The following is a 72,089-nucleotide window of genomic DNA, read 5'->3' as shown; positions in this document are numbered from 1 at the left end:
TTATTCTTTCACATTTTCCCCTATTTTTTAAAAATTTGAGGTCAAACTTCTGTTGACCAAGCACCATATTGTGCTTTATGATTAGCCCACCATCTATACATCTGCCACATCATCGGAGGCCAGGGCCTAGTGGCATGTGGTTGAATCTCACTTTCTCACATTTTTTTATCTAGTGTGCATCTTGTTATTCAGGAAAGCGTCACTCGTCAGATCATGACATGTGTCACAATCTAGTGACTCATACATGAACTTGCTTTGTAATGCCATCTCATCACGCATGCAAGACCCACTACCATGTGGCAGCTTCCCACATTCCCTCTTTATTTATCCTTTGAGCATTTTGTTTTTGTAGGCATGCGAGCGTCGTCGATCTCGCCACATGTCTGGATCTTGTTCAATCTCTATCCTTTGGTGCCACATCAGCTCCTCCACAAGTTTGGTCAAAATTATGCTTGCATTATGCTGAGGTCATTCCAATGAGTGGCCATGGGCCTCCTTTTACAACTCTCATCCTTCAAAAGAAGCATCTTTTGAAGATGTTTATAATGTTTATGTTGGAGTATTTAAAAGTCTTACAAAAACTTTCCCTCGCAAATGTGGGATAATGGGTTATACAACCCTACTCTAGTGGCTTCCAGAATGTGGGCGCTACTTTTTATTACTGTGGTCAGCCTCTTTCGATTCCCAATGGTAGCTTCTTTCTCTGTCACGTCATGGCTTTGACTGCCCCCTGCCCTACTCAAACAAAATTGCTTGGCGCTGACATAGACTTCTTTCATGTGGGACTTGGGCTTTCTCCTCCAGCTTGCACAGGCTCTTTATTCTAAACTTTCTGATGCCTACAACTTAAGAAGCTTGATTTGTCTGCTCTTTCTTAACCATGGATTGCTTAGTTCTTCAAACATGCGTTTTATCCTTTTGATGGGCATTTTTTGTTGACTTTCTTTCCAACACAAAGCTTTTGTTGTGCCCTCTCTATAGAAAATCATTGATCGTGCATTCCTTTGGCTGCCACGAAAAAGCTTTTATGGCCTCTTCTTTCCATTTTGTGGGTTTGTTCTTGCATAGCCGGCTCCTTTTACATGCTGATGTCTTCCTCTATTATTTGCGTAGTCCTCCTTGGTTGCAAATGGACCTCTTATCACTTCTTGGGCGGCCTGCATTGTTGATCTTCATCTATTGGCAGCATATGTCTTCATTCCTATCGTCCCTCGCCTATTATATTTGATGTCCTAGCTCCCCTCATTTCTTGCTGACGCCTTTGAGCCAAAAGTGTGAGCAAGAAACCCTCTACAAACATGGAGTCACCTGCCATTAAAGATAAGGATATATACACATACTCTTCTGGTACCAACCAATGTGGATCCTCTTTTAAAGAGATGCAATCTACCCCCCTTGCACTTATGAAAATCTATAACACTGCAGCAACATCTTTTATACTTCAGGTTGCTCTTCAATCATGTGGACATTAGGGTGAAGTCACACCTTTTCTCCAATTCATATGAAAAACCTTAGACTCATCCATTGTATGGATCTCTTGCCACATAAATTCTTTCCATTCAAACAATGCCCCTCTAATTATAACAAAATGCATCTCCTTAATGCCATAACACTCGGACTAATCTGATGGAATCAGTCAGGCCCCAAAGCGGGTTCGGCTAAAATTTTTTTTGTTTCCGATCAACTGATGTGGCAAACTAATCCACTGAGATCTTCAAACTGAATGAAATCAAATTGATCACTGATTGATCACTGAAAACACATTTTAATCATTTTTGCACCATTGTGAAACCTCTATCAGGAGGCCTGTTCCTTGGATTTAAAAACTGACTAGAACATCTGCCAAAGCACTAAAACTCAGGAGCTTTATTCTCTTTGACATCATCAATAGGCCCATCAGATCTCATCTCATGACGATATTGGAGTCAAAAGATATCAACCTCTAAAGTTGCCTCTTTAAATTTACTTGTAGATGAACACTCCAGAAACCTAAAAATTGTATTTGGAAATGGCCTTTGGAATTGGGCATATGGGCACATGAAGTTCTGAAACTTGGGGCACTGGTAGATTTTCATGAGGAGAGTATGATTATACAATTTAGGCCCATGAAGAATCACAGGAAAAAATTAGCGAGGGTGCAAAGTTGGCTACCTAGATTTGCATGACAGAGGACATTAGTAAAATATCATTTTTTGTGAATGGAATGACCTTGGTAAAGTGTGAAGACTGATTTGTCAAGTTCTAAAAATTGGCACACTTGTAGTATTTTTAGTATAGAACATAGGGAAACAAACCATTCAATCTCACCTATCATGGATCGGGAAATATGATGTCACAAACAGGGGTTCCAATCAATCTACAAATACTAACACTAATAAAACTTTAGAAATTCCATTTGGAATTGTGTTGGAAAACTGATCAAACGAATTCGTCAAGAGCTAAAACTTGAAACATGACAAGTCTCCAACATCTAAAATGCAACACAAAATGAATTTCAACAATTGGGTCAACTGGTCAAAAGTTATAACTCATCAAACAGGGCTTCCCAAAAATGTGTGCAAAGTGCATCAGCATGAAAATAGTAAACTACCAACTTTGAGGGATTCAAAACCTAGTCAAACGAACTCAAAATGACTCAAAATCTGAAATATAGGTTCTTGAGTATGGAAACTAGACACTCCCAAAGTAGTGAATCACAAAAAGTTTCTGGGTGTGAGATATTCAATTGCAAACACAACCTCCTGTCGCTGTTTGACACTTAGGTGAAAAAAGCAAGTTGACAGTTTCTGAAAGCAAGACTTCGCCAAATGACTTAGAATGATGATTTAACTTCATGTAACACTTAGACAGGCTAAATATAGGGTGTTAGAGACATTAAACACCTTTTAGGATTCAAACTGGCAGGCAGGTACATAGGCATAAAAAAGCTTTCATAGGGATTAAATTCTCAACAGTGCTCAAAATCAGGGCTGCAATTTTGAGCGCCAATAGGTTTGGTGTTTTGTAGAGCTTAGGGTTTTCAAGATTCGTCCACAAAAGGAATTTTCTAGACAAACTGATTACCTTAAGAGGGTTGTACATGATGATTTTCTTGAACAATTCCCATTGTCTGTAAATGAAATAACCAACGGGAGAGAGCTTATTCTAAAGAACCCTATGTTAGTTGTAGAAAAGGGTTTTTATGATAGAGATAATTGGGTAAGAGATGCCAAGGTTTCTATGGGGGTTTGGAATTGTTTAAAAAATGGTTTGCTGAGAGAAACCTTGACACCCGTTTCAGCAATGTTTGGGAATTTGACATTGGCAAACTAGTAGTATCTAAGGTTTTCTTTGACAGTAATATACTTGATGATTTGGCTAAGAAGTATGATCATATTACTGGATTTGTGAAGAATTATGCTGGAGACAATCTTTTTAAGTTTTCTTTTGAACTAATTAAGGAAGTTTATAATCTCAACACTAACCATGTTATACATGAGACCATTAACATGGATGACCTTCAAGCAAGGTATGATGCACACAAAATATACCTAAGAATAGTGCCTTTAAAACAACATTTTTCTAGGATTGGTGCATTACCCTTGGTTACAGCTCTTACACTAGAGCCATTAATGAGGAAACATTTCAATCCTAGGGCTCAGTCATTATACTTCAAACTATACAATATTTTTTGGATGGACAAAGAGGAACATATTAAAGGCTCTATTGTTCTTATCATGGCTCAAACATTACAATTTGGAATGAGTAGTATTCTTGATTTTGCCATTTTTTTTGCTCACGAAATTCATAATGGTTTGGTGGGGATAACACTAGGAAAGGTATGTTGGTCTTAGAATAGTTTTGACATTTGAATGTCAACACACTTAACCACTTTTTATATTGAAGCTAAGTACACTATGAATGCTAAGTCACAGTTGGTGCCAAGTCAAATTTCCAATAGGTGCTAAGTGACTTTAGCTATTGAGTGATATATAGGTGCCAAGCCACAGTTGATACCAAGCAAGCTAGAATGCTTTATATGCTAACTAAGCCAAACTCATACATGTGATGAGCAAGATAGGATGTAATAGGTGCCAAGAAATCCAGGATCAAACATGTGTCGAGCACTAGTAGTCAAGTATGTGTCAAGTAACATAGAATCAACATATGAGTTTGTGCCCTCATAAACTCAGATGTAAACCATTTTTGGAGTCAACATAGAAGGATTTTAAAGTTGAACAAGGATAAGATCGAATCTTTTGCATTTCCTATGCGATCAGCATGCAACCAACCAAAAAAATGCAAGACACATGCAACTAATGAGAAAAATGCAAGGAATGAGTAGGTACTTAAGATTCATTATGGATTTTAGATCCATACCTAACCCTAAGTCTTCACGATCTTTAAAAGGAGGCAAAAAAACCCATTGTATGAGAGTAGAAGGAATAGTGTATGGGAAAACTATAGTGAAATTCAAAGTAAAGTGAGAAAGACTTAGAGAAATAGAGCAGCAATTACATATCTAGTTGATTAAAATAGTACAAGGGACACATGACACAATAACATATCATATCTTAAAGGATCAAGATCAGAAGAAGTAGATCAAGTGCCTGAAATCAGCAATTGAAGATTTTAAGCAATCGGGTCAAAGGTTTCTAATACTTTCTAGCCATTGTATTGGATAAGTGAAAATCATATGTCGATAGGTTAGCTTAACAGCTACTTTGTAGATCCTTAGAAGAGGTGATTAAATCTTTTAATAGGGTAACACTTCATGTAAAGTGTTTGTAAATCCTCTAACCAAGTCACTATTGACACAGTGTAAACCCTTTAATAAGGCAAGCCGTTCACAAGGTAGACCACTAAAAGTGGTCAAATAATTATTGCTCTAGTAATTTTTGTGGGTATCATCCCCACCCTAGTTTTACCTTCTTATTCCTGGAAGGTTTATAGGTTACCAAATATGGTGTCATGTGTTTACTTTATGTTCATTTAATATGTTTACATGAATACAATTTATTTTCAGTTAATTGTTTAAAGAAATTTTTAAAAATGTTAATGTGTGATACTTCTGATTCAGCCCCCCTCTCAAAAGTATTCTTCCCATTTTGAACATGTCAACAATTGGTATCAGAGCTCTAGTTCTCACAAGGAGAAGCATAACAACTTAGAGAAAAAGTCTGAAGATGGAAGTATTTAAACTTGGGAAGGTCATAGACAATCAGGTGATTGATGTGCACCTTGCTCTACACAAAGTGGAAGAAGCTAGAGAACAATTGAGAAAGTACTTAGAAAGAAGGAAGGAGATAGCCATAGCCAAAAATGACATACACTACAAGGAGATTGATACCACACAAGTATTTTTAAATGGAGATTCCAAGGAATTTGATGCAGCAATTGTAGAATTGATGGAATAAAATAGAGCATAAGCTAAAGGAATTAGATTACTCAAGCTTGAACAAGAGTCACAAGCCATAATGCTTCATGAAGTGACTGAACAAAAGAAGAAAACCATTGAAGACAAGATCATGATAGAAGATGACAAGAGAAATCTTACCAATAGACTAGAGGAGAAGAAAATTCAATTTGAAAGAATCTCAAACATGGACCTGGACAACTTAAGCCAGATGATGAATGCTCATCATGAGATAAGTATGAAAGACATTGATAATAGTACATTGAAGATACAAAATGATCAACTGAAAAATGAATTGAAAAGAGAGAAGGAGATAGCAAAAATCTTCAACAAACCCAATGAGGCTATCAAGTACTTCGAGCAACTACTGAAATCATCAAGGGCTAGTAATGACACTTCAGGACTTGGTTACACTAGCACTGAGCAAGGAGAATCATCCAAAATTGTCAAAGAAAGGAGCAACAAAGGTAAGAATACTAAACCTAATTTTTATTTCTATGGTACAAAGGGGCATACCTTTAATGTGTGCAAGAGCAAGAATAGTCATTAGCATGATAAGCCTAAAAATGCAAGCTTTTTCCACAATTGCAAAAAGCAAGGACATCAAGCACATGAATGGAGAATCAAGACCATGAGGACACCAAAATTTGAAGGACACTCCAACAGCTACAAAAAATATGGACATAGAGCTTTTGAATGTAGATCAAAGCCTATGTGGACACCTAATTAGCCTGCAAGTGAAAACAACCATGGTCATCACTACAATTAGGATTATAACACTAGGTATAGTTGTCACTATTGTCAAGAGTATGGACACATTCCTAAAAATTGCATGAGGACACATTTTAGAGGGAATTACAATAGATGGTTCAGCCAAATCACATGTTTTAGTTGCTTGAAGATTGGTCATATTAGCAGAAATTGCCCAACAAAGTCAAAAGCAACCAAGCGAGAAGTCAATAAAGGAAAAGAGAAGGTTGATGTTGAACAAATAAGAGGGCAAATGAACAAGACCTATGTTGGGACTAAAAATTTCATGGTCAAATTTTAGTCACATTTTGAGTACTATTGAAGAAATGGAGCCACAACTTTCTAAAAGGCTTCCACTCATAGTAGATAAAGGAAACAATAGTCTTGTGGAAAGGCAACTCACATAAAGAGAGATTTCCCAAGTAGTAGGAGATCCATGCAAGCAAGGTCAAAGCCACAAGTTTTAAAGAACAAAAACATTCAGAGTCGACATGTTTAAAGGAAAAGGTGGCATTTTAAATGGGGACTATCTAGAGTCATCCACACCTTGTTAAGAAGAGCCCCGCATCGAAGCCTAAGCAGAGAACCTAGGAAGGAGGAATAAAAAAGGAAGCTAACAGCAGCACATTTGAAATGTTTAATCCCACATTCATAGGATAAGTGTCCATTTTGTCTTTTAAATACAACAACACACAAACAATGACATGTCTTAAAAGATACGACCTTTTGAAAGGCATGAGGGATGTGGTGGATCCTAGTCATTGGTTGGCCAGCTGGTGACAGGCAATAAATTTTAATGTGGAACACAAAATGATGTCAACAAATTGATGTTGCCTGAAAAAAAAATCTAGTAAGTCGCTACCTCGCTAGGCAAAAAATCCAAGGATTTCCAACTAACGATATAGCGAGTCACCAGAAAAACTTCAAAATCTGGCCAGGTTAGATAACAACGTGGGTCCCACTTCCAATGCAGACAGTGAATTGGGTAGTGCCAAGTGGTAGCTAGAAGGGTGAGTTAGTGATGATGCAAAGTTTTAGACCAATTGCAAGGTGCCACATGGCACAAATTCCAAGAAAGGTAGTGACATGGAAGGTAAATCTTAGGGATGCACCAAATTGTGCCACATGGTAGATCTAACAATTCTCGCAATGTCACTAAGAAAAATTTGCATGCCAGTTAATATAGTGACAGAGTGAGTCACTGGAAAACCTCAAAACCCAGCAAGACAGTGATGGGTCCATGCAGTGATGATATGGTAGCATCAAGGAACTAGTGAATGAGATGTGGCAAAGTAGGTAGTGACATGGCAAGTAGATGTAGTAGATGAACCAGATGGTGACACATTTAAGATCTGACAATCACCACTATCTCGCGATAGGAAGGTGCATGATGGTTAACCATAGTAACCTAGTGAGTGTTGATGTGGTGATGACACGTGGCAGTGAAGGACAGGGTCATTGGCAAATCAAAAAGTGACACATGGTGTTCTTGGATGGTTAGAGCAAATAAAAGATTGACAAGTGGCATTTTTCAATTGGTCAAAGGAGGAAAGTGATTTTTTAAATATAAAAGTTATCCTTGTGCATTCATTAAAAGGAGATTTGAAAATTTTAATTTTAAAAGGTGAATATTCTATAGTCTAAACTATAGAACTTTTTAAATTTTTCAAAATTTTTGGTTTTTAATGCACACCATGGAGTTAGAGGCCTAATCTTTAGAAGGCCATAACTGGAGCAATTTTTAACCAAAATGGGCATTCCAATATACCATCGAAACTAGGAGAATCTGAGTTTTCCATTTTTGAAGTCAATTTATGCATAGGTATTCACTAGTTTGTGCTATAGGTTAGTTTGTGTTTCCCAGGGTATTGGCAACATAATAGGAAAATTTGATCATTGATCATCAGAGTTTGTTAGAGGGCAGATTTGAAGACTTTTTGGAGTTTCAATATGGTAAAAATAAGCTGGAAAAGATTATCTTACATTCTGAAGGCTTGTTAGCTGATTTTTCACTTTTACATTGAGTTCATTTTTACATAAAAATTAGTTACATCCTTTCATCATCAAATTTTTGAGATATTAGAGGCCTTTGAGAGCTAAATGAGGATTTGATTCTGGTAGTTGAGGAGAAAAGGTAGAGAGATTCTTTTAAGCTTCTAAAGGGAGAACCCTGAAGGGACAATTGTCAGTTTCAAATTCAATCTAGGAATTTCCCTCTTCATATATATTCTTTCTTTTTCTCTGAAAAGGTTGTTGGTTGCTTTTCAATTTTCAGTTCTAGGAGCTCTGCTCAGGCTGTGAAAACTACACACCCAACATTTCTCCTGTATTGAACAACAATTTATGTTTTATGCAGATAGTTCTTGTCCGTTAGGTGATTTGTGAGTCCTTTCTGTACATCTTTCATGTATTTGGTTTCAAGGAAAACAAATAAAGAGTAGCAAAGGGATTTAAATTCAGTTTGAATCATGTCTCCTATTTTTGGATCTGTAATCTTTTCTAGTTTGTGATCAAAGAGCATAAATTGGGTTGCATTTCATTTAGAAATGTATGTGATTGAAATATCTTGCTGGTGGAACAAAGAGCCATGTAATTGCTTGATGTTTGTCATAGGGTTTGCAGATTTCATGAAAGGATTATCTGAGTGTGAGATTCATTCTATAGTAGATGTCTATTCACAAGGTGAAATATAGATCAGGGATCTTGATGTAGGAATTATGTCAAAGATTTCCAAAAGGTGTATGGTTGTAATTCATTTAATTGCCCAATAGATAAAGAACTGATCAGAGATAGGATCATTAGGTTTTGTTGCTCATACCTGGGTCTTGCTATTATCAACATATTAAATCAATTTTCCCTTTTATGTTGAAAGCTTTTCAGATTTTAACCCGCACTTAGCTTGCTATTTTCATGAGTTATGTTCTTAGCTATTTCATGCTTGTGATTTCTTGGTTAAGTATTGAAGAATCAAGGGTTTTCATTTGCATTAATAGGTTTAGATTTATGTTTTAAATGCACTGGTACCATTCATCAAAACCTCAAGGTTGACCCACATAGGTCTTGTAGAGCCTAAATTGAAGAAGGAGTTATGCCTTATAGTTGGCCCAAGACTGTAGTCAAGTGTATCTATCATAGGAATTTGCTAGCCTTAGATGCATTGGTCTGGTTTCTTGGTCATTTTCAAAACTATTAAATCAGGAGCCAACAATTTGGAAGAAGAAAGATGAGTGCAACACATCAAATGAAGAGATCACTTCACCCAAGAGGTCAAGTGATCACACTTCATCCAACTAAGTGAAAGAAAGGTGTATGGGACTGATATACAAATCTATATCATACATCAATTCCAAAGAACAAAGAAGTAACACAAACAAGAAATCAGCATGAGAAAAGATGCCAAGTAAAATTTTGAAGAAGCTGCCGAGTTAGCCTTGGATGCCAAGTTTCTAATAGTGACCGATTCGATAGTTTGAGCCAAGTGAAGTGAAAAACTAGTTGAAGCCAAGTAAAAGAAATATAATGGGAGCGAAGTCATGTTGAATCCTTCAAGTGTCGAGTTTACAGTTGTATGCACGAATGATGCAGAGCCCTCTGTATTTCTCTTCAAGGAATCTTAGTTCAACTCAAGGGATTCACAATAGGCTGGTACACCCTCAAGGAACCAAGAACATCTCAAAGATTACAACAAAGAACCCTGACATTATACACCGATAAAGACAACATCTTCACTCACACAATCAGATTGCGATGTCTGATTACATTGTTCATAACTTCAATTCTATATATCTTCTTGAAAAATAATTGGGATTAATTGTTCCAAATTAGTTATTCTAAAACATATCCAAATCTGAGACCAATCCAATGAGCAGATTATGAATTATGTACTCTGAACCAAGACCCATATTTTCTGTCATAAACCAGAGACAAAACTGGTAACCCTGCCTAGCACATCACATAGCATTCATAAAACAAATTAAAATAACCCCAAAACAATTCCAAATCATCCATTTGTGAGTCTAGTTTCCAAATCTATAAGCCATTAATTTTTCCAATACATAAATCAATGTATAAGCACAAATCTTTGCCTGCAACACCATTGAAGGCATTTAAAAACCAGTTTTCACTCAAATCTTCATAACTTTCACAAATCTATATAAAAACAATCCAAACCAAAAGGAAATGAAAGTTAATTCATGTATCCTTCCAATGAATATATTTAGAGGTCTTTATTTTCCAAAATATTCCTGTACCAAACGTTTCAATCTGACTATAGTTGGGCATTCTCAAATCTGCAATTTACAAGCTTTGCCAAAACCTGCATAACTTCTTCATTTCTAAATGAAACAAATCCAAACCAAAGCCAAAATAAATTTTATTCACTTCTCTATCCAAATATACAAAATTTACATGGTTTCCAAGCTTTACATGTCCGTACAAGACCTGGAACCAACACTAAAATAGAAAACCAATCAAAATAACAACTCATAATATTACCAAATTTGCTTCAAAATGTATCTATTCCTTTCATTCATGCTTTGGTTCGACCTTACATCTATTTTTATAGATTTTTTAGTTGGTTATAACTTCCAAACCACCATTTAAACTAACCCTTCACATTCTTTTGACCCTTTTGCATTCTTGACAATGTTATATGCATTTTTTTACATTACAAATTTCATACAAACCCAACCTAGACCAACATTATGACTCAAATGAATTTAGATGGATGTCAATAGATCCATTCACCAATTAAATAAATATTTTTACATTATTTATCATATTAATACCTCTTTTGACAACTTATTAAAAATGGCTTCTCTAGCTTTTATATCTTTGTCTTCTTGAAATTTAGGTGCCTTTGAACCATACTCCCAAACTTGAAAAGTTTCCAAGTCCCTTGGAAACATGGAATAAATAACCTGCAAGAAAAAATATTAGATAAAAATCCTCATCTTTTCCTTTGCCTCTTCATGCCTTTATCACCATCATCTTTTCCCTTAAGGACACGGGATTGTCCTCAAAATCATCTTCTCAAATACTCCTTTTAGTGGAGCATTAATGGCTACAACTTCCACGATGCTTTATCAGTAAGAGATCCATCTTTACCATTGCTGCTTTAAACTCACCACAAAAAACTCTCCCCTATGCCTCACCTAGGAGTCCTCCTCTTTGCCTCTCTCCCTAGTCTCTTGGCAATCAACTAGACCAATCCATGGCCCTTGACCATTCATCTTACCCAACAGTAGATCCTGGAAGATGCCTCACCTTCTTTGTGCCATGCACCTTCTACCTAGCTTTATCTCCATTGGAGAATGGTTATGATAGAACTTCTCTTGTCTACCCATACATCCCAACCTTCATGTGCAGCAAGATGGATAAGCACCTACAACCAAAACTCATCAACAAAACAAATGAAAATTCTTCAAGGTCCTGGTGTGGATTGCCTCCCTCGGCGCTCTACCCACACACTCAAGATCTTCAAGCTCTAATACCAATCTGATGCAAAGCCCTCTGTATTTATCTTCAAGGAATCTTAGTTCAACTCAAGGGATTCACAATAGGCTGGTACACCCTCAAGGAACCAAGAACATCTCAAAGATTACAACAAAGAACCCTGACATTATACACCGATAAAGACAACATCTTCACTCACACAATCAGATTGCGATGTCTGATTACATTGTTCATAACTTCAATTCTATATATCTTCTTGAAAAAATATTTGGATTAATTGTTCCAAATTAGTTATTCTAAAACATATCCAAATTTGAGACCAATCCAATGAGCAGATTATGAATTATGTACTCTGAACCAAGACCCATATTTTCTGTCATAAACCAGAGACAAAACTGGTAACCCTGCCTAGAACATCACATAGCATTCATAAAATAAATTAAAATAACCCCAAAACAATTCCAAATCATCCATTTGTGAGTCTAGTTTCCAAATATGTAAGCCATTAATTTATCCAATACATAAATCAATGTATAAGCACAAATCTTTGCCTGCAACACCATTGAAGGCATTTAAAAACCAGTTTTCACTCAAATCTTCATAACTTTCACAAATCTATATAAAAACAATCCAAACCAAAAGGAAATGAAAGTTAATTCATGTATCATTCCAATTAATATTTTTAGAGGTCTTTATTTTCCAAAATATTCCTGTACCAAACGTTTCAATCTGACTGCAGTTGGGCATTCTCAAATCTGCAATTTACAAGCTTTGCCAAAACCTGCATAACTTCTTCATTTCTAAATGAAACAAATCCAAACCAAAGCCAAAATAAATTTTATTCACTTCTCTATCAAAATATACAAAATTTACATGGTTTCCAAGCTTTACATGTCCGTACAAGACCTGGAACCAACACTAAAATAGAAAACCAATCAAAATAACAACTCAGAATATTACCAAATTTGCTTCAAAATGTATCTATTCCTTTCATTCATGCTTTGGTTCAACCTTACATCTATTTTTATATATTTTTTAGTTGGTTATAACTTCCAAACCACCATTTAAACTAACCCTTCACATTCTTTTGACCCTTTTGCATTCTTGACAATGTTTTATGCATTTTTTTACATTACAAATTTCATACAAACCCAACCTAGACCAACATTATGACTCAAATGAATTTAGATGGATGTCAATAGATCCATTCACCAATTAAATAAATATTTTTACATTATTTATCATATTAAGACCTCCTTTGACAACTTATTACAAATGGCTTCTCCAGCTTTTATATCTTTGTCTTCTTGAAATTTAGGTGCCTTTGCACCAATGAAGCATTTAGTGCTAGGTTTTGACAAGTATAAGGCTGAATTTTGATCATTTTCATATCATTCGTACACAGAGAAAAGATAAGAAGAGCGAAAGTGTGATCAAGAAGAAACCTAAAATCCATTTACATTTATCTCAATAGAAATTCAGTACAAAATTCATCGATTTAAAGGTATTTACCAAGTGTTGAGCTACATAGAGTTAAAGTTTTTAATAAATTTAAACCATAGCTTGGTAAAATGGCCTTTAGTTTAGAAAATCCCAAGGGAAAGGAAGGTTATGAGGTTCATTTAGTTATCAATGAAGTGAAGCACCCTAAGTTTAGGCCAATACCTAAAGTTGCCTACAAAAATGACCCAGCTAGTGCATTTCTTGTCATCCCATCAAAAGTTGTCATGATGCAAGATGTGAGAAAATGTTATAACTACAAGATAAGTGTAGTAGGTGATCTTATAATATTACAAGCTTATGACAAACTATGCAAGAACAAGATTCTAAAGGACAAATTCCAAATTGTTGAGAAGAAGGGTTTGACCAATGCCCTAGTTTACCCTACAGGATTCAAAACAAAATGGATATGGATTGTTTTGAGTAGAATTCACAATGAACGTTTATGGATGGAAATAAGACTAGTAAAGATCACAAAAAGGATAGTGCATAGGGTTACGGGTTTCCCAACCCTAGATCAGCCTAAGACTCTTCGTAGTGATTCCAAAGAGGTCTTTGAAAGGAATACTAGAGCCAAATGGAATAAAAGGAGTATGACTATAGATACTGTCACTAATCCTATTCTAGATTTTGTTGTGAGAATAATATCCCACAAATTATATCAATCTAGCAGATTGAATAGTGTGCCATGCATAGCTATTAATGTAGCCTACAAACTAGTGAAGAAAGATCAAACCTATAATTTGGTGGAACTTATGTTGTAGAAAATTAATGAAAACCTAGGAGCAATAAAGAGATCAAAAGGTGCCCAATGTAATTTTGGTTCAGTTCTTATGTGTATACTCTTTTATGTTATGGAAGAGTTTCCTTCTATAGGAAAGGTTAATTGGAACCTTAATAAAATTGCAATTATGCAAATCAATGAGTTTATTGATCAGATGGTTGAACATTTTGAGGCATAAATGACAAGTTACTTTGAAGATTTTAAAAAGTCCATGAAGCAAAGGGTCAGAATACCAGTTCCCTAGTGGAAAAGCACATAAATGACATATGCTTCTTGGTTGACATTGACAACACCTACATCTAGGAATCCATACCAAGAGTAAGATGGATAAGGCCATTTGGATATGAGCTTGATATAGTTGAAGCCTCAATAGTAGTCACAAAATTGCTTGTAGAAGAGACAGATAAGAAGGCTCCTCACTTTGGAACATATGATGTTTTCAAATCAAAGGTTGAGATAGACTTAAAGACATCTTCTATTATCAAGAAGAAAGATAAAATAGTAAAGAAGATAAAGAAGAAATTTGGAACAAGCATTGAAGGAGAAGAAGGTGGTGAAGAAGAAGAAGAAGAAGTAGAAGGAGAAAGTGAAGAAGAAGAAGAAAAGCAAGCACAAGACCCAATAGAGCTGACCCAAGGTTTAGGAGAAGACAAGGAGGAAGGTGCCAAGGAAGAAGAAGTTGAGGAAGCACCTACAGTTGCTAAGAAAAAGAAGAGAAAGGAAAAAACATGGCCTCTAGCTCAGCCCAGACCCAAGAAGGTCACTAAGCTAGCTCAAGTCAAGCCAGCACCAGCAACAAGGGCTACTACAAGGACCTCTAGACAAAAGGCCAAGGAACAATCAAAAGAGAAGAAGAAGGTCAATGAACAGCCTACTGAAGAGCCAAAGATAAGAAGAAAGTATGTGGCACAACTAGTTATAGATGATGAAGAGAGAATAGAATCTGAGGACCACAGTCAATTTAGAGTGGTAAGTCATCCTCCAAAGTTTGCAATTGATAAACTCTATGAAAAGGTTAAAAATGCAAATTTAAATGATTTAAAGACTCTTGATTTCAATAAGCTTAGTAGGGAAGAGAAAAATAAAGTAGAAGAATCTGCGTATGCCATGATGGTAGAATTCAAAAACACACCTCTAGAATTTTACAATACCATGCCCAAGGAACTATATGAGATAGTTGAGAATAAATGGCATTATTATCTAAAAATGGAATGGGAGATCAGAGAATCTACCTTGGCTCAAGTAAAGCCTAATATGAAAAAAGGTCAAATAAAAAAGGCTAATAAGAAACATGGTGGAAAATTTGCACCTAAGTATAGAGCCTTTAGGATCCTACAAAACAAGATTGAGGATGTAATAAATAAATCCACAAAATTGTGGAAAATAATTTATAAGATAGCTGATGATAAGGTAGAGGAAACAAATAAGGTAGAAACCAGTGCCAAGGAAAAGATAGAGGAGAAGAAAGGAGAGGAAGAGGAGGAAGAGGAGGAGAATGAAGGAACAACAAGAGCTAAAGAAGAAAAGAAGAAAGAAAAGGAAGATAAGAAAGATGAGGAGGGTAAAGAAAAAGGTGAGGAGGAAGAAACAAAAAAAGAAGAAACTATGGCAATAGTTGAACAAAAAGAAGAAGAGGAATAGAGTGTGCAGTACACACAAATGCCACCTCCTAGCCCTCCTCATACAACTATCACACCTTCAAATACAATAATCATTAAGGATGTTCCTGATAAATTCACTCGGAACATTAATCCCCTAACTACAAAGGATCTCACCAAGATCCTTCACCAATCCACTCTATAGGCATAGTTATGCACAAGCCCTGTATTGGTGAGTCTGGATGAACTAAAAAAGGTAGTAGCAACACCACAAAGAGAAAAAGGTGAAACCACAAGAACCACCTTTTACCTATAAAGCTACTAGTAGTAACATTTTGATGCTTCCACCATCTCCAGTAGTAGGAGATACATTGCAGAAGCCAAGTGCACTAGAAGGAAAGTCAGATGAGAAGGAGGATACCTCAAAAGAAAAGGATTAGGCTGTCATTCAAAAATTGGTAGAACTACCAAAAACTGGCACTCCTACAAAGATTGTTGACAAGCTAAGCATTGAAGTCACACCTTTGCAAATCTCAACTCTAGGCTTAAGCTCAACCAAAGTGGCAAGGGTACTTCACTATGGAGACCTTGAATTTGATGAAGATATTATAATACCTTCCTATGACTCCAAGACCATCACAATAGCACAAATCAATGAAAAGCAAAATGCATTAGATAGAGGGATGAGGTAGGAAATACTCAAGAAATATTTCAAACACAGGCAAGCACTACATGAGATTAAGGACATCTTTATGGATGCCTTCAACATGCAGTCACCAGATCAAGCAAAGCAAATAATAGAGCAACTATCATATATAGTTGACTAGGTGACCAATGAAGGCCAGGATTCTAATTCTAAACTCATGGAATGGTTTGAGAGAAAATTTTAGGGGAAAGTAAATGAGAAGACATCAAGTGGTATAGTACGTGAACAAGTTGAATTGGCCTAGGAAGTAGACAAGGTCAAAATTGTACTTGAGAATATTTTCTCATTATAAAGAAGACTATGTGATTTTTCCAAATTCACACATGAAACAAGTCAAAGAATAATGAGCTTAGAAAGAAATTTGAAAATTTGTAGCATGCAATTGCCAAAGGATCTAGCTCAAAGTGAGAAGCATTTTTCACAATCACTTCACACTCAAAGGGAGTTAGTTGTACTCATAGTAGAAGAAGCCAATATAAAGACTAAATTAATGCAGATTCAATCCTCTATCACCCCAAATTTGGAAGTCCTCCACAAGGAGCAAGCATATGAAAAAATGTTTTTAAAGAAAGATCCAAATATTTCTACACTTGATGGATTTGTACACCTTGCTGCAAAGACTAACATCTAGCACAAGTCACTTGACATTACTTTGGATAATTGGGATGTAGCTCTGAAAACAATAATGGAGGTAAATAGTAATTTTTTGGCTAAGTATTGTATTACTCCTTAGAACCCTTTGACATTAATGTCAAAAAGGAGGAGATATATGTTTTAGGGGAAATGTAAGGGAGATATAATATTTTGATGAAGATATAACTAAGGGGGAGAATGCTATAAATTTTTTATAGCAAAAAGGGGAAATACAAAATTTTATTTTGGCAATCATATGAAAGATACATATCACAAGTATAGAATACAAGAATAGGCCAAAAGACAAAGAGTATCAGGCACATAGAATTTTTGCTACAAAGAATGTCAAGGCAAAATACGCTCAAGGGAGTAACAAGGTATTTTGAATAAATTTTGAACAAATTTTGAAATTTTGTGGATAAGGTTCTCATAAGGATAGATAAATAAATGTCTAGTGTTTTTGACACTCGTGTCAAAGGGGGAGATTGTTGGTCTTAGAATAGTGTTGACATTTGAGTGTCAACACACTTAACCACTTTTTATATTGAAGCTAAGTGCACTATGTATGACAAGCCATAGTTGGCACCAAGTCAAATTTCCAACAGGTGCCAAGTGACTTCAAGTGCCGAGCATTATATAAGTGTCAAGTGATATATAGGTGCCAAGCCATAGTTGATACTAAGCAAGTTAGAATTCTTCATATGTCGAGTAAGCCAAAGTCATACATGTTCCAAGCAATCTAGGATCAAACATGTGCTGAGCACTAGTAGTTCAGTATGTGCCGAGCAACACAAAATCAGCATTTGAGTTTGTGCCCTCACAAACTTAGATGTATACCATTTTTGGAGCCGACATAGAAGGATTTTAAAGGTGAACAAAAATAAGATCAAATCTTTTTCATTTCCTATGTGATCAACATGCAACCAATCAAAAAAATGAAAGAGGCATGCAACCAATGAGAAAAATGCAAGTAATGAGTGGGTACTTAAGATTCAATATGGAACATAGATCCATACCTAATCCTAAGTCTTCATAATATTTAAAAGGAGGATGAAAACCCCATTGTGTGAGAGTAGAAGGAACAGTGTATGAGAAAACTATAGTGAAATTCAGAGTGAAGTGAGAAAGACTTAGAGGAATAGAGTAGCAATTACATATCTAGTTGATTAGAATAGTACAAGGGACAAGGGACATGATCAGATATCAGATCTCAAAGGATGAAGATCAGAAGGAGTAGATCAAGTGCCTAAAATCAGAAATTGAAGAATGTAAGCGGTCAGGTCAAAGGTTTCTAATACTTTCTAGCTATTGTATTGGATAAGTGAAAATCCTATGTTGATAGGTTAGCTTAACAACTACTTTGTAGATCCTTTGACGAGGTGATTAAATCCTTTAACAATGTAACACTTCATGTAAAGTGTTTGTAAATTCTCTTACTAGGTCACTATTGACACAGTGTAAAACCTTTAATAGGGTAGGCTTTTCGCAGGGCAGACCATCAGAAGTGGTCAAACAATTATTGCTACAGTAATTTTTGTGGGTATCATCCCAACCCCAGTTTTACCCTCTTATTCCTGGAGGGTTTCTGGGTTACCAAATTTGGTGTCATGTATTTACTTGCATGTGTTTACTTTATGTTCATTCAATATGTTTACATGCATGGAGTTTATTTTCAGTTAATCTTTTTAAAGAAATTTTTAAAATGGTTAAAGTGCGATACTTCTGATTCACCGCCCCAAGAAGTATTCTTCCCATTTTGAACATTTGAACAAGGTAAATAGAACCTTTTGTTGGTACTCATTGCTCATGCACGTATGTCTTTTTAAAGGAGCCAACCTTTTCTCTAAGGGTATGGAGTTGGAATTAACAAGGGATGGAGAAAATAATCCAGTCTAGTTGTGGAGCATTGATATGACTTTAGAGGCCAAAAATGCTAGTTTTGTGAGATTTGACAAGTATTTCATGTCTAAGCTTAGACTACTTTTGAGAGGGGATAGCCCTAGAACTCCACAATCATTATTGGAATTAATTAGACCCAAAGATCATACAAAAGGACTCTTGGTTAGTCATAATTAGGGGGATGTAATCCCATATAATATTTCTACAATGATAAGAGTGTATGGTTTTTTGGGAAGACCTTAGGTATTTCCTTTCCATGTACCCCTAAAGATAGAGATAGCTGAATTATTGTGGCAAATCAAGACCATAGAGGAAAGAGAAATGACTAAAAAAGGTACTTTTTTCCTAGGAGTCACTATGGCCATTGATTTTGTTTTTGTCAAAATGGGATGGAGGCATCTTAGTTTATTTTTGTATAGATACAAAATGACAGATTCCTATGCAAGATATATTGATCCACAGGGATTTTATTATCTTTTGAGAGAAAGAATAAAAGCTGCTCCTATGGTACAACAATTATATTTTCCTAAAGACATTATTAGAGATATTTTCTCTTTACAAGAGTAGGAAATAAGGAAAGAAAAATAGGAAGTATCAAATAAAACTTTGGAATTCATTAATTCTTTTGACTCTAACTATGATCCTCTAAATGATAAACAATATTGTGGAGCCAAAATACATATGTTAATAAATAATTTTGCTACAATAATGCAAGCGATGATTGAGAAGAAGGCTACTTATGTCAAAGCCTATCCAGATAGACCTGCAAAGGTACAAAGAATGATAAATAGCAAAAATATAGCGGATCCTTATCAATATACATTACAAAAGAGGGCAGGATATGTAGTAGTATAGAACATATAATAGGTTCCCCCTCACACAAAACCAAGGCCAGAGAGCCACCCTGCAGCTAGTGCTCCAAAGAGGTAGAAGTTGGAACAAGGATCTTCTTCTGGAGTTGAGGAATACTAACCAAGTCAAATCCTAATAAGAATAGATGATGAAACATCCTTAAGGGAGTAGCAAAGATAGATTGGTGGAGAAGGGAATATAATTGTTACCACTAAAAACATGGAAAGAGGAGTGCCTCAAGAGCCTCTTGTAGCCTCCTTGGACCTTACAATTGCTGATTATAAAGGTAAGGAGATAGATCCAATAATTGCCCAAGTTTTTGAGAAATTTATAAATGATGAAAATTATGTTAAGTCTAGGGCTTTTGCATAGTTGCTAGGGAGAAAGAATGTAGGAAGTTTTGAGAATGTGTACAAAAAACTAAAGGTAGAGTAGCCTAGTAAACTAGACTTTGTCATTCAAGAAGAGGTAAAACCCAAAATTTTGAGTGATTTTTCCTAGTTCACACCTAAGGCTAGGAGGCAATTAGTCAAGTAGTTAGGGGTCCTAATTTTTCCTGAGTGGGACATAGCTAATGCTATGATTTTTTATTCAGTTAGGAAAGAAAATGATGTACAGTATAAAACTAAGGAAGAGATACTTCAGGTGCATAGGGGAGTTAAGTTCAGTGATGATCACTGAGCCCTAGTAATTTGGTCAATTAAGAAGAGAGACAAAACCAGAATGCAAGAAATCTCTAGTGGAGAACATACTAGTACTCTAACAGTTTATAGGGATGGTGAGGTAAGTAGCAAGAATTTTTTTGGAATGGCTTTAGAAATAGTAAAATTTGGGAATGTGGTGTCTAGACAAGAAGAGGATAAGTTCTTGGAACTCAATGCTAAATTTTAAGAGGTCTTGAAGGCCTATGAGGATAGGGGAAAACAAATACAATTACTAGAGGACAAGGTCTCTCAAATGGACAAGCTTCTTGGGAAGAGAAAGGTGGGAGAATCTAGTAGGCCCAGAATTGTATACCCTAGGCCACTAGTTGAGCCATTCAAGTTCACACACATTGTAGAAATCATAGACACCCTAGATGGCTTGAATTCTATACTATAGAGGAGTTTGAAGAAAAAATAAATAAATTGTATGCACTGCATGAAGAATTGAATAATTAGTATGAAGAAAAGCTGAGGTAGACAATTTTGTTCTTAGTAGATATAATTGAATGGCCAAGATTTTTTGATCATTTGGCAAGAGTTATAATTCTTTGGGATCAAATAAAAAGGGGTGAAAATAATTTGAAACCCATTATGAAAAAATGGGGTGAAAGAAATAATGATATCACCACTATGTGCATATCTATCATTCATTCACCCTACCATCAAATAGAAAAGATAATTTATTTATTAAGTAAATTGGAGGATTTTGATAATCAATGGTTCTCCATTCAAAAGAGAATAAGAATTTTCCTCTCTAAATACATAGCTAAGAAGTTTGACCTTTTTCCTAGAGCTCTAAAAAAGATTGATAAAATAAAGGAAAAGTAATAATGGAAAAATGAGTTAGATGTTATATTATGCCGAAGAATGAATAATGTTATAAATGAGAAGGGGCATATATTATCAGTAATAACCAATGAGGAGCTGGTTAAAGTACAATTATTCTATAAAGTCATTAGAAAGGACCTCATTGAGATAGAGGTAGTTGGAAATTCTATTGTAACAATACAAAGGGAGATCCTAAATTTTGATTGGCTTGATGACACTATTTACAATAAGTGGAAGGAATAATTTTTGTCTACAAAATAGATGGCAGAAGATGATGGGGTAGAGGAAGATGTAGAAGTAATGGTTGCTTTAATAGTTCATGATGAGGACACTAAGACCCCCTAAGTTAAAGTGAGCTTGCAGGAAATACAACCAGACACATCACTTTTAAACTTGATAGCCACCTACTCCAAAGAATCAGATTAGTGAGAGGTCAAATCATGAAGTTTGTAGTTTTCCAAAAAAGGATATAACAGAAGAGGGGCCTACGAAAAGAATGTAATAATGTATAAGTCTTTTTGTTACATACAATTTTGTCTTTTTCTAACAACAAAATGTAAAATATCTTTTGTAAAAGGACACCTATTAGTTCTCTATGCATGAAGCTTGTTGCATCTCACATTATATAAGTGAGATTCTAGGGATATAGAAGGGTTTGATTTCTAATATAGTTTGAGTCTATGTTGAGTATAATTCGGTCCAGTTATGGTAGAAAAATTTCATGATGTATCCTTTCTATAAATTTTTTGAGAAATGCATTGGTAGCATATGATCTTTGCGTCTTTTTAGAGTCATTTTGAGTTTTACTACAATTGTAAACAATTTTCAAGGAAAATTAATAAAAAATTGAACTATCCCCATATCTATTCTTGTTGAAATTTGTCTCCTTTGTTACTATCTAGTTATTTTGATATTGTATGAGTAAAGCTTGTCCAATTGATTGCAATTTACTTAGGTTGTATGTGAATTCATTATTGCTATTGATTCAAAGAAATATGTAAAGGCTTTAATGAATTTGATGGGATTTCTATGATTGTAAAAAGGATTTCTATAAGAATGAATTCTAGTAAGAATTATTGATTATATTTGTTATAATGCAACAAATCAGATCCATAGATTGGAATAGACTCTGAATCCCAATGGAGTAGGCACTGATCTAATTAATCTAGTCTGCAGATAGCTATACCATGAATAAGCATAAAGTCTAAAATCAAAATCACCTTTATTTTACTATTCCAAGAGCACCAAAGATGGTCAACACTTTGTTGCATGTAGCACTCTAGCTTTAGTTAGCTTCTATGGTTAGAAATACTTGCAAATCTGAGAAGAATTGTGACCAAACCTACTTATAAGGGATACCTATCATCTGAAAGTAACAAGAAGTGAATAAACTATATATATATGTTATAGGTATGAGATGAGAATCATAATGAAACTAATAGAACTCTGAGGCAACACCATCCATTATAAATTATCCCATAGGTATACCCATCTTGGTCTTGTAGAACCTAAAGAGTAGAAAGCCAATTCAGGGTTTGTTGAAGTTGGTTTCAAATAATATGCATGCATAATTATTAATGGCATGTAGCTAATCCTTAGATGTGTGAGCATTATTATCTTCGTATTGAGCCTTTCTTATTCAATAGCTGAAAAATACCAACAAAATGGCAACTTTGTGGGGGAGTTGTCCAACCAAGTGTAAAAGGTATTGTAGTATCTTTGGTCTTGTTGTGTACATGTCTATCAGATCCTTTGGTATGGCACATGCTCATAGTGGATGTGTTTAGTGAAAAACCTTGAGAATTTTAAATGTAACAAAAAATCAAATCCCACAAAGACATACCAACATATAAAACCCTTCTAAGTGTCTTATCTATTAAGCAAGAGTTGTAGTCTTATGACCTCATCAATTGGTTCATTTGTATCATATATTTTTATTTTGACTTGTGTCTTTTCCTCAAAGTTAGAAGTCCTTTTCACTATTATATTTTCCTTAGAATAGGGTGGTGACTCAATCAAGGTTTTGAAACTAGTGCTTATTTAATAAATAACAAATATGGATGATAGGAGAAATTGCACAAGAGCTTACACAAGAGCCAATCTTGATATACCAATGTATGCTAAATTACCTCAAGGTGGTAGGAAGAACCTAAATAAGAAAAAGGTAGAGCCAAACCCCACCTAGAAACCAAGAGGTAGTGTGTCAATTAATTCTCAATACTAACCAGTGGTAGTATTCTAAATCAGAAACCACAAGGCTTCTAGGAGGACTATTTAGTACCCCATTGCTAGATGAAGGAACATGTCAAGATAAGGATAGTTCACCAATAGGGAATGTATCCCCTAGGCCAGATCTTGTATCTAGGATGAACTGTAGTTTAGGACTCAAAAGTTCATCTAGGGATCCTTTTAATCCCAGAGCTATCCCATACATGGAACCTAATCTTATAGACCTAGATGACCTTGCTAATTTAGAATCCACTTCCATAGATCCTAAAGAAGTACAATCAAAGATATAAGTTTTGAAGAAATAGGTCATTGAGGAAGAAGCCAAACATTCTTGACTAGAAAAGGAAAGGGAGCAAGTCATTCTAAAGGCCCTTGTTGAAAGAGACAATTTTCTTAGAAGAATGGCTAACCTAAAAGAGAAAAATAAGAAGTTAGAAGAAAGGAATTTAGTTCTTCATGCTGATGTTTTTGGAGATATAGATAGCTTGAGAGCTAAATTTCAAGAGTAATTAAAGCTCCTAAGTCAAAAGTAGGAACCTGCTATTTTTGAAGTTAAACCCTACAAGCCTATCCAAAGTAATCGGGTAGAACCCACTGCCAAGCAAATAGATAGAGGAAAAGGAAAGATTGTAGGAATCTAGATAAATGAACCTCAAGCAACAACCAATAATTTTGTAAACCCTTCAATGTCAAAATTAGATTGAGATCTAGAAAAGGCTAGGAAAGAGAACTAAGATATTACAAAATAAATTGAGAGGGTTGAGAATGAAGCTCAAGCTACAAAAACTAGGAGGAAAATCTAGTTTGTTAAGTCTAATTTTGCATTGGCTTCATGGCCAAATTTGTCTACCCTAGCTACAACTTTTGTACCTACTGGTGGTTTAGTAATTCCAACTAAGGGAATATCTCAATCTGCCACTACTTAATCATCCACCAATAGCACTCAAACCCCTTTTGTCCAACCTCAACAATCCCAAAATTATGTTCTTAACCAAGCCAATGTAGGAAGCACTTCAAATGTTGTTGCCTTTTAGAAGAAACCTATATACATGGAAAAATAAAAATAGATATCATTTGTAGACATCCCTAGTGCTCCACATCCCATATATTTTGATTTAAGAGATAAAGTTGTCAAGTTCTCTGGAAGTAATGCTATTAGTAGTGAAGAGTACTTTAAAGAGTCTTCATAGATATGATAAATGATTATGAAGTGAAACATGAGGATATGGTGATGAAGTTATTTGTTCATTCACTAATTGAGGATTCAATGGATTGGTTCTAAAGGTTACTTGATGACAGCATTAGTTCATGGAGTGATTTGGAGAATTTGTTCAAAGAATAGTATGGAGATAATACTAATGTTGGGTTCATGTTGAATGAATTCAATAACATCAAGAAGTATCCTAATGAGTCCACATTTGATTTCAAAGTAAGATTCCAAAAGGGTATGTACAAATTGATCTAGATCATGAGGTTGAATGAAAATGTTTTCCTTACAACTTATTTTAATGCTTTTGATAGCAAGATCTCTTACCAGTTGAGGGATAAAGATCCTAAAACCTTGAGGGATGATTATAAGGTTGTAGTAAATATTGATAATAATAGGAAAACATCTAGCAAGTTTTGTAGGAGAGATGATCCAAAGCTATTCAATACCAAGAATAACAACAAAAGGGAGGTTGATAAAACTCCTACAGGTAAGAAAACTAAAGAAGACACAATAGGTCAGGTATTAGAAATGTTGAAAAAGATGAACCCTACTACTTTCAATACATATAAGCTAGATGTTGGTGAGAAAGGCCGAGTGAACAATAAAAACTTCAATAGACAACCCAAAATGTAGAATTACCCTTATACCACCCAATGGAAGGATGGCAAGCCAATTCCTAACTAGACCCAAAATGTAAAAGACAATGGTACACTAGATCCTTTACAAAAAATCTTTGTTAATATGAATGAAGATGTGCCATGGAATATCATTTCTTAATCACCTCACTCATTGTGCAGTTGCTTAGTCATTTATTTTAGGACAAACTGCAAAAAATGAGGAGGAAGGAGAAGAAAAGAGCCATGATGATGTAAGTTGTACCATGGTTAGGATGTGTACTGATTGTGTGGATTTTGATTTGGAATAGAATTTCCTATTAGCTACACCATGAACAAGTGTTCTCAGATAATGAAGGGTATGATGAAGATTAGGTATGTGCTACATCTTCTAAAGTTGGTCATGTAAATTTAAGATGCCTTCTAAAGAGGAAATTGATAGGATCACTATAGAGATGATTTCCCAAGTATATTGTAATTACAATTTGAGATATTGAACAATTAACAATGAGGTTGGGAAACCTTCTGGTATATTTATAAAAGATGTAACACATAAGATGATAGATGAGAACAAGGAGGCTAATGTGGAGACAGTTAAAGTTAAAGATATCAAAACCAAGAAATGGGAACCCAAGAAGAAAGTTCAGTTCCAAAAAAATGAGGTAGTGCAAAAGTAATTATGTAGGAAAAGGGATTAGGATCTAATACTATCAAGCAAACAATAGTCCCCACTGCTGAGAAGGTTCCTACTCTAGGTATGACTGTAAAACCCACTATATCTGATCTTATTGACATGATAGCCATGTTCTCACAAATTACTACTAAAGTACCTTTATCTAAACTATTTAGAATTGAAGAGCATAAGATCAAAGCCTTGTCATGGTTGGGAGGGATAGGAAGTAGTAGTAGCAATGTAGAACAAAGTGTCATTCATCAAACCCCATTATTAGTGGAAGATACTGGTATTATGTCTCAAATTCCCCAAATGTTCCTAGATGATTCATCAGTAGCATATATAGAAGATATTGACCCATTCTTTCTCAATCTCATTCTAAAGGGAAAAATCCTAAATAATTGCATGGGAGATTCAAAATCTTCTAACACCATCATGCCTTTCAAAGTAATGGATTCCCTAGGGTTGAAAGTAGATACTAAGCAAGGTAGCTATAGAGGTATGGATGCTAGAGAAGTCCCAGTTATAGGTACTATAAATGCTTTACCATTTAGGCTAGCTACATACCCTAAGGTAGAATTAACCATGACATTCCTTGTAGTTGATAGTCCAACTCATTATGGAATGTTGCTCTCTAGGAAGTGGAGTGCTGCTATGGGAGGTAGTTTACAATGTGACTTGACTTATGTAACTTTTCATATAGGAGATAAGGTTGTTAAAGTTAACAGAGAGCCAAGGGTCAGTCATATTTTAGGGAAAGAAGTTGACAAGAATGCTACTTGTTTTCTAGACACTAGTGTGAATACATTTAGAGCCAAGCTAATATCTAAGAAGTTGAGAAGTCTCCTGAGATCAAGCATGAAGTTGAGTGTTGTACTGATTCACCAATATTATGAGCTATGCTCTTTGATGGGGCTACTTCTAAAGAAGGTGTAGGGTTAGGGGCGATTTTTTTTTCTCTTGAAAATAATACTTTTAGATACTCTTTCACCCTAAACTTTTCATGCACCAACAATAAAGCTGAACATGAAGCCCTGTTGTTAGGATTAAAAGTTGTTTATTGCATGTTATTGGTGATTTAAAATTGGTTATTTCATAGATAAAAGGGGCATACACATCTAGAAAACAAAGTTTGAAATAGTATAGAAATGTTGTCTGGGATCAAATAGAATTCTTTGATGCATTTGGTATCTCATAGAGAGATAGAACTCAAAATAAGATGGTTGACATATTAGGAAATGTAGCAATTAAATCACAGGAGATATTATTTGTAGGAGTGTCATAGATTGAGGTCCAAAATAGACCCTTAATACCTGATAATATTGAAGATTGGCAAGTCTTTGAAGATGACAAAGATATTGTTAATTTCTTGTTGAATGAAGATAAATACCATGGTCCAGAATTGGATTGTAGTGATTTAATTGAAACCATAGATGGGAAGGAAATAATCTCTGGTCATGAGCTTATACAACTAAAAACTAATAATGTACCTAAAGGTTTGGTTATTTTGGAAAACATGCTTGATAACCAAGATAGGGTGAAGCCTAGGGCTAAAGATTGTAAACCTCAATAGCTAGAAGAGATAAATTTAGGTACTAATGAGGCTCCTAATAAAGTTAATATTGGTCAGAATCTATTAGCTAAAATTAGAAAGTCTTTAATTGACTCACTAAGGACTTATAGACATGTTTTTACATGGTCATTTGATGACCTAAAAGCCTATAGAAAATATCTTTTCCAATAGGTCATCCCATCGAAGGATAATGTAAAGCTTTTTAGACAAAAATAGAGACCAGTCAATCCCACTCTAGACCCTAAAATGCTAGAGGAATTGATGAAGTTAAGGGATGGAGGGATAATTAAATGTATTAGACATTCCACTTAGGTCTCAAATCTAGTACCTATCAACAAAAAGAATGGAGATATCACATTTTTTGTGGATTTCAAAAATTTGAACATTACTTCTCTAAAAGATAATTATGGGTTACCAAACATGGAAGCAATGTTGTAGCAAGTAACTAGGTCTAAACTTATGTCTATAAAGGATGGGCTCTTAAGGTATAACCAAGTCTTGGAAAAAGAAGAAGAGCAGGTTAAGACAACATTTACAACTCCCTAGGGAAATTATGTATATGTGAGGATGCCATTTGGATTGATTAATGCTAGTGAGACTTTTCAAATGGCTATGGATGTAGCTTTTCATGAGTACAACAATAAGTTTATGGTTGTATACTAATATGACATCATAGCTTATTCCAAAAAGGCTAAAGACCACTATAGGCATCTAGAGAAGATTTTTATCAAAGCCTTGGAATATGGGGTATCATTAAACCCTAATAAGTGTACATTTGGGGTAACTAAAGAAAAATTATTGGGACATATAGTATCAAAGGATGGACTAAAGATAGATCCTGAAAGAGTAACAACCGTTCATAACATCCCTAAGCCAAAGAGTGTGAAAGGAATACAATCTTTCTTTGGGCAAGTTAGTTTTCTAAGGAGAATTGCTATAAACTTTGCTGAGATTAGTAGACCCATTTCTAAAATGCTCAAGAAAGGACCTACTATTAACTGGGATGGTGAGCCTTCAAGGCATTTCAAGATATTAAAACTACCATGAAGAATGATCCAATCCTTAAGACCCTAGATTATACAAAACCAATGCACATATTTTCTTTTCCATCTTTCCATACTGTAGCTACAATTTTGTTGTAGAAGAATGAGGAAGGATATCAAAAACAAATTGCACTCTTTAGTAAATCATTACAACCTGCTGAATTGAAATATGAGATAAATGAGAAACAAGAATATGCTTTAGTGAAGGTTGTTAAGGATTTTAGATTTTATTTGGTAGGTGCCATTGTAGTTGCATTTGTACCAAGTGCTACTATAAAGGACATTTTTTCTCAACAAGAAGTATTAGGTAGAAGATGCAGGTGGATTAATAGGATCCAAGAATTTAACATTGAAATATAGATAACAAAAATAGTAAGAGGTCAAGGGTTAGCTAAGCTTATGGCTCAATCTAACTTGGATGCTAATTAGATAAATATAGTAACAGATGACCTTAGATCTGATTTATGTGACATGGATCACTATGAGTGGTATGCTAATGTCATCCAATCTCTACAACACATGGAAGCTCCTACCCATTTGATTGAAAATGAGTGGAGGAGTACTAAGTTACAAGCCATCAAGTACATAATTGTCAAGGGCAATTTATGATGGAGAAATTTTGAGGGAGTGTTACTAAAGTGTGTTGATCAAGAAAAAGAAAAAGAAATTTTGAATGAAATGCATGTTGGAGTCTATGGAGGACATTATATGGCCAAGACCACTGGACATAAGGCAATGAGAGTTGGATTCTAGTGGCCATCTCTTTTAAGGATGCTCAAATCATGGTTAGGAAATGTGATGCTTGTCAAAGGTTCAATGGAAAATTGAAATTCTTAGGTAATACTCCATTAAAGCTAGTTGAGGTTCAAACACCTTTTCAACAATGGGGTATGGATTTCATAGGTGAGATCTCTCCTAAATCTAGCACTAGCTATTCCTGGATTTTAGCTGCTATTGATTATTTCACAAAGTAAGTAAAAGAAGTCCCTACAAGAAATGCAACTAGTAAAGTTATCAATAATTTTTTCCTAAATAACATTATTTCCAGATTTGGTTGTCCTCAAAAAATTATAACAAATAATGCAATGTATTTTAGGTTTGAGGAATTCATAAAATTTTGTGATAAATATGGAATTAAAAGATCAACATCCTCTCCTTACCATCCACAAGGAAATGGACAAGTTGAATCCACAAATAAAAGTTTGCTAAAAGTCATTAAGAGGACCTTGGATGATAATAAAAAGGCATGCGATTCCAAGTTGTAGTTAGCAATATGGGCTAATAGGGTGACTATGAAGAAAGCCATTGGAGTAGCCCCATTTGATATGGTATATTGAATTTAGGCAAGGATGCCTTAGAATAACCTAATGAGTTTGTATAACTACATTCAAATGTATGATGAGGATATCAATGATGACATGCAAGAAAGGATGGATGAGCTTGTAGGACTAGCAAAAACTAGGAGAGAAGCATCTCTCAGGAACCAAAAGTTGCAATTATAGATTCAGACATTATATGACAGAAGGACACTAAGCAAAAAAGTTGAAGTTGGAGATTTAATCCTCATGTGGAATGCCAAAATTGAGGATAAGGGAAAACACGGTAAATTTGATCCTATCTTGTTAGGTCCCTATTTGATTGAAAATACATGGGGAGAAGAATCTTATATTCTCAAAGATTTATCAAACAACATTATTGAATTGTCAATTCATGGACAATTCCTTAAGAGGTATTTTTCTTGAAAAAGGTACTTGTTTCTTCCATGAATAGTAGTTTAGGATTTTTCTGTACATTTGTAAATCCTTTGGTCTTTGTGTAGTGTCTTGTGCATAGTTTTTCCCCTATGTTTGTTGCTCCATAAAGTTGTATGATTTTAAGAAATCTTTATTCTGCGGTCTGCTTCTCCCAAAAATGTTGAGCCCTCATTTGAATCCAGAGAATTCAATGTCCCTAGATAGAGCCACTATTGGCATGGTTTTTTACCATTCCTATTTTGTGCATTCAACAGTAAACAAACCTGACTATGTGCCTTGAAATTTTGAAATTAGGTGAAGACCTTGGGAAAAATTCATCAAAAAACCCTAGTACCTTATGTTGTTTCAGCCTAACTTTTGAAAATTTTGAAAATACTATTTCAAACTATTTTTAAGTGGGAAATTTTTACCCTAAGGTTTTACATATGGAAGGATGACTTCATTAATTATTATTAAATCTTTTATAACCTTGTTTTTGACCGCAAGTATTTTGAATATTTTATTGAAAAATATTAACTACAACACCTTTTTGATCAACTATTGATCATGGTCAGATTGATGGATGGTGCATCACTACAATATTGAAATGAAAGGTTTTTAACTAAAGTGGGCAAGTGCCTTTGCGCCTTGTAGCCCTTGTTGATGATGGAACTTCAATGTGCTGCAAAGTTTATGGTTTGTCAGAGTTGATCATAACCTTTTTGTAGATTTGTCAATAGCTTTAATGCATCTTATAAAATTCTTGCAATTTCATTGGTTGGTCTTTTAATGAAGGTATTACTTTATGTTCAATTTTGATGCACCATTGATATTGTTAAGGTCAAAGGCCAACGCTTGCCCGCATTAAGAAAATGCATGAGGATTAAAGAAAGTGGGGAAGCACCAGTGCAACATGTGGCACAATGTGACATCATGGGCCCACCTTTTTTAGAAGATAATAATGACATGTCATCTATGGCAATTGTTAGGTGAGTTGGATTAAAAGGGAAGTGTCTCATTGGTTAGTCCAACTAACTCGATGTTATAAGGATGCAAGATTTGGTGATCATTGATTTGCATAAGATCCATGGTTAGTGCTTACCCACTTTATGAAGTTTTAAAAAAGTTAAATAATGTGGGGAAGTGCTAATTTGATGTGCGGCAAGGTGGGACCAATTGTGGAGGGTATGTGCTATGTTGCACTAGGATATAAAGAGATGTTGATGTGTAATGATAGTTGGTCTAGTTGAAAAAGGTTGTTTGTTAAAGATGTTTGAATCCTCACGATTGTAGATCTTTTGAAGATGAGTGGCTAGCACTTACCCACATTAAGAAACTACTCAAATTTTAAATAATGTAGGCAGGAGCCCTTGCACTGTGTGGCACAATGGGACTAGGTTTTGGGATGATTACTAAGTCATGCCATGTTGTAAAATTATGATAATTTAAGTGCATTCATTGGTAGAATGTGACGTGTAAGCCAAGTTAGTAGTATATGATGTCATGGGTGCAAAAACTCTAACAATTATTGTAGCAATTAGGCTTTCCAAAGCACAATGGTTAAAAGGTATTATTTTATTGGTCAAGATAGATGATCAGGCCATAAAAGACAAATATTTTGATGCACCATTGATTTTGGTAAGATCAATGGAGGATGTTACGCCACATTAAGAAGTTGCAAGAAATTTAAGCAATGCAGGCAAACACTATGTGGACACGTGTCCATGATGATGTCAACACCTCTATCTTAGAATATCAGAAGGGTCTAAGCTATTCTATCATTGATCTTATAGAGATCAATGACTAGCACTTCTCTACATCATGAAAATGTCCATTGGTTAAATAAAGAGGGGAAGCGCCAGCCTAACACGTGGCAAATGTGACATTCGGGACCCACTTTCTTAGAAGATAATAAAGGACCCACTTGTGTGGAAGTTTGTAAGAAGGAACTGATTCACATGGAGATTTTTTATTGGCCAATGCAGCTAACTAGGTGTCATCATAGTACAATAAACTATGATTGTCGATTCAACCATGATCAAGGGTTGGTGCTTGCACACATTTTTAAGGTGTAAGAAATTTATACAATGTAGGGAGGTGCTAACATGACATGTGGCAAAGTGGGACCTATTGGTGTTTGAAAATGCTAGAGGGTTTTCAATTATCCCAATGAGAATATGATATATCTAGGGGCAGCTAACTCCCATTCTCAACATGACATTTCAGACATCGGGCCAACTATAAGGCATGACCCTTCTACTTCAAGCTCTGCAAGACCTAGGTGGGTAGACCTCAGATTAAATTGATATCATACCAATACAAAACATATCCCTGAATCTATTTATTGCAAATGAAACCCCTTCTATCTCCTAATTACTCATGAAATGACACAGATCTGCAGTAGCTAAATGCAAAATCGTGAATCTCATAAGATGAGTGGGGGTTAAACTGTTCTAGCTCTTCAACATAAAATTGTAAAGATGATTTGAATTTGATTTGACTTTATGTGGGTGGGGAAAGTGGATGAAAACAATGTATAGACAACAACTTAATGAACCTATAGCTGATCAGTGCTTGATCCATTGGGAAAATTCATGAATCTCCCTCATGTATTTTGGATATCTGATACTTATTTATATATTCAGATATATGATCTATCCATTCACCTTGTAAATAGACATCAATGTTCAACTAGATCTCATTCTTACCTGATATCCTCTTCAATAAAATTGCAACCTTGTTAAATCTTTGAAGTATTTACATAATTCCTTGAATTACAAGCAAAAATGAAGCAACATATAGCCTTAAGGGACTGCACTTATGATCTAGGCTCTTTGTTCAAAGACCATGAAACATCACAGCTCAACTGAGAAAGGACACATGATTTAGACTGAAACTAAACACCTGCTGCTCACTATATTAATTTCCTTGAAATAACACATAAAAATACATGAAAAGACTCACAAGTCACCTAATAAACTAGACTGTGCAATAACATATGCGGTCATACAAGAGAGAAAATGGTGGGACTGAGAAACTGATGGGATGGGAAGGGGGTATCACAGCCAAAGCAAAGCTTCATGGTCTAGAACCAGCACATCCTAGGTCTTCCAATCAAAATACCTCCATTCCAGGGCCAATCCTACTAACTATCTTCATACCAGAGAAACTTTTCAAATTTTCCAACCCTTACAATGAAAGAAAGAAAGAATGATATAAGATGAATGAATTCTCGGATATGATCTATGCTTGACATGTGTCCACTTGGAATTCAATCCCTAGAGTTGCAAAACCTCTCTCTAACTTCTCCCATCAAGTGCTAATCATATCATTTAATTTGTTTTGCCTCTTTTAATGCAAAATATCTCAACAAAAGGCAAAATCTTGCTAACTGAATCTGGATATGAGCCAATTTATCAAAATTTTAGCCAAAACACCACAAATATTAAAATAATTAGATAGAAAGGTCATTGAATGTGTTTTAGGTGTTTTTCCATTGAATTCTACAACCAATGACTTGAAACACCTGACTAAACATGCAAACCAATTTCTGATAGAAAACCCCCTATAGCATGAACCAGTCACATTATGTGAAAAAACTAACTCTAGAAATGGATAGCTCATCTTTTTTTAATTCCAACTATATATTGTAGTCTATGTTTTGAGTACCAAAAACTCCCAGAATCACAGTTTGAAAGTCACTCCTCTACTATAAGTGTCTGGTCTGCAACTATTTGAAATTAAAAAAATTCAAAAATTTAAAACATTCTAATGTCTAAACATTAGAATAACTAACCTTTTGATTTAAAAGTTTTTTTCTTGTACGTACACTTTGAAAACATAATATTTTATATTATTTTTCAAATCTTTGCTCAGGCTTTTTGGAAAAGCAATTAAAAATGGCATTTTAAAAATATTTTAATTTTTGCCTTGATATTCAAATTTGTGGTCAACCCTCTATTGACCAAGCCTTTTCTACCACGTGGCACTCCATGATTCATCCATCTCTGCATATACTGCCACTAGATTGCCATGTCATTGTCGCATGCGAGACCCACTGCCACATGGCGCAACCCCGCATTCCCACATTTTTTAATGTTCAAGAAACTTTCTTTTGTGGGTAAGTGCTAACCATCAGATCTTGACATGTGGTGACATCTCATGAATCTGTTTGAACTTGCACGTCTTTGCCATGTCACTATTAACTGGGACCCTCTTGCCACTTGTTGCAATCCTGTAATCTTGCATTTTTTAACCGCTACGCATCTCTAAAATGTGAGCATGTGCCATCCACACGATTTGGACACTGGGCAAAATCTCATGCACTAGCTCCCAAACTTGCCACATCATCGTACTTGCTAGGTCATTTAGAATTTTTCTTTTGTTCCCTTTGGCTGACATCATCGGACCCCACACTGCACACTTGAGTAGCTTACAAAAGCTCCTTTGTTCAATACATTAAACAGTCTGTGTGCAATCATATTTAAAATATAAAAAACTTGACACACCAACAATGTGGGATATTGCCTTTATACAATTTTCTTCCTTATGACTACAATTTTCTTAGTGGATGGCCTTTCTGCTCCTATAACATTGAGCCTCCTTTAATGCGTAGGGTCTGATTGTTATGTGTGGATCCCTTCTTTATACATGTGTGCCAAGCTTTATAAACCTGTGTGCTTCCCTTTTTCACTGTCTTGTGTGAGCTCTCTTAACCTCATGTGCAGCTACTCTAGGCTTCTTGCTTGGTGCTTTGTTTTTGAATTGATCCCATGCTCATCACAACCTTTGCTCTCATTTTCATAATAAGCCACTGCTGTAGTCCACCTCCACAAGATCATGAGCCATCCTTGCAATGACATAGTCAAGAGAGTAGGCACGAACAACAATCCACAATTACAGTACTAAGTCTTCCACTCTCTGCCAACATTCTTGATAGTGAGAGGGATGATGATCCTCCTCCTCGTGTACCTTCACAATTAATTGAATCTTCTTCGCATGGCAGAACATTTTAAGTCCAGCAGACCAGTTGCCCTTTGACTACGACTTTTCCTTGCTGCAGCTTAGTTTTAGCATGGATTCTCTAACATGAAGCTCCCCTATTCATGTGACTTTTTGCAATTGGATCCCTTTCATCTTTCTTCAAATGTGTATTCTAGTTCACAGGTTCCTCTGACTGCCCCCAAAAATGCGAGCACTCTTAGATTTTCAAATGCAAGTCTTTTCAATCTAGAAATCTTTCAGGTTTTTTGCAACATCTACCAATGGTCTCTAGTACTGAGTTGCACATATCTGAAACATAGACAACAATGTATTCAAGAAGGGGCTATCCTTGAGCTATAGAGAAGAATCCCTCTATGAGAAATTTAGCCTTGTTCATCTTCCAAACTTGGCTCATTGGCCCCTCGCTCCACTCTAAGCCATTGTAATTTCTTGCAATTGTTAGCAACAGCTTCTAACCCTTTGTCCCCAATCACATTTCTGATCTCAAGAACTTCAAGATTAGTGCAAAGGTAAACCAACTCGCAATGATTTTTTTTGTGCTCAAAAAAGTATATTGCAAGTCCAATTTCTTTAGGACAGAAGATTTTGGAAGTATAGTGGGCAACTTAGCCTCGGCAATAAAAGTCAATCCTAGCAAAGAGGTCAACTTCAGAGGAAAGACTATTGATTGAAACATGTCATGTTCTTGACCATTTCCAAAACAACCACCACCAAACTCTTCTAATGCAGTCACTTTCTTTAGAACATTTTTAAATTCCAGCAACTCACATTTATTGACCTTCAATGAGTTTAACCTTCAATGAGTTTAAAGATGGACAATTCATTACTATCATCTCAAGGTCACTAATATTGATCTTTTCCAATCCTTTCATATAGAAGTTTAAAACTTCCAAAGAGGAATTATTAAGGGCAAGATCATGTAGCCAATCCCCACTTTCCTCATCAATGTTACTTCTTTATAAATCAATATCACTTTAAAGCTTAGAACATCTTTAGCATCCAGTGACATTTCATTTGCTTCCGAACAAAAATTTTCTTCCAAAAAATTGAATCCTCAAATTGATCAACTAAGATCTTCAAACTGACTAAAATCAAAACTGATCATTGAATTATCCTTAAAAAATCATTTTTACCCTTTACTAGCAACTTTGATTTTTGCGTCAAGAGGTCCTTTGACTAGCCTTAAAAACTGACCCAAACACCTAATCGAGCTCTAAAAATTGGCACATTGATTCTCAATTCCACATACTTTCACCCTGTTAAATCTTGTCTCATGATGAATTCAAGGTCAAAAGATATTCGCTGTATAGTTGCCTTCTCAGAACTTCCTGCAAGAAAACATGTCAAAAAACAATAAACTAGGTTCTTTGATTTGGCCTTGAAAACTAGGAAAATGGATACTTGGGAGAGTGAAAAGTGGGACATTGGTTGACTATCACGAGGTGAATATAAATCTATGATTTGGGCTCATGAAAAATAATAGGGCGCAAATGGAGAGTGTTCAAAGTGGGCTACTCAGATTTTGTAGATTGAAACAGTGGTAGGAAATTGATCTTTGCAAATAGAATTGACCTGGAAAAGTGTGCAAATGAATTCATCATGAATTAAAAACTGACACACTTGGTGTATTTTCAAAGGATAACACAAGGGTGCAGCCCATTTAGCTTGACCTATCACAGATCTCAAGTTATGATGTCACGAATAGGGGTACCAAGCAATCTGCATTTGCTGACACCAGTAAAATGATAGAAATTGCATTTGGAATCATGTTTGAAAACTGATCAAACAGATTCCTCATAAGCTGAAACTTGAAACATAACAAGTCTTTGACATCTAAAATGTAATGAAAAAATAATTTTAACATTTTGGTCAACTGGGTCAAAATTATAGGACGCCAAACAGGGCTTCCTAGAATTGTGTGTAATGTGCATCAACATGAGAACAGTAAACTACCAACTTTGAGGGATTCAAAACCTAGACAAATGTACTAGAAATGACTCAAAATATAAAACATAGGTTCTTAGGTATGGACACTAGACACTCCCAACATCGTTAATATTGAAACATTTCTGGGTGCAAGATATTCACTTGCAAACACAGCCTCATGTCGTTGTTTGACACTCAGGGTAAGAATGTAGAATTGACATTTTCTGAAAATAGGACTTTGCCAAATGACTCAGAATGACAATTTATCATTAAAAAACATGTGGATAAGCTGGATGAAGGGTGTTTGAAACATAAAATTCCACTTAGGCATCAGAGGTACAGCCAGGTACAATCTTATCAGAGAATTTATCAGTGGTACTAAAAATTGACCATGCAATTTTTAGTCCCAACAGGACCAATTGCAACCAAGGAAGGCTAATGTGTGTTAGGTTGGAGGATTTGTTATGCCAGCTATATTTCACAATTTTACATGTTGCTACAATGTTTTCTTATTTCTCATAACCATTGATCTAATGAAAGATCAATTGTTGATGCTTTCTTGGATTATCAAAATGAAAGAAGTTTAAACAATGCAAGGAAGTGCTTGTTTGATATGTGGCCAAATATTTAAAGCTATAAATAAATTCTAATTTTTTGAATAAGGGTCATTCGATCTACTAAAATTAATGAATGAGATTCAAATTCGAAAGTAACATGGAAATAATGCCTAATGGAAGTTAATGTCCTCAGGGTTCATTTGTATGATCTCAATGCATGAATAAAATTCATGAAGCTACCATTATTGAACCACCAAAGTGTAAAAAGTTATTAGAGCACAAAGAACTCCCAAAGCTAGGGCACAAAAATTCTACTAGGTGATTCAGTGAATTGTAGTAAAAATTCCATAAAAAAGAGGCATAATTCAGGGGGTAAATACTTTGCAACTTCTAAAAATTAAAGATTTGGTGTTGTGTAGAGCTTAGGTTTTTCAAGATGTCTCCAGGAAAGGAATTTTCTAGACAAACTGATTACCTTAAGAGGATTGTGCATGATGATTTTATTGAACAATTCCCACTGTTTGTAAATGAAATAGCCAAGGGGAAAGAGATTATTCCAAAGAACCATAGGTTAGTTGTAATAGAGGGTTTTTTTTCATGATAGAGCTAATTGGGTAAGAGATGCCAAGGTTTCTATGGGAGGTTTGGAATTGTTTAAAAAATGATTTGTTGAGAGAAACCTTGACACCCCTTTGAGCAATGTTTGGGAATTTGACATTGGAAAACTAGTAGTACCTAGGATTTTCTTTGACAGTGATCTACTTGCTGATTTGGCTAAGAAGTATGATCATATTATTGGATTTGTGAAGAATTATGTTGAAGAAAATCCTTTTAAGGTTTCTCCTAAACTGATTAGGGAAGTTTTCAATCTCAAACCCTAACCGTGTTGTGCATGAGACCATTAACATGGATGATCTTCAAACAAGGTATGATGCACATAGAATATACCTAAGAACAGTGCCTCTGCAACATCATTTGCTAGGATTGGTACATTACTCTTGGTTACAGCTCATACACTAGAGTCATTAATGAGAAAACATTTCAATCCTAGGGCTCAAGCATTATACTTCACCCTATGCAAGATTTTTGGGATGGACAAGGAGGAACATATTAAAGGATTTATTATTATTATCATGGCTTAGACATTACAATTTGGAATGAGTAGTATTCTTGATTTTTCCACAATTCTTGCACAAGAAATTCATAATTGTTTGGTGGGGATACCACAAGGAAAGATAAACAGAACCTTTTGTTGTTACTCATTGCTCATGCACATATATCTTTTTACGGGAGTCACCTTTTTCTTTAAGGGATGGAGTTGGAATTAACAAGCAATGGAGAAAAGAATCCAGTCTAGTTGAGGAGTGTTGATGTGAATTCAAAGGCCAAAAATGCCAATTTTGTGAGATTTGATAGGTATTTTGGATTTAAGCTTGGATTTCTTTTGAGAGGAGATAGCCCTAGAATTCGACAATCATTGTTGAAATTAATTAGACCCAAAGATCATGCAAAAGGACTCTTGGATAGTCACAATTGGGGGGATGTAATCCCATATAATGTTTCTACAGTGATAAGAGTGTATGCTTTTTTGAGAAAAGCTCATGTATTGCTTTTCCATAAACCATTAAAGATAGGGATAGTTGAATTATTGTGGTAGATGTAGACCATAGAGGAAAGAGAAATGAGTCAAAAAGGGTATTTTTTTCCCAATAGTCACTATGGCCCATGATTTTGTTTTTGTCAAAAATGGATGGAGACATCTTAGTTTATTTTTGAATGGATACAACATGGCAAAGTCCCTTGCAAGATATATTGATCAAGAGGGATTTTACAATCTTTTGAGAGAAAGAATAAAAGCCTTTTGTATGGTACAACAAGTATATTTTCTTGAAGACATTATGAGAAATATTTCTCTTTATAGGAACAAGAAGGAAATAAAAATGGATAGTATTTAGTTAAACTTTGGAATTCATTAATGCTTTTGAATCTAACTATGATCCTCTAAAAGATAGACAATATTGGGGAGCCAAAATGCATGTGTTAATAAATAATTTTGCTACAATAATGCAAGCCATGAATGAGAAGAAGGCTACTTATGTCAAATTCTATCCAAATAGAGCTACAAAGGTATAGATAAGGATAAAGAGCAGAAATATAGTGGCTTCTAGTTAGTATGCATTGCAAAATAGGACAAGATATCTAGTAGTATAGAACATACAACAGGTTCCCCCTCACACAAGACCAAGGCTAGAAAGCCCACTTGTAGTTAGTGCCCCAAAGAGGTAGAAGTTGGAACAAGGATCTTCTTCTTGAGTTGAGGAATACACCGCAAGTCAAACCCTAATAAGAATAGGTGATGAAGCATCATTAAGGGAGTAGCTGAGACAGATTGGTGGAGAAGGGGATATAATTGGTACCACCATAGACAAGGAGAGAGGAATGCCTCAAGAGCCTCCTATACCCTCCTTGGACCTTACAATTACTGATTATCAAGGTAAGGAGATAGATCCAATAATTGTCCAAGCTTTTGAGAAATTTATAAATGATGAAAAAATTGTTAAGTCTAGGGCTTTTGCATAGTTCGTATAGAGCAGCTCGGAAAACCACACTCTGTCATTTATGAAGACGTAAAATCCAAATTTTTGAGTGATTTTTCCTAGTTGACACCTGAGGCTAGTAGGAAATTAGTCAAGCAATTAAGGGTCCTAATTTTTCTTGAGTGGGACATAGCTAATGCTATGATTTTTGACTCAATTAGGAAAGAAAAGGATGTACAATATAAAACTAAATAAGAGATACTATAGGTGCATAGGGGAGTTAAGTGATGATCACCAAGCCCTTGTAATCTAGTCAATTGAGAAGAGAGACAAAACCAAAATCTAGGCAATCTCTAGTGCAAAACATATTGTTGCTCTCATAGTTTATAGGGTTTGTGAGGTAAGTACTAAGAAAGTTTTTGGAATGGCTTTAGAAATAGTAAAATTTGGGAATTTGGTGTCTAGACAAGAAGATGGAACTCAATGCTAAATTTCAAGAGGTCTTGAAGGCCTATGAGGATAGGGGAAAACAAATACAATTACTAGAGGAAAGGGTCTCTCAAATGGAAAAGCTACTTGGGAAGAGAATAGTATGAGAATCTAGCAGGCCCAGAATTGTACACCCTAGGCCACCAGTTGAGCCATTCAACTCCACACCCATTGTAAAAATCCTAGACACCCTAGAGAAGCCTGAATTCTATACTGCAGTGAATTTTGAAGAAGAAAGAAATAAATTGTATGCACTACATGTACAATTGAATAATTAGTATCTAGAAAAGCTAATGTAGACAATTTTGTTCCTAGTAGATAGAATTGAATGGCCAACATTTTTTGATCAATTGGAAAGAGTTATAATTCTTTGGGATGAAATAAAAAGGGATGAAGATAATTTGAAACCCATTATGCAAAAATGGGGTGAAAGAAATAATGATATCACCACTATGTGCATATCTATCATTCATTTGCTCTACCATCAAATAGAAAATATATTTGATTTGTTAAGTAAATTAGAGGATTTTGATAATCAACGAGTCTCCATTCAAAAGACAATAACCATTTTCCTCTCTAAATACATAGATGAGAATTTTGACCATTTTCCTAGTACTTTGAAAAAGATTGATAAAATAAAGGAAAAGGAAGAACGGAAAAATGAGTCAGATGATATATTATAATAGTGAACGAATAATGTTATAAATGAGAAGGGTCATATATTATGGGAAATAACCAATGAGGAGTTGGTTAAAGTATAGCTACTCTATAAAGCCATTAGAAAGGACCTCATTAAGATAGAGGCAGTTGGAAATTTTGTTGTAACAATACAAAGGGAGATCCTAAATTTTGATTGGCCTAATGACACTATTTACAATGAGTGGAAGGAACATTTTTTGTCTAGAGAAAAGATGGCAAAAGATGATGGGGTAGAGCAAGATGAAGAAGTGATGGTTACTTTAATAGTTCATGATGAGGACACTCAGATCCCCTGAGTTAAAGTGAGTTTGTAGGCAATAGAATTAGACACATTTTTTTAAAACTTCATAGCCACCTACTTCAAAGAATTAGATTAGTGAGAGGTCAAATCATGGAGTTTTTAGTTTTCCAGAAAAGGGTGTAACAGAAGAGGGTCCTATCAAAAGAACATAATAATGTATAAGTCATTATGTTACATACATTTTTGTCTTTTTGTGATAGTAAATGTAAAAATCTTTTGTAAAAGGACACTTGTCAATTCTTTATGCATTATGCTTGTTGCATCTCACATTATATAAGTAAGATTCCAAGGCTAGAGAAGGGTTCAATTTTTAATACGGTTTGAGTCTATGTCGAGTACAATTTGGTCCAGTTATGGTAGAAAGATTTCATGATGTATCCTCTCTATAAATCCTTTAAGAAATACATTGGTAGCCTATGATCTTTGTGTCTTTTTAGAGTTATTCTAAGTTCTACTGCAATTGTGTACAATTTTTAAGGAAACTTAATAAAAAATTGAACTATCCCCATATATATGTTCTTGCTGAATTGTGTCTCCTTCGTTACAATCTGGTTATTTTGATATTGTATGAGTAAAGCTTGTCCAATTGACTGCATTTTACTTAGGTTGTATGTCAATTCATTATTTCAATTGATTCAAAGAATTATGTAAAAGCTTTAATGAATTTGATGGGATTTCTATAAGAATGAATTGCAGTAAGAATTACAGATAATATTTGTTGTAATGTAACAAATTAGATCCATAGATTGGAGTAGACTCTGAATCCCAATGGAATAGGCACTAATCTAATTACTCCAGTCTATAGATAGGTATATCATGAATAAGCATCAAGTCTAAAATCAAAATCACCTTTATTTTAATGTTTGAAGAGCACTAAAGATGGTCAAAACATTTTTGCATCTAGCACTCTAGCTTTAGTTAGCTACTATGGTTAAAAATACTCGCAAATCTGAGAAGAATTATGACCAAATTGTTAGATTATGGTGACTGATCAGGAAAGTACTATACATACTTCATAATTATGGCCGACATATGGCCAACATGTTGTAACCCTAAAAAAGATAAAATACTTGTATAAAAGGGTTTAGGGTTAGTTATTTTTCATTATGTTATGATGCAAAATTGGTTCTTGCAATTAGGTTATATTCACTGGATTATAATAAGATCAGACTTGCTATTTGGTGGATGTAGCCCAGGGATTGGGTGAACCACATTAAATCTTGGTGCCTTGTGTTCATTTTTGTGTGATCTATTATTTTTTGTTATTGGTTATATTTGCATGTAGTTTTTATTTTTGTCCATGGTTTATCCTAACAAGTGGTATTAGAGTGAGGTTGTCTTTCAGTTATCCTCTACAGGAAAGTCTCACAGTTGAGTGGGAGCAATGGTAGATGAGGGTAAGTTGAGGGTTGATAGGTTTAATGGGCAGAACTTCCAATTATGGAAGACTATCTATATTAGAAGGATTTATGGAAGCCGTTGGAAGGCAAAGCCAAGAATCAGGGAACTATGTCAGAAGCTAAATGGGATCTTTTGGATAGAAAGGCACTCAAAAACATTTGATTATGCTTGGCACCATCGATGGCATTTAATATTACAAAAGCAAAGATGATAGAAGATTTGATGAAAACCCTAGCGACACTGTATGAAAAGCCCTCTGCTTCAAACAAGGTATTTCTAATGAAGTGTTTATTTAATATGAAAATGGAAGAAGGTGGATCTATTGTAGATCATTTAAATGAGTTTAATACAATTACTAGTCAGTTATCTTCTGTGGGTATCAATTTTGATGAAGAAATTAGGGCTCTCTTGATTTTGTGTTCTTTGCCTAAAAGCTAGAATGGCTTGGTAATGGTTGTGAGTAATTCTATTCTTGGATCTAGTACCCTAAAATATGATGATGTGATCGGTGTTGTTTTGAGTGAGGAAACTCATAGGAAATCCTCTGGTGGATCTACATCAAGAAGTGCTTTGAATGCACAAAGCAGGTGTAGAATGACTAAGAGAGGAAGTAACTTTGAAAATCATGGGAAATCAAGAGGAAAGTCAAAGGGGAAGAGGTCTCAATTGAGAGGACCAAATGATTGCTGGTACTGTGGGAAACCAGGGCACAAAAAGAAAGATTGCTAGAATCAAAAGAAAAATGAAGGAGATAAATCAGATGGAGACAAGGAGGAAAATGTGGTAAGTAACAAATCCGATGAGGATGCTTTGCTTCTGTCTTTAGAAAGTGTTGATGATTCATGGCTTTTAGATTCTGGTGCTTCATTTCATGCTACACCTCGTAGAGGTTATTTCATTGATTATGTCCAAGGGGATTTTGGGCTTTTTTATTTGGGGGATAATGAACCTTGTCACATTGTTGGAAAAGAAAAAATTAAGATTAAGTTGCAGAATGGGAATCATTGGCTACTACATGAGGTAAGACATGTTACAAGGCTGAGTAGGAATTTAATTTTAGTGGGGCAACTTGGTGATGAGGGTTGTGTAGTTACTTTTAATGATAAAAATTGGAAATTTTCAAAAGGTTCCCTCGTAGTAGAAAAAGGTGTGAAAGTAGGCACCTTATATCTTTGTACAGGTCATATTGTTCCTTCTACTTTGATTGTTTTAGAGAAAAATGAATATTCAGGAACAATTGTTGTAGTTAATTAGGGAGAACAAATAACTATTGTAGATTTTGATACAGCGTTGTGGCACAATAGACTAGGGCACATGAGTGAGAAAGGTATGAAACTACTTCATTCAAAGAAAGTTTTAGCAGGTCTGAAATGTGTTAATATGGATTTCTATGAAAGTTGTGTGTATGGAAAATAAAAGAGAGTGAGTTTTGTAAAGACTGGGAAGGAAAACAAAAAGGAGAAATTAGAGCTTGTGCATACAGATGTATGGGGACCAGCTTAGGCATCTTCCCTTGGTGGCTCTCATTATTATGTTACATTTATTGATGACGTAACTAGAAAAGTATGGGTTTATTTCCATAGACAGAAATCTGATGTATTTCAGACTTTTAAGAAATGGAAATACTTGGTTGAAAATGAGACTGGTAAGAAATTAAAATTTCTCAGATCTAATAATGGTGGCGAGTATTACAGTCATGAATTTGAATATTATTGCTCCACTAATGGTATTTGTAGACAAAAAACTCTTCCAAGGACCCCACAAGAAAATGGAGTGGTTGAACGCATGAATAGGACTATAATGGAGCGCACAAGGAGCATGAGGTTGCATGCTAGGTTGCCCTTACACATGTGGGTAGAGGTTGTCAATACTGTAGTATATTTGATTAATAGAGGTCCCTCTACTCCTTTGGGCTATGGTATTCTAGAGGAAGCATGGAATAGTAAAAAGGTGAGTTATTCTTTTCTCAAGACCTTCGGTTATGAAGCTTTTTCTCATATGGACTCTAAAAATAGAACCAAGCAAGAAGCTAAATCAAAGAAATGTGTCTTTGTTGGATATGACATTAATCAATTTGGTTATAGGCTTTGGGATTTTGAAAATCATAAAACTGTTAGAAGTCAGGATGTCATATTCAATGAAAAAGTGTTGTACAAAGATCTATTGCAGCAACATGAGAAGAAAGAAGATGATTATGTAGTGTTGGATGATACTCCAAAAGCTGATGTTCCAGCCATTCCTCATGATGTACAACAACTGCAACAACAAATACCACACACACTAGTGAATGTTAGACGGTCAACGAGGGAAATTAGTCCTCCAAAAAGATTTTCTCCCTCTTTGTATTCTATTTTACTTACTGATGCTGGTGAACCTGAAAGTTATGATGAAGCTGTGTAGGTGGATACTAAGATTCAGTAGGAGTCTGCAATGAAAAATGAAATGGACTCTTTGCTAAAGAATAAGATATGGGATCTATGCAAGTTTCCTGCAGGTAAAAAGGATTTACAGAATAAGTGGGTTTACAGTTTGAAAGAAGAGGAAGGAGGTTAGAAAATTTTTAAGGCTAGGTTAGTTGTAAAAGCATTTCCACAGAAAAAGGGAATTGATTTTGATGAGATATTTTAGCCTGTTGTTAAAATAACTTCTATTCGTACTATTTTAAGTCTTGTGGCTATTGAAGATTTGCATTTAGAGGAATTGGATGTTAAAATAGCCTTTCTTCATGGTGGTTTGGATGAAGAAATATATATGGCTCAACCACAGGGTTTTGAGGTCAAAGGTAAGGAGAACTTAGTGTGCAAATTGAAGAAAAGTTTATATGGCTTGAAGCAAGCACCTCAGAAAGGGTATCTAAAATTTGACAGTTTTATGCATGAGCATGGATATAATAGGTGTCATTCAGATTACTATGTTTATTTTAATAGGTTGGATGATGATAGCTACATTATTGTATCTTTATATGTTGATGATATGCTTGTAGCTAGGTCTACCACGGATCATATTAAGGGGCTAAAATGCCAGTTAGCACATGCATTTGCTATGAAGGATTTGAGGGTAGAAAAATAAATCCTTGGTATGAAGATTTGCAGAGATAGGAAGAATACAACATATATGGAGAATGCTAAAGCTATCAACACACCTTTACCTAGTCATTTGAAAATGACTAAGGAGATGTGTCCCTAAGAAACAGGAAGAGGAGGATAAGATGTCCAAGGTACCCTATGCTTCAGCTAGAGGAAGCTTAATGTATGCTATGGTATGTACTAGGCCAAATATTGCACATGCAATGGGAGTCATTAGTAGGTATATGAGTCATCTAGGATTTGAGCATTGGAATGTTGTCAAGTGGATTCTTAGATATTTGAGAGGAACATCCAATAAGTGTTTACACTTTGGGGTCTCTACTACTAATTTACAAGGCTATGTTGACTCAGATTTGGCTGGGGATATCGATACCATGCAGAGTACTATAGGTTATGTCTTTACTATTAGTGGGGCAACCGTGAGCTGGGTTTTTAGGTTACAAAAGATTAATGCTCTAACCACTATAGAGGCAGAGTATGTTGCTTCTATAGAGGCAGCCAAGGAGATGATATGGCTTCAATTCTTCTTGGAAGAATTGGGACATCCTTAGAAGGATAATTATTTGGTCACAAATAGTTAGAGTGCCATTCATCTTGCAAAGAATTAAGCTCTACATTCTAAGACCAAACACATACAGTTGCAGTACCATTTCATTCGGTTAGTTTTGGAGGATGGACAGTTAAAGCTGGAGAAGATCCATACAAATGACAATACAATAGATATGTTGACAAAGGTTGTAACAAGGGAGAAGCTAAACTCCTCTTCAGCTTTGGTTGGTCTTTTAGACTGAACATGAATAAAAGAAAAACAACGTCTAGGGTCATTTTGATCCAGTGGGAGCCCCATGTCATAGTGGTATTGCTACAAGATCAGTCTCCAAGTGGGAGATTTTTATTTAGTGTGGAGCCCGATCAGTCCCCAAGTGCGAGATTGTTAGATTATGGAGACTGATCAGAAAAGTATTATACATACTTCATAATTATTGGTCGATGTTGTAGCCAACATAGTATGGCTGAAATATGGCCAACATGTTGTAACCCTAAAATGGATAAAATACTTGTATAAAGGGGGTTAGGGTTAGGTATTTTTCATTATGTTGTGATGCAAAATTGGTTCTTGTGGTGGTACTGAGTTGTAAGGGATTAAGGACTGTAATCAGTTTGTAATCATTGGATTGTAATAAGATCAGACTTGTTGTTTAGTGCACATAGCCCAGTGATTGGGTGAACCACATTAAATCTTGGTGCCTTGTGTTCATTTTTGTGTGATCTATTATTTTTTGTTATTGGTTATATTTTCATGTAGTTTTTATTTCTGTCCGTAGTTTATCCTAACAAAAATATGCTTATAAGGGATACCTATCATCTAAAACTAACAAGAAGTGAATAAACTATATATATATGTTATAGGTATGAGAGGAGAATCAGAATGAAACTAATATAACTCTCATGCATCAGCATCCATGCTAAATTATCCCTTAGGTATACACACCTTAGTCTTGTAGAACCTAAAGAGTAGAAAGCGAGTTCAGGCTTTGTTGAAGTTGGTTCCAAATAATATGCACACATAATTGTTAATAGGACGTAGCTAATCCTTAGATGTGTGAGCAATATTATCTTGGTATTGAGACTTTGTTATTCAATAGTTGAAAAAAACCAACAGTTCCTAGGAGTTAGAGTGTGAACTACTAATGATGTCAATCTAAAGAAGAGATATAGACTAAAAAATATTCTAGAAGAGTTCATATTTGATTGATGAAGAGAATCTGACAAGGAAATAAAAATAGGAATGACAATAGAGTATTGTTTTCATATTATTGGACCTTAGATATTTTTCATCTATGTTTATATCAAGGCCAAAGGGGGATAGTGTTATCATAAATGATGATGGTATTCATTTGGGGGAGTATCCTACCAATTTATAGAGAACACGGGAGATTGTTAGCATGATTGACATTTTTCATTTATGACTATGTTTGTCATTGATGTTAACATAATGATATTTGTGTGAAGACTAGCAGAGTTATGGATAATGAATGAGGTCATATGGATAGAGAATTGATGATCAATTCAAGTGTAGTTAATGAAATGGTGAGGGATGAGATAAATAGGGCCAAAGGTACACTCATCTATCCAAACCACCTACAAAAGTAAACAACGTGGAAAAAACACAAAACAATAGCAACCAGAGGAGACAAAGGAACAAACACATTTTAGATTCATCAGAATTTCAAATACATGCCTGTAAGGCCTTCTAGGTTACAACCAACATTACGATTCAAATTTGATCCACAAAGATAAACTTCACAATCCAATTTTAATTTTTCTCTTCCTATATTACATCCTTCTACCTTCTTCATTAACATCTACTCTAAATCCCTTTAAGTACATGCATAACCCCAAGTCATCCTATTACAAATACTAACTAATTAAACCCTCACATTTAATGACAAAATAAACCACAAGTCAACTCTTTAGAAAATACCTATCACAAAATCAAATGCAAAGGTTGGGTCTATAAGTGTTAATTATGGCCTATTGTAATCAACCACACTTCAACATGATCATTATATGAAGAGTTATCCTAGAATGAACATGGGATTGTTCATCCAAAATAAGCTAACAAACTAATCTATTGCCTCCTAACTAGAATGATTTTACTAATTGCTCTTAGACCAAGAAGTTAGCAACCTAACATAGTGAGATAATGAAAGGCTGCAAATAAGGCCTTAACTAAGAGGCTTCAAGAGCTTTAGAATAAGCTTGATGACAAAGATATAGAAGATGGGTTGAAAGATGAAGGAGGGAGTGAAGAAGAGGAGGATGGATTTGATACCACTTGATGCAGTAGTGATCAATGAAAGCCTTCAAATAGGGAGAAATGGTAAGTTTCCAATTCCTTAACACCTAAGGTGAAGGGTCCAAGTGCTAAATACCTATCACAAGTATAGTAAAATGACTTGGAGAAGGTTATCATAACCATACTATGCAAGGAAACCTAATTACTAGGCTTGCTAAGGTCCTAAGCACCAAAACACACAAAATGCACTAAGAGCTATCTTCAAAAAAAGAGGGATCAACTCCTATAAGGTAGATACTAGGACTAGTGGTGGCCTACAATCACTACTCTAGCCTATTTAGGTCTTGTTCTTAAGAATTCAATGGTTATTTCATTCAAAACCAACCCATAATATCAAAATGCTTCACACCCTATGGATTTGGCTTGTAACCCTTCCTAGAGTGAAATTTGATCAAAAATCTAAATGTTACCAACTAAGGTGATGATTTGGTTAGGGATCTTGATACCCTTTTAGGGTTTACAAAACATGTCTAAACACCAAGGGGTGGAAATGCAAATAAGTTGTAGTTTTTGCAATATTAGACCAGGCTAATAGGCTTAATTAGGGCTCCAAATACACTTCAAGTCCTCATTCTATTATGCCAAAATAAAAACTAAGAATGGAGGCATGTGAGTAGATGTTAAATAACCTAAAATCAAATTTTTTGGGCATTGAGGAATCCCCAACCAAGTTCTAAGGGTGATTGTCCTAGTTGTTGATCGATGTACATTGAGCGCTCTATATTTTCACACTCCCAACATAAAAAAAATATGAAATTTCATTAATAAATCTTTTATTCCACCAAGAGGCTTCAATTTCCCATGGTGGAATGTGCCTAAACAATCAGGTCTTATGAGAAACCCTAGTTTTGAGCCTTAATTCTAGGTGTTGTGAGTAAAAATTGGATATCTTCCAAACTAGATTAGATCAATAAATGAGGCCAATTACAAAAGGAAGAAGACTCAAGGATTAAACTTTTTGAATCACTAGTTCATGCACTTAAATCCATACCTATCCATATAGAAGCTTGAAACACAAAATCTGCAGAGAAATGCTATTTATCTTTATTGATATTTACCCAAATCACATTGACTCCCTACCACCCACCTATGAGGGCTTATGTAGGGAACTACCAATGGTCGTATGACCTATTTGAACTATCTATCCATTTGGAAGGTGTGATTATAAGTTTTTGACAACTTTTAAAAAAGTTGCTCAAAAATTGTATGACAACTTTTGCAAAATTTGCAAAACTAATAATCTAAAGAAAAAACTTGGTCCTAGCACTATGCTAATGATTTAACATGGATCTAAATCTTAAAAACATGACAAATCCTAATATCCTATGATTTTTAGGCCCATAGACCATTTTGACCCTAGTTAGGTAGGGGCTAATAATCATGCCAATCTTAGGACTAGGTCTTACAACTAGGTTTATGTGTCTAATTAGAACTTCTAAACTAAGTAGAATGTTTAGGACTCTTAGGTACATTGTTTGATGAGTTTAGAGTAGGTGCTCCTGCACCATACTCCCCTTGAGTTTTATAACTCAAGTCCCTAATTAAGGGTAGAAAACCTAATGAAGTGTGATGTTTTTTGATTTGGTCTTCTATTAGCCAAGTAGCATCTATGTTGGGGAGACCCTTCCATTTAAATAAGTGTTTCATGTGCTTCATAGTTCTATTCTACCTTAATATCTTTGTGTCTAATATTTCTTCTAACTCCACTAGTTTTCTTTATAGAATATTGGTAACATTGTCTTCATCTCTAGTGTCTTCACCTTTATAATTTGATGAACCTATTGGAACTTTATATGGTTTGAGGTCTACCACATTAAATATGGGGAAGATCTGCAAAGTTGGAGGAAGGGAGATTTCATAGGCATTGTCACCTCTTTTTTTGAGTATGTAGCAAGGGCCTACTTTCTTCATTTATATTTTGGAGTATCTACCCTTAGGTAGCCTCTCCTTTCTTATGAAGGCCCAAACTTGATCTCCCACTTTAAAGTGGACCTTGTCAGCATTTTCCTTGTACTTCAAACTAGACCTTTGTAAAGTTTCCTTCACTTGTTGTTGTACCTTTTTAATGAGTTCTTCCAATTCTTGGCCTTTAGAATTGATTTTAGAAATAAAGGGGAGTTCCATCAGATCCAATCGTCCCTTGGGTTGTAAACCATATATTGCTTGGAATGAATTTTTACTTTTTGATCTATTTATAGAGTCATTCAAGGAAAACTCTGCTTGGGGTAGGATTGTATCCCAACTTTGTGAGTATTTCTTAGTTAGGTATCTCCAAAGATTGCCTAGGGACCTATTTACTACCTCAGCTTGACCATCTATTTGTGGGTGATAGGTAGAGCTATTGGTGAGGTTTGTATCCAACTTCTTAAATAGTGTCCTCCAAAAGTGCCCTTGGAACTTTAAATCTCTATCTAGCACAATTGTGTGACGAGTGCCATGAATTTTAACTACTTCTTTGAAGAAGATATTGGCTATATGAGATGCATCATTTATGCTCTTGCATGACACAAAGTTGGCCATTTTGGTGAATCTATCCACTATGAAAAACACAATATCACATCCCTGCTTGGTTTTAGGTAATCTCATCAAAAAATCCATTGATATGGACTCCCAAAGTCTTGAAGTGATTGGTAAGGGTTGGTAGAGACCTGATTTGTTTTTATCCCTTTATCTTATTGGAAAATAGTACAACATTCAATAAACTTCTTAACTGCATTGCTCAAATCAGGCCAACAATAATTTTTCTTCACCATGTTTGTTGTCTTGTCAATGCAAAAGTGACCTCCTAAGCTAGAGCAATGGTTTTCTCTAATTATGAACACTTTGGCATGCATAATTTTTCTTTCTTGAATAGAATCTTATTTTGAATAAGATATTTAGAAAAATTATTGTGATATCTGTCCTTTATTTTTGCTCAAATTTGATATAATTTTGCAAAATTAGGGTCATCTGGGTACAAGTTCTTGATGGAGTCAATTCCCACACTTCTTAGTTTAACTTTTTCAATAAGACCAATCCTCCTACTAAGGGCATCAACAACTTTTTTTTCTACACCCTTTTTATGCTTAATGTCAAATGTATAGGCCTACAATTGCTCTACCCTTTTCAGATGCTTGACTGACAGTTTTTCTTGTGAATTGAGGAAGCTTAATGAATGATTGTCCATGTAGACTAAAAATTATTTTGGAATCAAACAGTGCCTCCATTTCTTGAGGAATTGGACCATGGCATAGAGCTCTAGGTCATATGTAGAGTACTTTCTTCTACCCTCATTTAATGTCTTTGAGAAGTAATCAACTAGTTTTCCTTCTTGGCTTAGGATTGCACCTATAAAAAATTGCTTGCTTTTGTTTCCATAGTGAAGAATTAGTTAAAATTAGGGAGGACCAATATAGGGTATTGGGAGACTCTATTCTTCAAGTGTAGGAATGCATCATTGGCTTCCTTTGTTCATGCAAACTTAGTCTTCTTCCCACCTTTGATTGTTTCAAGCATTGGTGCACACATATGACTGAAAATTTTGAAGCTAATTTCTCAAAAGTTGCCCAAAATTTGTATGATAACTTTTAGAGAAACTTTTGCAAAACTTGAAAAATTTCTAATCTAATGGCCAAACTTGGTCCTAACACTATGCCAATGATCCAACATGGATCTAAATCTTAAAAACATGAAAAAGCATAAGATCCTATGATTTTTAGCACCATAGACCATTTTGACCCTAGTTAGCCAGGGGCTTATATTTATGCCAATCTTGGAACTAGGCCTTACAACTAGGTCTACGTGCCTAAATAAAACTTCTAAACTAAGTAGAATGCTTAGGACTATTCAGTATATTGTTTGATGAGTTTAGAGTAGGTTCTCGTACAACATAGATAGAACACCTAGATATTGATATAAAAGAACAAAGATTATCAAAGTTCATAGAATTTTTCCTAGAACGAGACTTGATTCTATGGAGTCAGGGTTAGATTTCTTGATACCTATCCATTAGAAGCTGACAAGATTAATCATGATTTATAGAATCATCCCCAAAATGAGGTTTAATCCCTAAGATTCAAGTTTAGAATATCTTGATACCTATCCATTAAATAGTGGTTAAAAGAAATAACTAAGAATTATCCCCAGAATAGGGTTCAATTCTCAACAAAAATTTGGATTATCTTCAAAATGGAGCTTAATCTTGAAAAGTAGTTAAAATTATCTCCAAAATAGAGCTTAATTCTCTAGATTTCAGATAGAACACCTGAATATTGGTCCATAAAAGATAACAAGATCCAATCATGAGTTATAGACTCATCTCCAAGATGAGGCTTGATCCTCAATAGTTAGGGTTAGACTATCCATCAAAATCTAACAAGAACTATTATAAGATTGATCAGCTTATAAATATATAAGATAGGTGAAATATGATGTCAGATAGAGGGGAGCAAGATGCTTTAAGTGATGATGACATAAAATTCAAATTGAGTTGAAATTGGTTTCAAAAAAGATTCAATGATGTAATAATCTTGCCTCCTTCAGGAGAAAAATTGAAAGATGACACACCAAAGTAGTAGATTGAAAGATACTGAAAAAATTTTAGGTTCAAAAAATAATAGAAGAGATTAGAAGGATCTAAAGGAAATTTGAAGTCAATTTGAGTGATTTTGAGGTCCATTTGACCAAATTTAATTTTGGTTGACCAAAGTTGACCAAACTTGACTTTTAAAAAAAAATTGGAAAATTTTAAAGAAATATGATTTGAGAATATTCCAAGATTTAGAAAGTATTAGCAAATTGGACTACACAAGCATCCGACTGCATTAGTCCAAAAATTTAAAAATGTAATTTTGAGTTGTTTAAGTGTGTTAGCTTTCGAATTCAATCCTAAAAATGAGTTTAGAGTAGCTAAACTAACTAAGAGGTGATTTTCATGTCAATTAGAGAACTTTGAAAAATTAGGTCAAAACCTATATAAGGGCCCAAAAGGTCTTTTTCAATTCATTTGTGCATTTTCTCTTTTGTGAAGAAGGAGCTCTAAAGAGAAAATGGTGGTTCCCATTCATTTTCATTGATTCAAGTGTTTTAGGCAATAAGGCTGGCTAAAGAAGTATGAGCCTCCATTGAGTCACCAATTACCTACTTTTCTTTTCAAATTTTTGCACTTTTTAGTCATTTCTAGCACATTTTTTTAGCATTTTTGAATTTTACTACTATACTATTTTGCATGAGGACTTCATTCTTTGCATTATCCTCAAATGTATTTCATGTGAGGAAGTACCAAAATGGTACTTCTTTGCCAAATTTTTTAGGTTTCCTCAAACGGGAGATACCCATCTCTCAAATGAGAGACCCTAAATTTACTTATTTTTTACTAAGTGTATTGATTGATCTCGTGTGAAGATTTGATTCCTCACACAAAAAAGTGTAATCTCATGCAAGAAAATAAAATTTGGCACAAAAAACTGGTGTTGTTTGCAAAAAAAATTTCTAATTTTTTTTTTTTTTTTTGTTGTTTCTTTTGCACTTTCTTTTATCATTTTTTCATGTCTAATATTGATCATGCTCATGTTGTTTTCATGTTGGTAGGCTATGTTTCCTGATGTTGCTTTCAAATCGCACTATTCCCCTTATATAGCATTAATTTGTCATTTGGATGCTGTAGAGCTAGCACACATTGACTCCCTTAGCCTTTCACATCTTTTTCATATTCTCACATTAGTGGTGAATAATTATTTATTGATGACACTAATTGAGCATTTCCATCTGAAGATGAACATCTTTTACTTGCCCCAGGAATAGATGACCATCATGCTAGAGGATGTATTTCAGATTCTACGGATACCATTTCATGGGCCATGAGTAGTGTATGATACACAACCACAACCACATATAGTGGTAGTAAGGGTTGTCTTTTAGGAGGATATTATCATGGGATGAGCTAGTGTATTCATATGGCCCCACCCATATGTTGTCAGTGGTACTCAGAGTATTCATCAATTTCTTTTTGATGAATGATAAAGGCCAGCACAGACACGAGTGTAGATGGGGATAGATGTTGCAACAAATTTTAGATGAGGTAATATAGTTTGGATGGGGTTAGTGCATGTTGGCACACATGTACCATGACATGCATGTGATTGTATACTATGAAAAGAAGAGCATAGTCATAGGGGTCTATGTCCTTCAGGTGTGGGCATGGGAACACTTTCCCATCACAAGGTTGATTTGTGCTAATGGGAGGTAGGATCATAAGATATACATATGTAGGTATCATGGATAGATGACCCAGACAACTCTAGGTAAGACTAAGTTGTGGAGAGGTATATTGGATGCCCTAGTAGTAGTGGTATGGATGCCATCAAGAGAGACACAAGCATGGGACAATGCACACGTATTAACAACTGATTGGTCACTCAGTATAGATGATCAAGAGATTCACACTCGCATGTGGAAATAGTATGGTTGACCATAGGATATTTCATAAGAGTATTGCACATATAGTCACTTTGTGTTAGACATGGAGCATGGGTGGTCTGTCAAACTAGATTAGGGTAGATCCATGATCAATGTGTATTCTATTGATATGATGTAGTGGGACTATAAGGTAGGAGTTTCAAAAGGGGGGATGCATCTAGCATAGTAAGCACATTTTACAATTTGTCCTTTTCCTTATTTTATAGACCTAGTAAGGATGATAGTGCTAGTGCAGCCACTACAAGCACCATAGCCATCACCACAATAGTAGCCATAATAACATGGAGTCAAAAAAAGGACATGATAGGTCTCTATTCCTCCTTGGTAGATGGGATTGGATCTAGATTATGGAAACAATGTTAGAGGACATAGATGTCCATGTGGTGAGATGGGTACGTTGGATGCCATCTGCGAAGATGTGCAGAGGCGATGTATAGAGGAAAAACTAGCTCAATAGATTGAGCACGCAATGGGTGATGGGGAGATGTAGGATCACCCTGATCCTTTTTAGAAGCATGAATGATGATGATATTCCTATGGGGGAGTATTTTAGAAACATGATTAGATCATTATCATGATGATATGTTACATTCATGACTATCTTTGTGATTGATGTCAACATAGGATTATTTTGTGGTATCTGACAAAAGAATAGTAGAAAGATCACGTTTGTATGGACAGATCATTGAGTACTTTTATTAATGAGGTTAAAGGAAGATTATATTATGTTTCTATTATATGAAGATAACCTTGGAAGCATAAGATATTAATACTCGAAGAAGTTATGCAAGTTTCGGTGAAGACAATTCAGAGATAGAGTTTATAGAGGTAAGTTCTGATAAACTTATTATATATCTTAGCACATTTTTTATTCTAAGAAGCCAAATTTAAAGATGCAAAGAAGATATTTTGGTGATGACATGGTTAATCTTGTTCATCATAATGTTACATGTATGAAAATTTATTCAAGCTACAAGGTGAAAGATTAATGTTATTGCTAAGTGTAATGTGTTCTTATTGTGGTACTATAATAATTAATAAAGAAGGTGAAACAATGAACTCATGGAATTTTTTTATAGATTCAGTATAAAGGAAGGAAATTTTCCTTTATATTAGATATGACATATGAGATAATTTTAAGCAACATGAAGAGTGAAATGAAAACTTGAGCTGAGCAGAGTGGAAGTGAAGGAAACTTAATTGTCGAGGTTTTACTTGGATCCAAGGTTCAAGGCTTGGTCTACAAGGTCTCTTAGTGGTTTTTCTAGTTGATATCATAGAGGGAAGAAGTTATAGTGAAGTACACACACTTATTGTGCAAGGAATAGTTGAGATATCAGATGGAAAGTGAGTTCACTGGTCTTTCCTAAGAAGTTGTTTGGATAGGGGGTCCTTTTGTCTTCTTCAACTACTAACAAGGTTGGAATCTCCTAACAGGGACTCAAAGTCTCCTTATACATACCCTTATGTACTAAATGTTACAATAGATTCCTAATAGGGTTCATCCTCTAAAAAGGAATACTTATATTAGTACATCATCCTATGGGCATCATTCCCATCGAGGTTTTCCCTCTAATCAAGGGTTTCACTAGTTAACATATCTGGTGTGACTATTTATGTGCATCTTATTTTGGTTTCTATTTACTTTGATTAAATGGATAAGATTGCTTAAGGTTAATAAATTTTTTAATTATTGTGAGATCCATGGAAATCATGTTCACCAAAGATAGTCCTACATCTAACAGAGGATATTTTGACACCCATATGGTGGAAATTGTTGGTGAGCTATCAAATCTATATAAACAATAGAGAATTGAGTTTTTAGATCTAGAATCCTTTTGTTGCATTCAAAAGACTAGAAGCACAAGTAAGGATAAGTCTAGATCTGAAGAAGAAAACATAAAGATAAAGGGATGTATTGATCTACTTACAAAAAGAGAGCCAAAAGGTATGAAAAAAATTTTTTGTTGGGCATAGAAAGAGTTTAGTCAATTTTGCCTAGATGTCCCAAGAGAATAAGAAAAACAAGAAAGAGTTTACTTTCTGATCAAGTTGAAGAATTTAAAGAAAGTATGGAAAGATTTTTTAATTATTGTGATAATGATCCTAGATTGGTTAATGAAGAGGAAGTAATAGAAGAGATAGCTTTGGTAACTATTATGGAAAGTGTAAATGTGAGAGTTGATGATAAATTTAGGATATAAGAAAGAATAGTTGATTACAATTTAGATGATGATGTTGTTACTAAACAAAGGAATGATGAAGTATTCATTGAGACTAACAATGATTTATAGAATGAAGGAGACATAAGGAAAGAACAAATCTCAGAACCTTCACCAAAGCCAAGAGTTAAGATAACAACTCCTACTTTGGGTAAGAATATCACAAAGAATCATCCATCTAAGTAGATCATCAAAAGAAGAGATAAAGATGTGATGACAAGAAGCATAATCAATGAAGAACTATTTTTAATATCTCAAATTGAATCTAAGAGTATAGATAAAGCATGTTGAGATGACTATTGGAAGCAAGCTATGAAAGAGGAATGGGATTAGATAGTAAAGAATAAGAATTGATCCCTAAACCAGCAGACAAGAATGTGATATGAACTAAATGGGTATTCAAATACAAGATGAATGAGCAAGGTGAAGTTGTAAGGAAAAAAGAAGGATTGGTATGTAAAGTTTACTCACAATAAGAAGGTATAGACTATGATGAGACCTATGCTCCTTTAGAAAGAATATAAGTAGTAGGATTATTCTTAGCATATGCATCATATACAAAATTCAAAGTATATCAGATGGATGTCAATTCAACATTTCTGAATGGATAACTTGAAGAAGAGGAATACATTGAACAACTTGAAGGTTGTCCTTTAAGAGATGGTAAGCACATAGTATGCATTTTTTAGAAAACATTGTATGGCTTGAAGCAAGAGCCTAGAACTTGGTATGCAATGTTGGACAAGCATTTAACAAAGCTTGGATATAGCAAAGTTATGGTAGTTAGTAATCTCTATTTGAATGAAATTGATGATGGATTAATGGTCTTGGTAATATTTTTTGATGATTTCATATTTGGAGGAATTGATGATTAAAGTGATGAGTTTGTAGAAGAAATGTAGAAGGAATTTGAGATGAGTCTAAGAAGAGAAATGAAATATTTTTTAGAATTATAGATTGTGTAGGATAAAGAAGAAATCTTTATTTTTTAGACTAAGTATTTGAAGGATTTACTGAAAAGGTTTAGTTTGGAAACATGTAAACTTGTTGGAACACCTATGGTAACTAGACATAAGTTATCTGCAAAGGATGAGACACCTATTCTTGAGAAGAAAAAGTATAGATTTATGATTGGAGGTTTACAATATCTAAGTCACACAAGGCCAGATATAGAAAATGCAACTGGAATTGTTGCAAGATTTCAAGATGACCCTAGAGAATCATATTATGCAGCTATCAAAAGGATATTTAGATACCTAAAAGGAACACAGTAGTGGAGCCTTCTTTCTTTGAGGAAGATTAGTTTCTTGGCTAAGCCAAAAGTAGGATTATACCTCACAAAGTATAGTGGAAGAAGAATATGTTGTAGTAGAAAACAATTTTAATCAAGTTGTTTGGATGAATTAGATGTTGGAAAATATAAGGATAGAAATTATTGAACCTATTGTCATACATTGTGACAATGTAAGAACAATAAATATGTCTAAGAATATAGTTTTGCATTCTAAGAAAAAGCACATTTCTATCAAGTATCACATGTTGGGAGAGAAATTTGTAGAAAAGGAAATTAAATTGAAGTATGTGAATGCTAAAGAGTAGATTGTATATATATTCACTTAGCCTCTTCCCATAGAGACTCTAGAGTATTTGCAAGGTATGCTAGGGGTTATGCCCCTTCCTACATCAGAGTATGGATAGAGTCATCAAGGACTCTTGTTGTATGTTGTTTTTGAATAGTGTGTTTGGACATTTGAGCTAGAAAAAAGCATTTATTATAGAGTTTGATGGTTGTTGAAAGCTTTGACATTGATGTTAGTGGAGGAGAAGTAGGACATAAAAAAAATTTGAGTACACTAAAGGGAGAATAAAATAGTTTGGTAGAATGATTCATGAAAAGGATTTGAAAAGAAAGGATAATAGTCTTTGGTAGTTGGTATTCTTGGAACTAGATGTTTTTCATCTATGTTGCCATGAATGCCTTAGGGGGAGATTTTTGGTAGTATGAATGTTGATGAATTTCCTATGGGGGATAATGTAGGAATAGGATTAGATCATTATCATGATGATATGTTACTTTCATGACTACATTTTTCATTGATGTTAGCATAAAATTTTTCTATGGTATCTGATAGAAAAATAATAGAAAGATCAAGTTGGTATAGACACATCGTTTAGTACTTTTAGTAGCAAGGTTAAAGGAAGATTGTTGTTTAGTGTGGAGCTTGACCAGTCCCCAAGTGGGAGATTATTAGATTGCGGTGACTGATTAGGAAAGTACTGTAAATACTTCATAAATTCTTTGGGGTTTGGGGCATCGCCCCCCAAAAAAAAATTTGGACCCTATTTTATCAAGATTTTGGGCCAACATGTAATTATTAATTATAACCATAAAGTAGTTAAAATACTTGTATAAAAGGGCTTAGGGTTAGGGATTGTTTCATAAGGTGTGATAAAAAATTGGTTCTTGAAGCAGTATTGAGTTGTAAGGGATTACAAATTATAATCAGGCTGTAATCATTAGATCATAAAATTATTGGACTTGATGGTTGGTGGACATAGTGTAGGGATTGGGTGAACCATGTTAAATCTTGGTGCCTTGTGTTCTTTTTCATGTGATCTTTTATTTTTCTTATTGCTTATATTTGGATGTAATTATTATTTATGTTTGTGGTTTAATCCTAACAAGTGGTATCAGAGCCTAGTTATTTTTTAGTTATCCTCTACAAAAAAGTCTCACAGTTGAGTGGGAGCAATTGCAAATGAGGGTAAGTTAAGGGTTGATAGGTTTAATTGGTAGAACTTCTAGTTATGGAAGATGCAAATGGAAAAATATCTTTATCAAAAGGATTTATGGAAGCTATTGGAAGGAAAATCCAAGAATCAGGGATCTATGTCAAATGATGAATGGGATCTTTAAATAGAAAGACACTTGGAAGCATTTGATTATGCCTGGCACCATAGGTGGCATTTAATATTACAAAAGAAAAGATGACAAAAGAATTGATGAAAACCATAGCAATACTATATGAAAAGCCCTTCACTTCAAACAAAGTATTTCTCATGAAGCATTTATTTAATATGACAATGGCAGAGGATGGATCTATTACAAATCATTTAAATTAGTTTAATACTATTACTAGTCAGTTATCTTCTATGGGTATCAATTTTAAAGAAGAAATTAGGGCTCTCTTGATTTTGTGTTCTTTGCTTGAAAGCTGGAATGATTTGGTAATGGTTGTGAGTAATTCTATTCCTAGATCTAGTACCCTAAAATATGATAATGTGATCGGTGTTATTTTGAGTGAGGAAACTTGTAGGAAAACCTTAGGTGGATCTACATCAAGAAGTGCTTTGAATGCACAAAGTAGGGGTAGAATGACTAAGAGAGGAAGTAATTCTTGAAATCATGACAAATCAAGAGGAAAGTCAAAGGGGAGGAGGTCTCAATCAAGAGGACTAAACAATTGCTAGTACTATGTGAAACCAAGGCACAAAAAGAATGATTGGTGGAATCAAAAGAAAAAAGGAGATAAATCAGATGGAGACAAGGAGGAAAATGTGTTAAGTAAAAAATTTAAAGAGGATGTTTTGCTTCTATCTTTAGAAAGTGTTGATGATTCATGGGCTTTAGATTCTGTTTCTTCATTTCATGCTACACCTCATAGAGGTTATTTCATTGTTTATGTCCAAGGGGATTTTGCACTTATTTGTTTGGGGGATAATGAATCTTGTCAGATTGTTGGAAAGGGAAAAATTAAGATTAAGTTGTAGAATGTGAATCATTGGCAACTACATGAGGTAAGACATGTTCCAAGGCTGAGTATGAATTTAATTTCAATAGGGCAACTTAGAGATGAGGTTTGTGTAGTTAGTTTTAATGATAAAAATTGGAAGGTTTCAAAAGGTTCCCTTGTAGTAGCAAAAGGTGTGAAAGTAGGAAGCTTATATCTTTGTATAAGTCATATTATTCCTTCTACTTTAATTGTTTTAGAAAAAAATGAATGTTCAGGAACAATTGCTACAGTTGAGTAGGGAGAACAAATAGCTATTGTAGATTCTGATACAGCACTGTGGCACAACAAACTTGGGCACATGAGTGACAAAGGTATGAAAGTACTTCATTCAAAGAAAGTTTTACGAAGTCTAAAATGTGTTAATATGAATTTCTATAAAATTTGTATGGAAATCAAAAGAGAGTGAGTTTTGCAAAGACTGGGAAGGAAAATAGAAGGGAGAAATTAGAGCTTGTGCATACCGATGTATGGGGAGCAACTCAGGTATCTTCCCTTGGTGGCTCTCATTGCTATTTTACATTTATTGATGATGCAACTAGAAAAGTATGGGTTTATTTCCTTAGACATAAATTTGATGTATTTCAAACTTTTAAGAAATGGAAATGCTTGGTTGAAAATGAGACAGATAAAAAATTAAAATGTCTTAGATCTGATAATGGTGGTGAGTATTGCAGTCATGAATTTGAAGATTATTGCTCCACTAATGGTATTCATAGATAGAAAATTGTTCTGAGGACTCCATAGGAAAATGGAGTGGCTAAACACATGAACAGGACTATAATGAAACGTGCAAGGAGCATGAGGTTGCATCTTGGGTTGCCCTTACACATGTGAGTAGAGGCTATCAATACTGCTATATATTTTATTAATAGAGGTCCCTCTACTCCTTTTGGTTGTGGTATTCTAGAGAAAGCATGGACTAATAAGAAGGTGAGTTATTATTTTCTCAAAACCTTCAGTTGTGAAGCATTTTCTCATATAGATTCTGAAAATAGAATTAAGCTAGTAGTTAAGTCAAAGAAATGTGTATTTGTTGGATATGGTATTAATGAGTTTGGTTATAGGCTTTGAGATTTTGAAAATCATAAAATTGTAAGAAATAGGGATGTCATATTCAATGACAAAGTGTTGTACAAAGATCTATTGCAGCAGCATGAGAAGAAAGAAGATGATTATGTAGTGTTGGATGATACTTCAAAAGCTAATGTTCTAGCCATTCCTCATGAAATGCAATAACTACAACAACAAATACCACACACACTGGTGAACGTTAGATGGTCAACAAGGAAAATTAGACCTCCACAAAGATTTTCTCCCTCTTTTTATTCTATTTTACTTACTAATGCTAATGAACCTGAAAGTTATGATGAAGCTACGCAGGTCGATACTAAGATATAGTGGGAGTCTGCAATGAAAGATGAAATGGAATCTTTGTTGAAGAATAAGACATAGAATTTGTGCAAGTTACATGCAGGTAAAAAGGCTTTATAAAATAAGTGGGTTTATAGGTTACAAGAAGAGGATGGAGGTAAGAAAAGATGTAAAGCCAAGTTAGTTGTAAAAGGATTTGCATAGAAAAAGGGAATTTATTTTGATGACATATTTTCTCCTGTTGTTAAGATGACTTCTATCCATACTATTTGGCTACTGAAGATTTGCATTTAGAGTAGCTTGGTGTTAAAATAGCCTTCCTTCATGGTGATTTGTATGAAGAGATATATATGGCTCAGCCACAGGGATTTGCAGTCAACTGTAAGGAGAACTTAGTGTGCAAATTGAAGAAAAGTTTATATGGCTTGAACCAAGCACCTTGGCAATGGTATCTGAAATTTGACAATTTTATGCATGAGCATGGTTATAGTAGGTGTAATTCAAATCATTGTGTTTATTTTAAAAGGTTGGATGATGATAGCTACATTATTTTATGTTTATATGTTGATGATATGCTTGTAGCTAGATCTAACATGGATCATATTAAGGGGATAAAATGCCAATTAGCACATGCATTTGCTATGAAGGATTTTGGGACAGCAAAGTAAATCCTTGGTATGAAGATTTGCAGAGATAGGAAAAATAGAACATTGACACTATCTCAGGCTAATTATGTTGAGAAGGTGTTGTAATGTTTTTCTATGGAAAATGTTAAAGCTGTCAGTACACCTTTATCTAGTCATTTGAAATTGAATAAGTAGATGCGTCCCAAGACACAAGAAGAGGAGGATAAGATGTCCAAGATACCCTATGCTTCAGCTATAGGAAGCTTGATGTATGCTATGGTATGTACTGGGCCATATATTGCACATGCAATGGAGTTGTTAGTAGGCATATGAGTCATCCAAGAATTGAGCATTGGAATGCACTCTAATGGATTCTCAAATATTTGAGAGGAAAATCCAATAAGTGTTTACACTTCGGGGGCTCTAGTACTGATTTACAGGGCTATGTTGACTCAGATTTGGCAGGGGATATTGATACCAGGTAGAGTACTCCAGGTTACATCTTTACTATTGGTGGGGCAGTCGTGAGCTGGATTTCTAGATTACAAAAGGTTAATGCTTTATCCACTACAAAGGTAGAGTATTTAGCTACTACAGAGATAGTCTAGGAGATGATATGGCTTTAATTCTTCTTGCAAGAATTGGGACATCCTCAGAAGTATAATTATTTGTTCACAGATAGCTATAGTGCCATTCAGCTCTGCATTCAAAGACCAAACACATATAGTTGTGGTACCATTTCATTCGATCAGTTTTGGAGGATGGATAGTTAAAGTTGGAGAAGATACATACAAATAACAATCTAGTAGATATGTTAACCAAGGAAGTAACAAGGGAGAAGCTACACTCCTCTTAAGCTTTGGTTGATGTTCTAGACTGGACATGAATACAAAAACTATAGTGTCTACCCTCGTTCACATTTTTCTAGGTATATTGTTGCTTTCATGGTTGAACTCTATTAGACTAGTTTTATGTTGATGGTTAGTAGCAATGTTTTGAGACTATCAGATATTATGCTATGGATTCAGTTGATATGTGATGAGATTACTTAGACTCTACATTTCATATATGGATGATGATTATTACATTATTTCTAGTTATTGATGATGATTAGCTAGATGGTTTATTATCACATGTGTTTTCTTATGGATACTTGCCCCATACTTGCATGTGTATGGTGTGTGTGTTTGTTCTCTTATTGTATGGTGTTTCAGATGTGGTTAAGGAAGGGATTCGTAGTCACTTGCTAGTCGGGATCTACATGATGCACCACTTCCTGCCATTGCTTGTTTAGCTTAGCATATATATATATATAGTATGTACATGCATGGATTTTATGTAGGTTGTAGGTACTTGGCATCAACTTCCCTAAATTTCCAGGATGAGTGTACCCTATCGCACTATCTCAATGGTAAGAGAGGGGAGATAAATTCTCAAGTCCAAATTCTAAACACTTAAACCATTTATCCTAGAGAGGTAGGACAAGTATCTAAGATGTTTTACCTACCGAATGTGTTAGATGATGTAGTTCATGATTTAACTCCTTAGACTGATTTTGTATGGATTGTTCTATGATGGGTTTTCATATTTTATTTTGGAGGTCTTTGGTGAATTTTCTATTAATTAAGTCTAAAATTAAAAGATTTAATTATTAATTTAATTATTTTGAAAAAATTGATATAATGTGATGATATTTTGATATTTTGATTTTAATTAATTAAATAGGAAATTAATTGAGTAAAAAAATTAAATAAAAGAAATTAAAATTAAAAATAATAAAATAATAAATAAATAATAATAATAGAAATAATAAAAGAATTAAAATAAAAGTTATAAGTCTACATAAGAGTAAGCACACCTTTGTTATGCATGTATGTCTACAACATAGGAGTTAGTGCACAAATTAAGCACATGGTGTCTACAACCTTGTGACTTATCTAGAAGGTTGGAAAAAACTCGTGCTTAGTTGTCAATGCTTATCTCATCTTCTAGTTGTTTCTAGAGACATTCTAGGTGCTTCCTGAGAGTTCTTTATATTCAGGCACTCCTAGAAGCTTGGAGAGCATGTTTGGAGGACTCAAGAATGTTGGAGAAGGAAGGAGCTTGCTCTATATTTTCTGAGGAGAAGTGATTTAGCATCAGTGTCCAGGTAGACACTCGTGATTTTTGCATATAATATTTTGCTTCTTGCACTTCCTGTCTTTTTCATGTCTTCTAAATGCTTTCTGAGGATTTCATGCGTAGAATATCTTGGTTGTATGTATTCATGTCATGGGTAGTTAAATTTCTATATGAGAAAATACCACATGCGTAGATCTAAGGAATATATGGGACTAGGGTTTCAGATGCTTATGGACAAACCTATCAGAAGGATTAATAGGTAGATCTAGAGAACGATCATTATAAGAAAAATTCTTAACTCATAGAATTGGAAAGCCCTTTTTGTTTAAAAATTATGTATATGTATTATTTTAAAAATATACATCTATATATTCACAAATCTACATACATACATACATACATACATATATATATAAATGTTTATTAAAAAAAAAATGTTGTAGTGCTTATTAACAATCTCCATGTATATATATACATACATACATACATATATACATGCATACATATATATATGTATGCATGTATATATATATGTATGTATATATATATATACATACATATATATATAGATATACATATATACATATACATATATATATATACATATTTATTTATTTATTTATTAAAACGTTGATTATTAAAATGTCACAGTGGAAAAATGTTTAGAAATGAAATTGTTTTGATGTGCGTATTGGAAGAAAAAAACATTTTTTTAAAAACATTATTATAAAAAAAAAAAATTGAATTGAGGGGGGGCACAAATCATACCCTTACCCCTGTGGGTGGCAGAGACCTGTTGTCACAAGGACTGCAATGACAAGGGTACTCTGTACCCACTGTCAGCGCAGTGCCTGCGATGGTAGGCATTGCGCACCGCGGGTTGATATTATATTTTGTTTTTTTTTTAATTGATATATGTGTATATTAATATTTCAATTTTAATATTATATTGTTATTAAAATTATTAAATATAATGTGATGATATTTTGATATTTTGATTTTAATTAATTAAATGGGAAATTAATTGAGTAAAAGAATTAAATAAAAGAAATTAAAATTAATAATAATAATAGAAATAATAAAAGAATTAAAATAAAAGTTATAAGTCTACCTAGGAGTAAGTGCACCTTTGTTATGCACGTATGTCTACAACACAGGAGTTAGCACACAAATTAAGCACATGGTGTCTACAACCTTGTGACTCATCTAGAAGGTTGGAAAAAAACTCGTGCTTAGCTGTCAACGCTTATCTCATCTTCTAGTTGTTTCTAGAGATATTCTAGGTGCTTCATAAGAGTTCTTTATATTTAGGCACTCCTAGAAGCTCAAGGAGCATGTTTGGAGGACCCGAGAATGTTGGAGAAGGAAGGAGCTTGTTCTGTAGTTTCTGAGGAGAAGTGATTTAGCATCAATGTCCAAGTAGACACTCGTAATTTTTGCATATGATATTTTGCTTCTTGCACTTCCTATCTTTTTCATGTCTTTTGAATGCTTTATAAGGATTTCATGTGTAGAATATCTTGATTGTATGTATTCTTGTCATGGGTAGTTAAATTTCTATATGAGAAAATCCCACATGCGTAGATCTGAGGAATCTATGGGACTAGGGTTTTAGATGCTTATGGACAAACCTATTAGAAGGATTAATAGTTAGATCTAGAGAATGATCATTATAAGGAAAATTCTTAACTCATAGAATTGGAAATCTCTTTTTGTTTAAAAATTATATATATGTTTTCTTTATATATATATATATATATATATATATATATATATATATATATATATATATATATATGTATACATACATACATATAAATATATATATATACATATATTTATTTATTAAAACGCTACTTATTAAAATGTCATAGTGGAAAAACATTTAAAAATTAATTGAATTGAGGGGGGGCACGAATCATACCCTTACCCCTGCGGGTGGCAGAGTCTTCCTGTCACGAGGACTGCAACGACAGGGGTACTCTATACCTACTATCAGCGTAGTGCCTGCGACTCCCAGTACTGCGTACTTCGATTGATATTATGTTTTTTTTAAAAAAATTGATATATGTGTATATTAATATTTCGATTTTAATATTATATTGTTATTAAAATTATTAAATATTAATAACTATATATTATTAAATATTAATTATTATATAATATTAATTAATATATTTATTATAAATAAAATTTTATTAATAGATTATTTCTTTTAATAATTAATCATTTTATAATATTTTAGTTTAATAATATAAATCTAATTTAATCGAATTTAAATGAAGGATAGATAAATGAGGATGAATTGTATTTGTTTACATTGAATTTTTTTATGTGTCCTATTGGAACACGATGGGGGTCTTTTTCAAATATTGTATATATAATATACTCATAAAAACATCTTAAAATATTGATTTAATGGGTTATGGGGAAAATACTTTTATCTACCAAACATATACATGGGTTAGGTAAAAAAGTACAAATTTCTCCACTCAATATCTAAATTTGAAAACAAAAATTGCAACCCCCACACTTAATTCAACTATACAATTTTAGTGAACCCAAACATGTGCTTGTATTTTGTGCTTTCTCTATGCTTCTTGTTTTGGGTTTGGGTTGACTAGTTGGTTGACCAGTTATAGGATGTCTACCAGAGGCTCAGGGGTTATGATTGTGATGTCATGATGATGTCTTTTGATCTTGATCTTTTTAAAAATCCAACCATGGTTATGTGATGACATGCTCTATGGTGTGTGTGTGGTTTACTAATTGATATTGTTTCCAGTCTTCTTGCGTAAGCCTTGACATATGTAACCATTTATGAGTATTGATCAACTATTTGGATTACTTTCTAGTCACCTTGATGGGATTGAATTGATTATCTAATCTTGTTGTGACATGTTTTGACTCGACCAGTTTGGAGTCTTCGATCAATATTACTTTGAGATACTTTTTGGTTGCTTGTTGAGAACCAAATGAAAATAGTGATTGTCAATGATACCTTCAGTTGCCAATAGAGAACTATTGTGTTCATGATTATCTATGGATTCTTTTCAGTTGCTCATGGAGATTTGATACTCTTATTGTGGATTATCTTTTAGTTTTTTTTTTCCAGTCACTTGTATGAGACTATGGTGATTTTGTGATTTATGATTCCATGAGCTTAGGGTAGGTTATCTACTTGTAGTGTCGGAAAGTGGCTTGCAATGGCGGATGGGGCCCTAAGTGGCTACTAGGGTAACTCATTGTAAGTTGTTTAATAAGTGAAAATATTACACCTAATACTGACTTAAATGAACCTAATAAGATAATTATTTTTTCCCCCCCATGTCTCGAGTGCTAGTATAGACTAGGATGGGAGTAGAGAGAATGCTTGGTTGCGACCTTGCATTTCGTAGTATACCTCATCAGTATGAGAGGATACTAGTGGTCACATAGGGATCACTAAGGGGTTGAGGTCTATTGAGAGACTACTAGGGTAACTCTAGCATGATCTATGTGATGACACTTTCCCACTTGCATAGTAGGTTTCCTACATGTCTTTGTTGTGCTTTTGGGATTAGATGTCGATTTATGTTGAAACCTTTGAGTTAGTATACTTTTAGGATTCCTAGACTTAGAGAGTCTTTGTTCTATGTGATTGATAACCTATTTGGTACTTGAGATTATCTCCTTAGGGCACTGGGAATGGGCCATTTAGGTTCCACATAGTTGGGTGGTAATGCATTTTCACTCTTACCATTTGAGATCCGTCTGAGACACCGTGGCTGATGCTTTCTTTTTTGGCATCTATCTTCATTCTATTCATGGATTAGGATGGTGGACACATATCCTTATATTGATGATTAGAAAATGTTAGATGATATTATCTTATGCTTTGTTTTTCATGATTAGATTTCTTTTTGCATATGATCTAGTATATTTTAGGAGTGACATTCCTACTATGATAATACTGATGATCTGTTTGGTGATTTGGAATATTATGCATGGAGGGATGGCTAGGGCCCATGATGGTCTAATGATGATATTTATGTTTGGGAGGAACCATGCACTTAGATAATTATGTGTTGTGTTTATGATTTATGGCTATCTCTTACGATGGATGTTTATATCTTCTATGATGATGTATTATGTATAATATTTGGTTTCATTTACTTTATTGCACTTACATCATGGATTAGAATAGGATGATGATGTACTTTATTTTCACATATGTATATTCTTTTATGTCTTTCATACCCTGTGACATGTACAGTGGATGATTGAGCATTCTAAAATGTAATTTACTATGGGACATTTGGAACATAAGTACATTGTTTAAGAACATTGGATTTATCATTATTACTTCATGAGGATGTGATGTTATATGGAATTAGATAGAATCAATATTAGTTAATTTTGATGTGATTCACTATTAAGGGATCCTAGAAGAATGTAACCTATTATGTATATTTATGTTTACTTTCGGTTGAATGTTTGTTATTGCTTTCGCTATTGTGTGCATGATGTAGATTGTTTAACTTTCATGTATTAAAAAAAATAAAATGCTACCAAACTTAGTGAAACTTTAGGTTAATTTTTTGGATCCCTTGGTGGGGCATTATAAGAATACCAGAGTCTAGGGTGGTTTGATCTAGTGAGAGTCTCATGGAGTAGCAACATAGCTACAAGATTAATCTCCAAGTGGGAGATTGTTGTTCAGTGTGGAGCCTGATCAGTCCCCAAGTGGGAGATTGTTAGATTGTGGTGACTGATCAGGAAAGTATTGTACATACTCCATAAATTCTTTGGGCTCTATTTTATCAAGATTTTGGGCCAACATGTACGTAATCATTAATTATAATCCTAAAGTGGTTAAAATACTTGTATAAAAGGGCTTAGGGTTAGGGATTGTTTCATAAGGTGTGATGCAAAATTTGTTCTTAGAGCAGTATTGAGTTGTAAGGGATTAAAAATTGTAATCAAGATGTAATCAATGGATCATAAAAATATTGGACTTTCTATTTGGTGGATGTAGCCCAGGGATTAGGTGAACCACATTAAATCTTGGTGCCTTGTGCTCTTTTTTGTGTGATCTATTATTTTTGTTATTGGTTATATTTGCATATAATTATTATATTTGTCTATGATTTAATCCTAAAAAATATTATACTATGTGTCTAGTATATGAAGCTAACCTCAAAAGCATAAGATATTAAGTTTAGAAGAGGTTATGGAAGTTTCGGTGAAGACAATTCTAAGATAGAGTGTACAAAGTCATGTTCTAGTAAAATTGTTATATCTCTTAGTAGAGTTATTATTCTAAGAATCCAAAGTTAAAGATGTAAATAAGACACGTTGGTGATGACATGGTAGAGATTCCTCACCATAATGTTACATTTATGGAAAGTTATTCAAGTTGCAATGCAAAAGCTTAATGTTATCACTAAGTGTAGCTAGTTCTCAATGTGGTCCTATAATAATTAATTGAGAAGGTGTAACAACCAACTCAAGGATTTTTTTTCACGGATTTGATATAAAGGAAGGGCATTTTCTTTTATCTTAGATGTGACATATGAGATGATTGTAAGAAATAAAACTAGTAGAATGTGAAGTTTAGCAAAGTAGAATGAAAGTGAAGGAAACTCGATTACCAATGTTTTATTGTATGATCTAAAGTTGGTTACTTGGGTCGTAGGTATGTGATCTAGTCTACAAGGTTTGTCAGTGAGTGGTCTAGTTGACAAGAAAAAGGGAAGAAGTTATAGCACAATACACACACTTATTCTACAAGGAATAGTTGATAGATTAGTTGGATAGTGAGTTCACTGGTCTTGCCCTAGAAGCTATTTGGACAGTGGGTCCTTTTGTCTTCTATAACTCCTAACAAGGTTGGAATATCCTAACAAGGACTCTTACGTACTAAATTTTATAATAGACTCATAATAGGGTCCACCCTCTAACAAGGAATATTTATATTAGTACATCATCTTGTGGGCATCATTTCCATCAGGGTTTTCCCTCTAATCAAAGGTTTCTCTAGTTAACATATCTAGTGTAATTGTCTACGTGCATCATTTTTTGGTTTTTTACTTTGGTTGAATGAATAAGATTTTTTAAGGTTAATAAATGTTTTAATTATTGGGTAATTGACACACCACCCCCTCTAAATTATCTTGGTGGACTATTGTATGTAAAACTAATGAGCCATAGCACAAAGATATCCTAGCATAGACCTAGGATATGCTTAGGAGATGCAGAGATTGAGTGAGGGAAACATGGTGATGGTTAGGAGAGCTATAGATACAACTCAATATTAGAGATACCTAGATATTAGAGTGGGATCAAGAGACTCATGATTTTTTAGAGTAGATGAAGCAAGAGGCCTGTTTATTATGAGAGCAATTAGAGTGGTAGAAGAATGAGATTTGAATCCAATCTGTGAGAGTGGCCTATTATTATGCAATATATGTTGTAGTAGT

The 72,089-nt window shown here is 34.4% G+C and overlaps 1 pseudogene; it reads right to left on the bottom strand.

Annotated features, from left to right (window-relative positions):
- Window positions 1-35,402: 35,402 nt before the first annotated feature.
- Window positions 35,403-66,495, bottom strand: LOC149578696 (coronatine-insensitive protein homolog 1a pseudogene; annotated as a pseudogene).
- Window positions 66,496-72,089: the final 5,594 nt, after the last annotated feature.

Source organism: Cupressus sempervirens, chromosome 1 (assembly GCF_028749045.1).
Source record: "Cupressus sempervirens isolate cs-2001-9-10 chromosome 1, ASM2874904v1, whole genome shotgun sequence".
NCBI lineage: Eukaryota > Viridiplantae > Streptophyta > Pinopsida > Cupressales > Cupressaceae > Cupressus > Cupressus sempervirens.
The sequence above is the reverse complement of the archived record's forward strand: the minus strand, read 5'-3'. Positions and strand labels throughout refer to the sequence as shown.